This window comes from Scyliorhinus torazame, chromosome 14, assembly GCF_047496885.1.
Source record: "Scyliorhinus torazame isolate Kashiwa2021f chromosome 14, sScyTor2.1, whole genome shotgun sequence".
Classification (NCBI taxonomy): domain Eukaryota; kingdom Metazoa; phylum Chordata; class Chondrichthyes; order Carcharhiniformes; family Scyliorhinidae; genus Scyliorhinus; species Scyliorhinus torazame.
This window is the reverse complement of record NC_092720.1, coordinates 59512261-59584349: the sequence shown is the minus strand read 5'-3', so window position 1 is coordinate 59584349 and position 72089 is coordinate 59512261. Positions and strand designations below refer to the sequence as shown.

General features: G+C 46.8%; 1 protein-coding gene across 2 annotated transcripts; it reads left to right on the top strand.

Annotated features, from left to right (window-relative positions):
* The first annotated feature begins 36351 nt into the window (after positions 1-36351).
* On the top strand, positions 36352-63843 carry chrd (chordin). Of its 2 annotated transcripts, XM_072474260.1 has the most exons (23): positions 36353-36690; positions 37258-37361; positions 39585-39711; positions 39817-39963; positions 40053-40167; positions 44164-44260; positions 44675-44816; positions 44925-45065; positions 45417-45499; positions 46275-46422; positions 47714-47820; positions 48082-48198; positions 48286-48442; positions 51009-51250; positions 53356-53469; positions 53911-54117; positions 54231-54324; positions 55538-55588; positions 57040-57143; positions 58041-58143; positions 58485-58639; positions 59970-60063; positions 62482-63843. In XM_072474260.1, exons 1-23 carry the CDS (start codon positions 36558-36560, stop codon positions 62562-62564), a joined length of 2865 nt encoding a protein of 954 aa, XP_072330361.1. In that variant the 5' UTR covers positions 36353-36557; the 3' UTR covers positions 62565-63843. The 2 variants fall into 2 exon arrangements, with proteins under 2 accessions (XP_072330362.1, XP_072330361.1); XM_072474261.1 differs by lacking the exon at positions 58485-58639 and having other exon boundaries at positions 36352-36690.
* The last annotated feature ends 8246 nt before the right edge of the window (positions 63844-72089 follow it).

Below are 72089 nucleotides of genomic sequence, written 5' to 3'. Positions count from 1 at the left end.
ACCACACTGATGTGGTACAATTGCTTATGTGTGGGAGACAGTGGCTTAGTGATACTATCTATCATTGGACAAATAATCTATAGACCCAGGGTAATGCACTGGGGACCTGACTTTCAATCTTACCACAGCAAATGGTGACATTTGAATTTGATTACAAAATCTGGAATTACAAGTCGAACAATGAACCATTGTTGATTGTTGTAAAAAGCCATCTGGTTCACTAATGCCCTTTAGGTCTGGCCTACATGTGAATCCAGACCCACAGCAATGTGGTTAACTCTCAAATGCCCTCTGAACAAGGGCAATTAGGGATGGGCAATCAGTGCATGCCTAGCTAGTGACACCCACATCCCATGAACATATTTTTTTTAAAGGTGATTGGAAGTAGAGGAATTTGGGCGGAGCTTCAGTCATTTGACTCAGAGGCGAAAGTGAAAAATGTGACACTGTACATTGTGGAATATTGCATTAATCCCTTTCTATTAGTTATCCCTGCTGTGAAGGCAGAGTTTCTAGTTCATAATTATTTATTCATTGACTTAGGTTTAATGAAGATTGTTTTACATTACTTATTGAGTTTTACACTTATTTTCTTGGTCCGCAGATGTGAAATGTAATTACAAAATGTGGAAACATCCTGGAGATATCTGATTAAAGTTTATGGCCAGAATTCTCAGTTTCAGAGACTAAGTGCTGACGCTGGGACTGAATCGCATGAGTTCTACGGCCCCGAAAGCGATGCCAGTCCCTTAGTGATTCAGAACGTCCGACGCTAGCACCAACGCCACATGGAAGCAGTGCAATTCCAACGAACGCTAGCGTGTGATTCACCAGGGTCGAGATTGGTATTCGAGAGCCTGACAAGCAGGAGCTGCATATAAACACTCCACTCCCCACACACTCTCATCCCAGCCAGGATGATGGCACAGATTGCACTGGAGCGCACCCATCTGGTTGCTAGGTCAGTTGGGGTCAGAGGGTACCTAGGGGGGTGGCCTGGGTAAGGACCCATACAACCAGTGCTGCCTTACAGGCAGTGGCAATAGTGTTCCGTGCCCATCCCCCACTCCCCTACCCCATGGCTCACTACCTATTCAATTTTAAGTGGAAAAGGAGTTCAGGATTTGACTTTATTGAATTTGATTTTAAGAATTCATCAACTAGAAGAAGGGGTTCATTTATTTAAAGGGAATAAGAGCAGTTTGAGTTTAAAATATATGTGAATGATGCATGTTTACAATTAAGGAAAAATATTATCTGCATGACAAGCCAGGTGAAGCAATAATAATTAAATATTACACATAATTTGCAAAACCAAAATCTGTAGAAAGTAGCATTCTGGCTTGCTTTACATGATTCACTCAGAAATTGCTAGCCATGAGCATCAAATATCTAATCAAATTTCAATTTAATATATTGAAGTGGAATTATTATTAAATATTGGATTTTTCAAAGATTTGCATCAGGCTGTCTATCTGCCATGTTCCTGCCTGTGAATGTTCTTGCTGGAGGCAGGGTCATATTGGAATTGGCTACCCACCTAGAAGTGCCAGGTAGTCAATTTGTGCTCATTAAATGGCCACTTGAGAGAGGGTTACGTGATGTGAACGTGGGAGCAGTTGTGTTTCCGTGAGCTCTGGCTTTGCTCATCCTACAATCCCTCATTTTATTCTTGTGTGCTCTTCATGTTCATCTTTTTCTGGGTTACGTGGTGTGTGCTTTGTCCCTGGAAGTTCCTGACTGGTGTTTCTGAGAGGAAGATCCAAGATAAAATGGTGAAATTCTCATGTAGTTGTGATAGTTGGCATGGGCTAGGATGGGGCCTATCCCTGCAGTGGGCAGTTGCTGCTGAGCGGGCTCTTGCCATGGTGGTGCTGCGGCAATCTGGGTGATGGCCGTCATCAAAGACGTTCTCTGGGCTGTGGAGCTCGGCTCTGCAGTGCAGGTCATTTAAGTTCACTTTAATGAATTATGGGGTACTTTTATGAGAGTCGTAGAAGCACATGAGAAGGTTCTTGTACTCAAAAGATCACTTTCCCATGTGCCACCATTGTGTTGTCAAAATCCTGCTGCATGGTGTGTCGTCCATCCTGTTTGATTTGGGAGAGGGGAGACCGGCAGGATGGTCCCTGAGTCCGATCCCTGGTGAGAGGTGAGAAGCGCGTTCCCAATTGAGTTTGAGAATTGGCCACCATGCTTAAGTAACCTTGAGTTGGAGGCTGGATGCATCACATTTGATGGAGCACAATGTATCCTGTCTTTGCGGCCAGGGTTTGGTCTGGCCCACTGATCACTGGTCCTTTATTGGCCTGTCGTCGGTGCTTGTCATGAGGGGTTGGAAGTAACTAAGCTGATTGAATCATTCCCCCTGGCTGGGGCCTAGGTTGTGGGTTGGCTGGATCTCAGAGAGACACAATGTTGGAAGTGATGGTGTCTTGTGCTTCGATCGTTGGGATCCTTAAGAAATCCTGAAGAATGCTTGTTGATCCTGTCTTATCCTCCGTCATCTTGTGCAACACGGACAATGTCTTTATCCTACAACTTGCCTTGTGATTCTTGTGTATTCCTGGATGTTACTCCCTGCTGATCATATTGCTTTCTATTTGCTGCTGTCTTTTCTTCTGCAGAGGAGTGAAAAATGTGAGCATGATGGAGTCTATTATTGATTACTCTGTTCCATTCTGTATATTAAGCTGTTTTCTTCTTTCCATTCATGGAGATGTATTATTTTGTAACTTTGTTGCATTATTCTCCAAAAATGAAAAACGTCAATAAATATACTTTTTTTTTAAATAGCCACTTGAGGAGGGATTTGTGACACCGCTGGGATCTTCTTAACAATGGTTGGGCTCTCTGCTGAGGCTGAAGCCTGACAGATGGCTGGAGGTGACCTCCTGACGGCAGGCTGGTGAGGGTCAGCAAGTCCTTTAATTCCTCCCGCCTAGCTCTGGAGCGATGAGTGCCAGAGGGTCACAGCTGGGACCACAGGCCATCCAATGGAAGGATTCCGCCTCCACGGTGATGACCTGGCAGCTGTGGCCTCTCTTATTTTTAAGCATTTTATGATTCAAAGGAGCATGCATGTTGAGCAGCAGCACCCAGGTCTCCTGGCAGGGCTATGACTGTCCATAGCCTTGGGTATTTCTGATTGGTCCTCCCACCTGGACAGGGCTCCAATTGAACAGGGCTCTCAGAGGAAGCCTGTTAATTATCTGCTTCCAGGAAGATCATGTATGTGGGCGTCATTCGGACTCCATTGGGATGAGGTCGCATATTGTACTGGTGCCCTAGAATCTTCTAGATTAGTGAGCTTACACACATGCTCATTGGGTCAGAAGTCAATAATGGAGACACAGGAATTATACAGCAGAGGCAGCCAACCTGTGGGCCATGAGCTGCGAGCTGATGTTCCAGCCTTTGAGGTTTAGACTTATATTTCTTACTTACTGGTTTTAATGGTTGAGTTTGGAATGCCAACAGTTCGTGCTCTTAGCATTGTTGAATCATTGGGAGATAATTGATCAAGCAATTGCTAAGTTGTTAGTAAAGACTTCCGGTTGCGGCGATGCGGAGCTAAGCCGCATGTTTCGGCAGCTCCCGCGATAACGGACTTTCGGGCTCTCCAGAGGAGCCCCAACGGAACTTTTTTGAATTGATCCCGTGTGGGAAGGTGCAGTAAGGTCCCCCCTTATGATATATGGCCGAGATCAGTGGTGGAGCGGCGAGAAAAGAGGCTCTGGAGCACTGACAAAAACGAGGGGGAAAAAGCAAGATAGCGGAGGGCGGAGAGCAAGCAGCATGGGGGCCGGACCAGCAGGATTTCCTTAAGCGCTGTGTGGAGGAGCTGAAAAAGGAGGTGCTGGCGCCAATGCTGTTGGCGATCGAGGGGCTGAAGGAGACCCAGAAGACCCAGGCGGTGGAGCTTCGTGAGGTGAAAGACAAAATGAATAACGAGGACAAGATCCTGGGCCTGGCGGTAAAAGTGGAGTCGCACGAGGCGGTGCACAGGAGGTGGGCGGAGAGAATGGAGGTCCTGGAGAACAGGTCGAGAAGGAAGAACCTCCGGATTCTGGGTCTCCCCGAAGGAGTGGAGGGAGCTGATGCCGGGGCGTACGCGAGTACGATGCTCCATTCGCTGATGGGTGCGGAGGCCTCTCCGACCCCCCTGGAGCTGGAAGGGGCTCACCGGGTCCTGGCGAGGAGACCCAAGGCTGATGAGCCGCCTAGGGTGATAGTGGCAAGGTTCCATCGCTTCGTGGACAAAGAAAGTGTGCCGAGATGGGCCAAGAAGGTGCGGAGCAGTAGATGGGAGAACGCGGTGATCCGAGTTTACCAGGATTGGAGCGCAGAGGTGGCAAGGAGGAGAGCTGGCTTCAACCGGGCCAAGGCGGTGCTGCATAAAAAAAGAGTCAGGTTCGGCATGCTGCAGCCTGCGTGACTGTGGGTCACTTATCAGGACCGACACCATTATTTTGAAACGCCAGAAGAGGCTTGGACCTTTATCCAGACGGAAAAACTGGACTCGAACTGAGGGGGTGTGGTTGTGGAGAAAGATGTTGATTGTATATGGGGTTGTAAATATGGGAAAAGAATACTTCATGGGTGGGATGATGGATGGGGATGTGGGTAGAGTTCTGGTTAAAATTCCTCAAATTCCCTTTTTTTCTTTTCTGTAGACGAGATGATGATGATGGGGAATGTGGGCTTCGGTGCTGGAGGGAGGTGAGTCTCGGGGATGAGGGAACTGGGATAATGGCCGCAACAGGAGCTGCGCCACAGGGGGTGGGGCTGGTTTAGGAAAGCGCGGGCTTTTTCCCATGCCAAAAGGTGGGGTGGGGGGGGATGGAGGAAGGTAAGGAGGAGGAGAGACTCCCACACGGGGAGATCAACGGGAAGGCGGGGGAAGCCGGGGTCAGCAGAAGTCAGCTGACTCACGGAAGTGATATGGGGGGAGCAAAAGAGCTAGATGCGGATCTAGCGGGGGGTGGGGGGAGGGAAGGGGGGGAGAGGGGGGGATTCTAGGGTTGCTGCTGCACTGTCCGAGGGGGAACTGAAAATGGAAGAGGTGGTCGAGGTGGGGGTTCCCCGCCTGGGGGACTGGAGGGTGCGGGAGGCGCGAGCACGGGACTGGCCTAAGATAGGAGATGGCTAGTCAGCGGGGGGGGGGGGGGGGGGAGGGGGGGGGGGGGGGGGGCAATCCGGCTGATCACGTGGAATGTGAGAGGCCTAAATGGGCCGGTTAAGAGGGCCCGAGTGTTCGCGCACCTAAAGGGACTGAAGGCAGATGTGGTCATGCTTCAGGAGACACATCTGAAGGTGGCAGATCAGGTCAGGTTAAGGAAGGGATGGGTGGGACACGCGTTGCATTCGGGGCTGGATTCGAAGAATAGAGGGGTGGCAATACTGGTGGGAAAACGGGTGTCGTTTGAGGCCAAGATCATAGTTACGGACAAGGGGGGCCGATACATGATGGTGAGTGGTAGGTTGCAGGGGAAGGAGGTGGTACTGGTGAATGTATATGCCCCGAACTGGGACGATGCTGGATTCATGAAACGGATGTTGGGGCGTATTCCAGACCTGGAGGTAGGGAGCTTGATAATGGGTGGGGATTTTAACACGGTGCTGGACCCAGCATTAGATCGCTCCACATCTAGGATGGGGAAGAGGCCGGCTGCGGCCAACGTGCTTAGGGGGTTTATGGACCAAATCCATGGAGATTTGCCAGGCCTTTGGCCAGAGAATTTTCTTTTTTCTCCCACATATATAAGGCCTACTCCCGGATAGATTTTTTTTGTTCTGGGCAGAGCATTGATCCCGAAAGTGGAGGGAACGGGGTATTCGGCCATAGCCATTTCAGACCATGCCCCGCATTGGGTGGAGCTAGAACTGGGGGAGGAGAGGGACCAACGCCCGCTGTGGAGGTTGGATGTGGGACTGCTAGCAGACGAGGAAGTGTGCGGGAGAGTGCGGGGGTGTATTGAAAGGTTTCTGGAGGCCATCGACAACGGGGAGGTGCAGGTGGGAGTAGTATGGGAGGCGCTGAAGGTGGTGGTTAGGGGAGAGTTAATCTCCATCAGGACTCTTAGGGCGAAGAGAGAGGGCAGGGAAAGGGAGAGGTTAGTGGGGGAGATTTTAAGGGTGGACAGGAGCTATGCAGAGGCTCCTGATGAGGGACTACTCAGGGAGCGACGAAGTCTCCAGACGGAGTTCGACCTGTTGACCACAGGGAAGGCAGAGGCACAGTGGAGGAAGGCACAGGGGGCGATATGTGAATATGGGGAGAAGGCGAGCCGGATGCTGGCACATCAGCTCCGTAAGAGGATGGCAGCGAGGGAAATATGCGGAGTCAAAGATTGCAGGGGAACTACGGTGCAGAGTGCGGGGAAAGTGAATGAGGCTTTTAAGGCCTTTTACGAGGAGCTGTATAGGTCCCAGCCCCAGGCGGGAAAGAGGGGATGCGGCGATTCTTGGACCAGTTGAGGTTCCCAAGGGTGGAGGAGCAGGAGGTGGCTGGTTTGGGGGCGCCAATTGGGGTGGAGGAGCTGGTTAAAGGACTGGGGAGCATGCAGGCAGGGAAGGCCCCGGGGCCGGATGCGTTCCCGGTGGAGTTTTATAGGAAGTATGTAGACCTGTTAGCCCTGTTGCTGGTAAGGACCTTCAATGAAGCAAGGAAAGGGGGGACCCTGCCCCCGACAATGTCGGAGGCGACGATCTCTTTGATCTTGAAGCGGGGTAAGGACCCACTGCAATGTGGCTCGTATAGACCGATCTCGCTCCTTAATGTAGATGCTAAGTTGCTGGCAAAAATGTTGGCCATGAGGATTGAGGACTGTGTCCCGGGGGTGATTCACGAGGACCAGACGGGATTCGCAAAGGGTAGGCAGTTAAATACTAATGTGCGAAGGCTCCTAAATGTGATAATGATGCCATTGGTGGAGGGAGAAGCGGAGATAGTGACAGCCATGGACGCGGAGAAGGCCTTTGATTGGGTAGAGTGGGAATATCTCTGGGAAGTGTGGAGGAGGTTTGGGTTCGGGGGAGGGTTTATTAGTTGGGTTAAGCTCCTGTATAGAGCCCCGGTGGTGAGTGTGGTCACGAACCGGCGGAGGTCGGAGTATTTCCGGCTGTATCGAGGGACGAGGCAGGGGTGCCCCCTGTCCCCTCTGCTGTTTGCATTAGCAATTGAACCTTTGGCCATGGCGTTAAGGGAGTCGGGGAAATGGAAGGGGGTGGTTCGAGGGGGAGATGAACATCGAGTGTCGCTGTACGCAGACGACATGTTGCTGTAGGTGACGGATCCAGTGGAGCGGATGGTTGAGGTAATGCAGATCCTACGGGAGTTTGGAGACTTTTCGGGCTATAAGCTCAATGTGGGAAAGAGTGAGCTCTTTGTGATCTATCCGGGGGACCAGGGAAGAGGGATAGACGACCTACCATTGAGGAGGGCGGAAAGGAGCTTTCGATATTTGGGGATTCAGGCAGCTAGGAGCTGGGGGGCACTGCACAAACTTAACTTGACGCGGTTGGTGGAACAGATGGAGGAGGATTTTAAAAGGTGGGACATGTTGCCACTCTCGCTGGTGGATAGGGTACAGTCGGTTAAAATGGTGGTCCTCCCGAGGTTTCTTTTTGTATTCCAATGCCTCCCAATTGTGATTACTAAGGCCTTCTTTAAGAGGGTAAGCAGGAGCATTATGGGATTTGTGTGGGCGAGCAAGACTCTGCGGGTAAGGAAGGGGTTCTTGGAGCGTAGCAGAGATAGAGGAGGGTTGGCGTTGCTGAATTTGGGTGGTTACTATTGGGCAGCCAACGTGGCAATGATCCGTATGTGGGTGACGGAGGGAGAGGGGGCGGCGTGGAAGAGGTTGGAGATGGCGTCCTGCAAAGGAACGAGCCTGGGGGCGCTGGTGACGGCACCGCTGCCGCTCTCGCTGACAAGGTACACCACGTGCCCGGTGGTGGCGGCAACGCTAAAGATCTGGGGGCAGTGGAGACGGCACAGGGGTGCGACGGGAGCCTCGGTGTGGTCCCCGATCAGAGACAATCATCGGTTTGTCCCAGGAAGGATGGACGGGGGGTTTCAGAGCTGGCATCGGGCTGGGATTAGAAGAATGGGGGACCTGTTCATTGACGGGACGTTTGCGAGCGTAGGGGCGCTGGAGGAGAAGTTTGGGCTACCCCCGGGAAACGCTTTCAGGTACATGCAAGTGAGAGCATTTGCGAGGCGGCAGGTGAGGGAATTTCCGCTACTCCCGGCAAAGGGGATTCAAGATAGGGTGATTTTGGGCATATGATGGGGGCGAGGCTGAGTAGGTTCTTTGGGGTGGAGGACAGATGTGGGAGGTGCTCAGGAAGTCGGGCGAACCATGTCCATATGTTTTGGTCATGCCGGCACTGGAGGGGTTCTGGAGGGGAGTTGCGGGAACAGTATTTAAGGTGGTGAAAGTCCGGGTCAAGCCAAGCTGGGGGCTAGCACTATTTGGAGTAGTGGACGAGCCGGGAGTGCAGGAGGCGAAAGAGGCCGGCATTCTGGCCTTTGCGTCCCTAGTAGCCCGGCGAAGGATCTTGCTAATGTGGAAGGAGGCGAAGCCCCCCAGCGTGGTGGCCTGGATAAATGATATGGCTGGGTTCATAAAGTTGGAGAGGATAAAGTTTTGCAACAAATAACATGCCTCCCAGGAAAAGGGAAAGTTGTGTTTAATTATGCACAATGGTTTTAAATGGGGGGGGGGAGTGCAATGGGTTGAACTTCTTGATTAGTTTAATTAAAGGGAATATAGCTGGGGAGTTCTAGTTTGCAACAATAATGATCTGGCTGGTGTACCGTTCTTCTTTCCTTTTCTGCCTCTTGCAGATTTGTAAGTGACATTGATATCTTGTTTCTGCTTTTGGAATGGTGTTTAATTTCACCCTTTGGGTGTGGGATTGTTGGCAAGGCTGCATTTGTTGCTCATCCCCAGTTGCCTGATGAGGTGGTAAGGGATCTTTTTCTCGAATACGCGTTGCTTTCAAATTGAGTGGCCAAGAGCATTAAGAATCATTGGCCCTACCATTCAAGGGCTACACGCATGTTGCAGGGGATGGAGATAAAGAAATTATAGATAGGAAACCTGGAAGTCCAGTTTTCCTGAACACACATGTAATAACCCTAATGAGATACAGGTTGCGATCTTCCCAAAAGGGAACAAAGTCCCCTAGCGAGCGCCTTTAGCTGCATGTTTCCCGGCACTTGAAGTCCTGAAAAACACAAGGCTATTCAATGCGACTCATGTTAAACAAGGGGCGTGAACAGGGACCGCACAGCCGAGGCCGCACATAGCCCCGTTTTGTACAGTGGGGAGATCCGCTCACCGGGACCCCCCGTTGTAGTGAGAGATTGCGACGGCATTTTAAAATGCCATTCCAATCTCCGAGGCGCCTAAAAGAATACCCAACCCCCCCCAGCCAGAACATAATATGGGAGGGTCCCCCGGCATCCCACTCTCACCCACGCTAGGCAACCCCAGCCTGATTGCGTGCGTGCAAAAAATGCCAGCTTGGCAGTGCCAACCTGGCACTTTGATAGTGTTTCTGCCACTGGCAGGTGCCACTGGCAGTGCCACCTGGCAGTGCACCTTGTAGACATGGCTGCCACTGTTCGTCAGTAAACAATTGCCAATGCTTACTGGATTTTAATAGCATCGATATATTTGCCAACAATGGCCAAAGGGGGAAATACTGTTCTTTAATTTTAAATATGAGAGTTAAGTTGAATTTCCACATGGACCATCCAAATCGTCCACCATAACTTCAGCCTTCATAAACTTCAGAACTTCATAAAGACGCAGCATAAATTACATTTAAGCCATTTTTCCAAGGTCCCTGCTGCTTTCTTGCTGTACTTACTGCAGATAACCAAGAGAACCCTCACAAAATTGCAACCCCAGTTCGAATTGGGTTTGGAATAGCATTTGTAAAATAACAACATTATAATGATAATATAGCGTCGGGGAGGAAGGAAAACAGGGCATGCAGAAATAAATTGTATACAATTCAATTTTAAAATGTTTTTCAAATGTTTAGGCAATTTAGTGTAGTAATAAAGCTGTTCCTCACATCCAAATAATAATATTGGTGTTTGGTTCAGCGTTATGGAATTCCATTCAAATACCTTATGGCAAAAATTGCTCGCTGAGGGAGACAGAAACACTCCAGTGCAAAGAACCACCACGGAACTGATTACAAACCCAGTTAAGAGTAGACATTCTTTATTAGTTTATTTGTTATTTACAGTACAGAAGGAGGCCATTCAGCCCATCGTGTCTGTAGCAGCTCCTAAAAGAGCATCTTAGCTAGTCCCATTCCCCAGTCATATCTCCGTAGCCCTCTAAATTCATCAAATATATATCCAGCTCTCTTTTGAAATCTCTTATGGAATTTTCTTCTTCATTGAATCTTCTTCTTCGTTGATCATTCACTAACACGTATGATTGTCCACCTAAGGAACTCCATGTTACTGGTCATGGGTTCTGTGGGTCCTTGCGTGGCTGATGAGCCCTATCCTAGAGCTGCATCTTCAACCGCACACTTGACAGGAGTTTCCGGGAGGTGGGATTGGTCTTGGACTATAGGTCGTGGGTATTCGTTTCTCAGGTTCCTTTCCCACCCCTCTTCTTGCCATCGGATGTCCTCGAAGAATTGTGTCCCTTCAATCAGGTGGTTCCTCCAAATAGGTCTCTTCTGAGCAAGGGTCTCCCAGACGTTGACGCCAATGTGGGGAGGCGGTGATATTGTCGCTGGAATAGTAATCCACAAATCCAAGATAATGATCTGGGGACCCGGGTTCGAATCCCATCACGGCGGTGATGGAATTTAAACTCAGTAAAATATCTGGAATTAAAAGTCTAATGATGGCCATGAAGTCTTTGTCGATTAATGTAAAAATCCATCTGGTTCACGAATACCCTTTAGGGAAGGAAATCTACCATCCTTACCTGGTCTGGCCTACATGTGACTCCAGACCCACAACAATGTGGTTGACTCTTAAATGCCCTCTCAAGGGCAATTAGGGATGGGCAATAAATGCTGGCACAGCCTGCGACACCCACGTCCCATGAATGAATAAAATAATGTTACATTTCTTCAGATAAGCCTTCAGGGTGTCTTTGTCCTCCTCTTGTACAGAAGCCTTCCTTGAGCTGGAAATGACAACCCCAAATTTGATGGATATTCCCCTGACAGATTGATGGCTCTTGAAGCAACATAGAAACTATTTACTGGCCAGCATAAGATTGGCTAGAAATCCACCTGAGTAGAATTTACATCTGGCAGAAATAAGATAGAGAATTTACTGACATCTAGAGAAAAAATTATCCTGGTTTCCCTGGTCGGATATTGCAATACTGGGGGGAAATCCCATCAATCAGTTATGATTTACCTATAATATGCTATAAATATTTTCCCTCAGATAGAAGTAATTACTTCAGAAATGTGCAGCAACCTTTCAGCAAATGTGATTTGTCATTTCAGACATGGGAATCCCTAGAAGCCACAGAAATATCAGGAAGCGGGCAGAAGCCTTTGTTATAACTAGGTGCTTGACAGCTAGCCTTACGAAATGTATCATTTGTATAGTGTTTAAAACTTTGCTGTCAGGAATTTCCTTGAGGCTCCTGCTCCATCACTGAAACTTTGCCAGAATGTGGTGGAAAACCTGTTTATAGGATATGTATATAAATAAGGTTTGCCTGAGGGGTTGTAGAATTTACCCGTTGATTTTGAATCTAAACACAAATGACTATTTGAATATTTATTTCCACCAGGGGGCAGTCATACATGCAATAACAGGGAATTGCCATAAACTGTAATGCTGTAAATATGGAAGACAGAAAAACAGCCAAAGGACTAAATGAAATGAAAATCGCTTATTGTCACAAGTAGGCTTCAAATGAAGTTACGTGAACACGCAAAAAATAAAAGCCACTGAATTGAGCTCAGGCTGATAACCGTAAAACAGTGATATGCATGATATATAATCCTACTGCAAGAGACTAGGGGCGTCATTCTCCGCCGGCGGGAGTCTCCGTTCTGCCGGCGCTCGGGGGTTTCCCGATGGCATGGGGGTGCCCCACAATGGGAAACCCCATTGACCGGCCGGTGTTACGGAGACTCCCGCCGGCCGGTCGGCGCAGAAATGTGGCGGGGCGGGTAGGAGAATTTCGCCCTAGGATTCTGGCAAAAACAATGATTTATGATCAGTACTACCTGGAAATACTGTGAAACAAGAATAATTAGTACTGTTAGAGATATTCTCTATTAGGCAAATAATGCATGAATTAATGATTGAAGACTCCAATGGATTGTGTGGAATGGAAAGTAAATTTGGAAAGCAATACAAAATTTTATTTTTTTTCGTTTATGAGATGTGGGCGTCGCTGTCGCTGGCTGTGCCAGCATTTATTGCCCATCCCTAATTGCACTTGAGGGGGTAGTTAAGGGTCAACCGCATTGCTGTGGGTCTGGAGTTCACATGTAGGCCAGACCTAGGGATGACAGATTTCCTTCTCTAAAGGACATTAGTGAACCTGATGGGTTTTTACGACAATCAACAATGATTTCATGGTCATCGTTAGACCTTTAATTCCAGATTTTATTTCACTCAAATTTCACCTGCTGCAGTGGCAGAATTTGACCCTGGGTCCCCAGAGCATTACTCTGGGTCTCCGGTTTACTAGCCCAGTGACAATACCACTGTGCCACCACCTCCCCCTATATGTCCTAATAAATTGAAGCAACTGTTCTGAAGTATTAAGCTTTATGAACTATTATTGGGTGGCACCTGGATGCGTGAGTGAATTAAGCAGACCATCTTTTTTCCAGATTTGAATCAAACCCAATTAAATGCAGTCAAAGGCTCCAACCAGGAGCTCTAAAACTGTTACAGCTAAATGAAGCAGAAAGTTTCAATCCTTTTTCAACTGAGCAAAGCAAACTACTTGGATATTGGCCCTGCCGCAATCTCACTAATGCCAATTCTGGGATTTATCTTTCAACCTCAATAGCTTTCTGCTTCGGAATTGAGAAAAACAGACTTGAGAAATTGGCCGCATGTGTTGACCGTCAGAGTTTGGGCATTTGGCATTACTCCACTTCTGATCGAAGGGATGCAGGCAGCGTGCAAATGTTGTGCAACCACAATCTTCAACACACCATGATTGGTGCTCCCTACCACAATTTGCATGAATATGATGGACAGCCCAGCACAGAATCTGCTGTTTGGTGGCTGCCACCCCAGTAGGGAGCCCAACTTCATGCAAGGTTAGCACCACTTAAAATTAGCTTGTGTGACTTAAAGACAGACTGCACCCTATTAAAGGCAAGGTGCATTCCAGCTGCAGCAGGAGATGAAACTGTTTGGAAAATACTAGAAGGCCTTTAGGAAGAATCCAAACTGGTGCAACAGTCAACATGTCCCTGGTTTTCGGATGCCATGAGGGAATCACTGATGCAGGAAGTGTGAACAGATTTGGTCTCTCTTATCTGAGGAAAGATAGACTGGCATTGGAGGCAGTCCAGAGAAGGTTCATTGGTTGAGTCCGGGTATGGAGGGATTGTCTTGTGAGGAGAAGTTGAGTCGGTTGGGCCTGCACTCAATGGAGTTCAGAAGAATGAGAGGCGACCTTATTGGGATATATGGAACTTTCAAGGGGCTTATCAGGGTACGTGCTGAGAGGTTATTTCCAATTGCGGGAGGGTCTTGGGCCAGAGGGCACAACCTCAGAGTAAGGGGGTCACCCATTTAAGGGAGAGTTGAGGGGGAATTTCTTCTCACAGAGGGTAGTGAATCTGTGGAATTATTTACCGCAGAGAGCTGTAGAGGGTGGGTCATAATCTATGCTCAAGGTTGAGATAGACATATTTTTAATCAGTAAGGGAATCAAGGTTTATGGGGATAAGGCGGGAAAGTGGAGTTGAGGATTATATCAGATCAGTTATGATCTCACTGAATGGTGGATGGCCAAATCGCCGACTTCTGGTCTTACGTCTTATGGTCTTATGATGTAAGTGATCCCCCAGAGAGCCAGGATGCTCTCCAGACAAGAGATCAGAGGGAGCAGGTGGCCATGACGTTCAATGGCATCAGTTTGATGTTGAGGACCTGAATGCAGTTCTCCGAGAAGTTTAATGACCTCACACGTCAAGGTCAGTTAGTGCATCTTCACATGTCACATCATGCCAACTGCATCACTAGCCTTGCATACTGCTAGTAACTAAAGTTATTGAATGGAGGTAAGTATATAGCTCAAACACTTTGGTGGCTGTTTGGGAGCAAAATTTGAGTCTATGAGACTACTGATTTTAGTGCTACGAGAGTACAGAGTTCAGAAAAATGTTGACATTACATGCGGCACACACTGATTGCCATCTGAGGAAGGCTGGGAGTGCAGCCGCCCTGCAGGGTACTGCGTAACATGTGGGCAGCACGGTAGCATTGTGGATAGTACAATTGCTTCACAGCTCCAGAGTCCCAGGTTCGATTCCGGCTTGGGTCACTGCCTGTGCGGAGTCTGCACATACTCCCCGTGTGTGCGTGGGTTTCCTCCTGGGGGTTCCGGTTTCCTCCCACAGTCCAAAGATGTGCAGGTTAGGTGGATTGGCCATGATAAAATTGCCCTTAGTGTCCAAAATTGCCCTCAGTGTTGGGTGGGGTTACTGGGTTATGGGGATAGGGTGGAGGTGTTGAACTTGGGTAGGGTGCTCTTTCCAAGAGCCGGTGCAGACTCAATGGGCTGAATTGCCTCCTTCTGCACTGTAAATTCTATGAAACATAAATTCTATGAATGTTGGAGGAGTTCACACAAGTCCTTTGAGTCTGAAATGAGCTCTACAGGATCTTTAGAAGGAGTACATACAAATGTACCAATTAGAAGCAGGAATAAACCAGGAGCAAACAAACAAAGAACAAAGAAATGTACAGCACAGGAACAGGCCCTTCGGCCCTCCAAGCCCGTGCCGACCATACTGCCCGACTAAACTACAATCTTCTACACTTCCTGGGTCCGTATCCTTCTATTCCCATCCTATTCATATATTTGTCAAGATGCCCCTTAAATGTCCCTATCGTCCCTGCTTCCACTACCTCCTCCGGTAGTGAGTTCCAGGCACCCACTACCCTCTGCGTAAAAAACTTGCCTCGTACATCTACTCTAAACCTTGCCCCTCTCACCTTAAACCTATGCCCCCTAGTAATTGACCCCTCTACCCTGGGGAAAAGCCTCTGACTATCCACTCTGTCTATGCCCCTCATAATTTTGTATACCTCTATCAGGTCGCCCCTCAACCTCCTTCGTTCCAGTGAGAACAAACCGAGTTTATTCAATCGCTCCTCATAGCTTATGCCCTCCATACCAGGCAACATTCTGGTAAATCTCTTCTGCACCCTCTCTAAAGCCTCCACATCCTTCTGGTAGTGTGGCGACCAGAATTGAACACTATACTCCAAGTGTGGCCTAACTAAGGTTCTATACAGCTGCAACATGACTTGCCAATTCTTATACTCAATGCCCCGGCCAATGAAGGTAAGCATGCCGTATGCCTTCTTGACTACCTTCTCCACCTGTGTTGCCCCTTTCAATGACCTGTGGACCTGTACTCCTAGATCTCTTTGACTTTCAATACTCTTGAGGGTTCTACCATTCACTGTATATTCCCTACCTGCATTAGCCCTTCCAAAATGCATTACCTCACATTTGTCCGGATTAAACTCCATCTGCCATCTCTCCGCCCAAGTCTCCAGACAATCTAAATCCTGCTGTATCCTCAGACAGTCCTCATCGCTATCCGCAATTCCACCAACCTTTGTGTCGTCTGCAAACTTACTAATCAGACCAGTTACATTTTCCTCCAAATCATTTATATATACTACAAACAGCAAAGGTCCCAACACTGATCCCTGTGGAACACCACTGGTCACAGCCCTCCAATTAGAAAAGCATCCCTCCATTGCTACCCTCTGCCTTCTATGGCCTAGCCAGTTCTGTATCCACCTTGCCAGTTCACCCCTGATCCCGTGTGACTTCACCTTTTGTACTAGTCTACCATGAGGGACCTTGTCAAAGGCCTTACTGAAGTCCATATAGACAACATCTACTGCCCTACCTGCATCAATCATCTTAGCGACCTCCTCGAAAAACTCTATCAAGTTAGTGAGACACGACCTCCCCTTCACAAAACCGTGCTGCCTCTCACTAATACGTCCATTTGCTTCCAAATGGGAGTAGATCCTGTCTCGGAGCGGAGTGGATTTTTAAAGGCCTCGGAACAGAACAGTTGCATCAGTTATGAGGACTATAGTAGCAGTTCTTCTTGGGTTACAACATGACATGGAGATAGAGGCAGCAGAAGGAAGAAGCTGTTCATAGAGAGAGGAGGACCCACCCAGAGTTTTCAGAGAGAATTTCTCTCAACTCCACCACAGATTGGAGCAGTGCCAAAATCCCGAAACTGTGTCACCTCCTCGAACTGAGTCTGCGGCCACAGGGCAGAGTCTGGTTGGCATTGCCAGTGGTTGTCAAAGAGTTTTACAGCTTAGAAAGAGGCCCTTTGGCCATCATATCTGTGTCAGCCATCAAGCAGCTATCTGTTCTAATCTCACTTTCCAGCACTTGGTCCACAGAGCGGTGTTTCAAGCACTTACCTAAATGCTTCTTGAATGTTGTGAGGGTTCCCACCTCTACCACCCTTTCAGGCAGCGAGTCCCAGACTCCCACCACCCTCTGGGTAAAAATGTTTTTCTCAAATCCCTTCTAAATCTCCTGCCCATTAATAATAATATTAATAATAATAGTCGCTTATTGTCATGAGTAGGCTTCAATGAAGTTACTGTGAAAAGCTCCTAGTCGCCACATTCCGCCGCCTGTTCGGGGAGGCTGGAACGGGAATTGAACCTGCGCTGCTGGTCTTGTTCTGTACTATAAGCCAGCTGTCTTAGCCCACTGTGCTAAACCAGCCCCTTACCCCTGGTTATTGACCCCTCAACTGAGGGGAAACGTTACTTCCTATTTACCCTATCAATCCTTCATAATTTTGTACACCTCAATCAGATCCCCCTTGGTCTGCTCTGCTCTAAGGAGAACAACCCCAGCCTAACTAGCCTCTCGTCACAGCTGAAACGCTCCAGCCCAGGCAATATTCTGGTGAACCTCCTCTGCACCATTTCTAATGCAATCACATCCCTCCGATGGTGTGGCGATCAGAATTGCCCACAGTACTCTAGCTGTGACTTAACGAGGGTTTTATACAGCTCTCTCATGACCTGCTCTCATATTCTGTGCATCAGCTAATAAAGGCAAGTATCCCACATACCTTCTTTTAAAAATATATTTATTAACCTTTCTCAATTTATAAAATACAAAAGTAGAAACAACAATAAAAACAGCAAAATAGAACAACAAGGTAATTTACACAATCCCCTAGAACTAGGAACCCCCCCCCCCCCAAACAGTTAACCTGATCCCACACACACACAGCCACAACAATACCCCTTCCCTCTTTCACCCACACCCCAGCAGCTAACAGTGACCAACTCTTTCCAATAGATGATTAACGGTCGCCACCTCCAGTAGAACCCATCAGTTGCCCCCCTCATGGTGTGTCTGACCTTCTCTAGATGCAGAAACGCCATTAAGTCACCTAGCCAAGCCGAGAAGCTGGGCGGAATTGCCAACCCCCCATCAAAGTTGGACTCGCCTCTGAGCAATCAGTGAGGCGAAGGCTAAGACATCTGCTCTCGCACACGCCCGCAGCTCCGGCAAGTCCAATACCTCAAATCTAGCTACTAAGGGACAGGGTTCCAACTCAATGTTCAGGATCGCTGACATGGTGCCGCAACAGCAGACCCAGAAACCCACAAGCTTGGGACAGGACCAAAACATGTGCGTGGTTGGCCCACTCGCACAAAGCTCACACCTGTCCTCAACCCCTGAAAAGAAGCGACTCATTCTAGCTCCTGTCAGGTGCGCCCTTAACACTACCTCAAGCTGGACCAAGCTCAGCTTCGCACAAGAGGATGTGGCGTTCACCCTGAGAAGGACTTCACTCCACACCTCCTCCTCCAGTACGGGTCCCAGCTACTACAATCATAGAATAACTCGTGCAGGAAGAGGCCATTCAGCCCATTGAGTCTGCACTCTCCCCATAACCAGTAACCGCACCTAACCTTTTGGACACTAAGGGGCAAATTGGCACGGTTAATCCACCTAACCAGCACATCTTTGTACTGTGGGAGGAAACTAGAGCACCCGGAGGAAACCCACGCAGGCACAGACGTTGGTCATAATAGGAGCCAGCCTTGATACCGACCCCAATATAAAATGCTGACGGAGTTACTGTGGTGATGTGCATCAATGTAAATGCATGTAGGCTAGCTAGACATTAGAGGGAGCACCAGAAACATCACACACACACTCAGCCAATAGATCAGTTAGATAGGAGACGACCAATGGACATTCACAATACACACGGAGGTGACACGACCACAGGGGGGCATTACACCAACCCATATATAAAGGACACCACACACATGATCTGTCTCTTTCCAGTGGAGACAGTCAGTGAGAAGAGACACAGGGTTGATTCAATATTACACCCACCACGTGGATTGCAGCAGCTGGTTAGTCAGTCTGGGTAGCTATAGTAGGATTAGCAGTAGTGTCGAACCCGAGTCATAGAAATGAAATGAAAAAATGAAATGAAAATCGGTTATTGTCACAAGTAGGCTTCAATGAAGTTACTGTGAAAAGCCCCTAGTCGCCACATTCCGGCACCTGTTTGGGGAGGCTGTTACGGGAATTGAACCATGCTGCTGGCCTGCCTTGGTCTGCTTTCAAAGCCAGCAATTAATTTAATAAACATGTTGACGTTATCTCCACGTCTGAACCTTCCTTTGTCAAGTGTACCACAAGGAAGCAGTTTATGTTACACCTACAACATAACAAATCAGTTACCTCCAGATTTTTAATGTGGAGAGAACCATCGTGTTCGACGAGTATTTTGCCGGCGTGAATGGAAGAGACGCCATCAGCAGTGCACGAAAACTAGACCTGCTACATGACCCAGCCTCCATCTGCACCCAGGAATCTCCCGATCCCCACACTATCCCAACACCTTCTCTGCATTAGCCGCCCAGTAATAAAATATCAAATTCAGCAATGTGAGACTGTCTATCCCATATGCCTTCTTAACCATCTTATCTACCGCTATCCTGCTGCCTTCAAGGACCTATGGACATGCACTCCAAGGTCCCTCCCTGTACCTCCTAGCATCCTACCATTGTCCCTTGCCTTGTTAGTCCTCCAAAAATGCACCATCTCACACTTTTCAGGGTTAACTTCCATTTGCCACTGTTATACCCATCTGACGAGCCTGTCTATATCGCCCTGTAGTCTGAGGCTTTCCTCCTCGCTATTTACCACACCACCAATTCTTGTGTCATCTGTGAACTTACTGATCTTACCACCCACACTCCGCTCTGCATCATTAATGTACGCTACAAACAGCAAGGTACCCAGCACCGATCCCTGTGGTACAGCACTGGACACAGGCTCCCAGTCACCAAAACAACCTTCGCCCGTTACCCTCTGCCTCCTGCCACTCAGCCAATTTTGAATCCAATTTGCCAAATTGCCCTGGATCCCATTGGCTCTTGCCTTCTTTATCAGTTTCCCGTGTGGGAACTGGTCAAAAGTCTTACTGAAGTTCATGCAGACTAAATCAATCACACATCTACACACCTAGTCACCTCCTTGAAAAATTCAGTCAAATGTGTTAGATCTGATCTCCTCTTGACAAATCCATGATAACTATCCTTGATTAATCCTTGCCTCTCCAGATGGAAATTAATTCTGTCCCTCAGATTCTTTTTTCCAATAAGTTCCCTACCATTGATGTTAGACTCACTGGCCTGTACTGACCTGGTTCTTCCCTACTTCCCTTCTTGGAAAATGGTGCCGTATTACCCCAGTCCTCTGGCACCTCTCCTGTGGCCAGAGAGGATTTGAAAATCCACGTTTGAAAATTCACGTCAAAACCCGCAATCGCCTCCCTTGCCTCACACAACAGCCTAGGATATATCTGGGCCTGGGGATTTAGCACCTCCTCCCTCTCAATGGAAGCTTGTTCAATTAGATCACAGTCCCCCTCCCTGATTTCTATACCTGCATCGTCCTTTTCCATAGTGAATTCCTCAGCTACATCTTCCAGCTCCACACTCCAGTTGCCACCTTGTTCTTTCATAGAATTTACAGTGCAGAAGGAGGCCATTCGGCCCATAGAGTCTGCACCGGCTCTTGGAAAGAGCACCCCACCCAAGCCCACACCTCCACCCCATCCCCATAATCCAGTAACCCCACCCAACACTAAGGGCAATTTTGGACACTATGGGCAATTTAGCATGGCCAATCCACCTAACCTGCACATCTTTGGACTGTGGGAGGAAACCGGAGCACCCGGAGGAAACCCACGCACACACGGGGAGAATGTGCATACTCCGCACAGACAGTGACCCAGCGGGAAATCGAACCTGGGACCCTGGAGCTGTGAAGCAATTGTGCTAACCACAATGCTACCGTGCTGCCCATAATAGGTCTCTAGGTTCTCTATAATAAGTTCTCTATAGGTTCTCTATAATAGGCATAATAGGTTCTCTATTGGCCCTACCCTTTCCATGGTTACCCTCTTGCCCTCAATAAACTTAATAAACTTATAACATACCTTGGGATTCTCCTTTATTTTCCCCGCCAGTGTTTTTGATGCCCCCTCTGCGTTCTCCTGATTTATTTTTTAAGTATCCCCTTGCACTTTCTAATCTCCTCTGAGGCATTCGCTTGTTTCAGCCCCCTGTATCTGCCATAAGTCTCCGTCTTTTTCCTGATTCAATTTCCCTTGACATCCAGGGTTCTTTGGACTATTTGGCCCTGCCCTTTACCTTTACAGGAACATGATGGCTTTGTACTCTCGCTATTTCTTTTGTGAATCACTCACATTGCTTTAATGTGGATTTTCCTACAAGTAGCTGCGCCCAGTCCACTTCGGCCAGATCCGGTCTTATCCTATAAAAGCTGATAGTTACCATTACTTTCTACCCCTCGGGATCCTTTCAGTCTGGTACCACCAACATCTCTCATTTTGTTGTCCATCACTGCATCAGAAGTAATCACTACACTAAGGGAGGAGACTGGAAAAGCAGGAGGACTGGGCATGTGGCTTTACCAGGGTAGTGAGATTCCCAATGGTGCAGGGAGCAATGAACTATACTGAAGTTGTTCTGTGGGTGCCACATCTCAAAGAGAAGATGTTCCAGAACCACAAGAGATCCCACTCTCTGAATATGCGATCATGCACAGGACATTGTGTTGAAAATGTCTACTATCCTGGCAGCAGCCACATTTCTTCCATCATAGAATCATAAAATCCCGATGGTGCACAAGGAGGCCATACAGCCCATCGAGTCTGCACCAATCCTCTAAAACAGCCCCCTATCGAGACCCACGCCCCCATTCTATCCTCGTAACCAGTCACCCCATCCAATCTTTTAGACAGTAAGGGCAATTTAGCATGGCCCCCACGTGACCTGCACATCTTTGGACTGTGGGAGGAAACTGGTGCACCCAGAGGAAACCCATGCAGACACGGGGAGAACATCCAAACTCCAAACAGACAGTCACCCGAGACCGGAATTGAACCCGGGTCCTTGGCGCTGTGAGGCAGCAGTGGTAACCACTGTGCCATCATGCCAGCACCTGAGGCTATTACAGGGGTCCCTGTTTGGACGGGCCTCCCTATTACAGGGGTCCCTGGGGGTCCCCTTATTACAGGGATCCCTGTGGGGGGTCTCCCTATTACAGGGATCTCTGTGGGTGGTCTCTTTATTTCAGGGGTCCTTGTGGGGGTTCCCCCGACTACAGAGATTCCTGTGGATTGTCTCCCTGTTACTGGGGTATCTGTGAGGGACCTCCTTATTACAGGGGTCTCGGGGGTCAGGTCGGGTCACCCCCTTACATTGGGGTTTGGGGGGTTCGGGGGGGCTGCTGTGCGGTGCCGGGGAGGGTGGATTCGGGGCTGATTTGCGGTGCAGGAGAGTGGCCGACTGCGGGACCTCACCATTGGTCCGTCCATTCAAGCTGGCAGACCGATAGCTGGATTCCCTGCGTGAGGAGGGGCCATACGGAGAGGAGGGGGAAGCTGCAGCAACGGATTGGCAGCAGTGGAACGGGCTGCAGAGGGCCGGACTTCAGAGGACCGGGCTGCAGAGGACCGGGCTGCAGAGGACCGGCTGCAGAGGTCCGGGCTGCAGAGGACCGGGCTGCAGAGGACCGGACTTCAGAGGACTGGGCTGCAGAGGACCGGGCTGCAGAGGACTGGGCTGCACAGGACCGGGCTGCAGAGGACTGGGCTGCACAGGACCGGGCTGTAGAGGACTGGGCTGCAGACGACCGGGCTGCAGAGGACAGGCTGCAGAGGACCGGCCTTCAGAGGCCTGGGCTGCAGAGGACTGGGCTGCAGAGGACCGGGTTTCAGAGGACTGGGCTAGAGAGGACCGGGCTGCAGAGGTCCGGAGTGCAGAGGACCAGGCTGCAGAGGTCTGGACTGCAGAGGACCGGCTGCAGAGGAACGGGCTGCAGAGGACCGGGCTGCAGAGGTCCGGACTGCAGAGGACCGGGCTGCAGAGGACCGGGCTGCAGAGGACCGGGTTTCAGAGGACTGGGCTAGAGAGGACCGGGCTGCAGAGGTCCGGAGTGCAGAGGACCGGGCTGCAGAGGTCCGGACTGCAGAGGACCGGGCTGCAGAGGTCCGGGCTGCAGAGGACCGGGCTGCAGAGGACCGGCTGCAGAGGAACGGGCTGCAGAGGACCGGGCTGCAGAGGTCCGGACTGCAGAGGAACGGGCTGCAGAGGACCGGGCTGCAGAGGTCCGGACTGCAGAGGACCGGGCTGCAGAGGACAGGCTGCAGAGGACCGGCCTTCAGAGGCCTGGGCTGCAGAGGACTGGGCTGCAGAGGTCCGGGCTGCAGAGGACCGGGTTTCAGAGGACTGGGCTAGAGAGGACCAGGCTGCAAAGGTCCGGAGTGCAGAGGACCGGGCTGCAGAGGTCCGGGCTGCAGAGGACCGGGCTGCAGAGGACCGGGCTGCAGAGGACCGGCCTTCAGAGGCCTGGGCTGCAGAGGACTGGGCTGCAGAGGTCCGGGCTGCAGAGGACCGGGTTTCAGAGGACTGGGCTAGAGAGGACCGGGCTGCAAAGGTCCGGAGTGCAGAGGACCGGGCTGCAGAGGTCCGGGCTGCAGAGGACCGGGCTGCAGAGGTCCGGACTGCAGAGGACCGGGCTGCAGAGGTCCGGGCTGCAGAGGACCGGGTTTCAGAGGACTGGGCTAGAGAGGACCGGGCTGCAGAGGTCCGGACTGCAGAGGACCAGGCTGCAGAGGTCCGGGCTGCACAGGACCGAGCTGCAGAGGTCCGGGCTGCAGAGGACCGGGCTGCAGAGGTCCGGGCTGCAGAGGACCGGGCTGCAGAGGTCCGGACTGCAGAGGACCAGGCTGCAGAGGACTGGGCTAGAGAGGACCGGGCTGCAGAGGTCCGGACTGCAGAGGACCAGGCTGCAGAGGACCGGACTGCAGAGGACCGGGCTGCAGAGGACAGGCTGCAGAGGACCGGCCTTCAGAGGCCTGGGCTGCAGAGGACTGGGCTGCAGAGGTCCGGGCTGCAGAGGACCGGGTTTCAGAGGACTGGGCTAGAGAGGACCGGGCTGCAAAGGTCCGGAGTGCAGAGGACCGGGCTGCAGAGGTCCGGGCTGCAGAGGACCGGGCTGCAGAGGACCGGGCTGCAGAGGACCGGCCTTCAGAGGCCTGGGCTGCAGAGGACTGGGCTGCAGAGGTCCGGGCTGCAGAGGACCGGGTTTCAGAGGACTGGGCTAGAGAGGACCGGGCTGCAAAGGTCCGGAGTGCAGAGGACCGGGCTGCAGAGGTCCGGGCTGCAGAGGACCGGGCTGCAGAGGTCCGGACTGCAGAGGACCGGGCTGCAGAGGTCCGGGCTGCAGAGGACCGGGTTTCAGAGGACTGGGCTAGAGAGGACCGGGCTGCAGAGGTCCGGACTGCAGAGGACCAGGCTGCAGAGGTCCGGGCTGCACAGGACCGAGCTGCAGAGGTCCGGGCTGCAGAGGACCGGGCTGCAGAGGTCCGGGCTGCAGAGGACCGGGCTGCAGAGGTCCGGACTGCAGAGGACCAGGCTGCAGAGGACTGGGCTAGAGAGGACTGGGCTGCAGAGGTCCGGACTGCAGAGGACCAGGCTGCAGAGGACCGGACTGCAGAGGTCCGGGCTGCAGAGGTCCGGGCTGCAGAGGACCGGGCTGCAGAGGGACCGGGCTGCAGAGGACCGGACTGCAGAGGACCGGGCTGCAGAGGACCGGACTGCAGAGGACCGGGCTGCAGAGGACCGGGCTGCAGACGACCAGGCTGCAGAGGACCGGGCTGCAGAGGACCGGGCTGCAGAGGGACTGGTGGTAGCTGCACATGCTGGAGGACCGGCCGCCCAACATGTCGAGGAGCGGCCGGTGCCAAGAAGGTGCCGCATGAGGCCTTGTGTGTAACGGCAGCGCCTGTCATTCGAGGACATGCCAGACCTGGAAAGCTGTTGGAGTCTCCAGCTGAGCAGAGAGACAGTGCGCCACATTCTACCAGATGATGGTACAGCTGGCATCCCGGGTGTATGGGGAGGACAAACACTCCTGATGACCGTCAAGGTGATGGTCACCCTGAACTTCTACGCGACGGGATCCTTCCAGTCGCTGAGTGGGGACCTGTCTGGGATCACAGACCTCGGTGCACAGGTGCATCTTCGCCATCACGGAAGCCCTATATGCCCAGGTGGAGCAGTACATCTATTTCCATGGGGACCGAGCCCACCAGATGTCCAGGCAGTGGGGTTCGCCGCCATCGCCGGGATGCCCTGGGTCCAGGGGGCGATAGACGGGATGCATATCGCCCTATGGGCACCGGCTAACAGGCCGCTCTACACGGACCGAAAGAGGTGCCACTCAATGATTATCCAGATGGTCTGTGACCATCAGCTGCGCATCGTACACCTCTGCGCCCGATACCCGGGCAGTGTGCATGGTTCCTTCATCCTGGCATGCATGGTGGTCCCTGACATATTCGAGAGGCACCTACCCCCCCCCCCCCCCCCTGGATGAGGGGTTGGCTCCTGGGCGACAGGGGTTAGTTATACTGCGGCTGTGGCCCATGACACCTATCCAGAGGCCACAGACCAACGTGGACACCCATTACAACCACGCCCATACAGAGACCAGGTGTGTGATTGAGCGGTGCTTTGGCCTCCTGAAGATGAGCTTCAGGAGCCTGGATCGTTCAGTATGATGCTGAGAGGATCGTCCGCAACGTGGCCGCCTGCTGCATCTTCCACAATATCACGCAGCAGAGGGGCGATGTGCTGGAGGAGGAGGATGAGGAGGAAGGGCAGGCCTCATCTGACGAGGAGGATGTGGGGGCGTGGGACGATGAGCAGAACATGCGGCCTGAGCAGGCCTGGGAGGCCGCACGATGTCATCGCCAGGGCCAACGCGCACGGGTCACACTGGTTACCTCCAGGTTCACTGACTAGGAGGGAGGGTGAGGGGTGGGGGGGAAGGGGGGTTGGTACCGGCCAGGGACACGGACATCACATCCCAGACCCACACCCCCTCACGACCCACACCGCCAGACTGCCCATTTCCACACCTCTCCATTATACGTACCTGCAGCGTGACGAGCTGGGGGCCCTGGGTTTGCAGTAACAGCGGGTCTGGTACATGGGATGGAGGAAAATGACAACCCACTCTGCAATGAGCTCTGGTGCTCCACATTGTATGACAACGTCTGACCTATGCCCACAGTAGCGCCTTCCACCTGGGTGATCCCTGCATGCGAGCGAGCCAGTCCATCACACGGTCCCGCTGAATCCCTGGGGTGGCGGTGCTGGGGACGGTCGTAGCGCGGGGGGAGGGGGAGCACGGCCCTCCCACAGTGCGTCCACTGGTCCCCCGGCCAGCCCAGACCAGCCCACCCCCACACCCATCTGACAGAGCACCGAGGCAGGATTTAACAGTGTTAACAGGTGTTGATTGTGATGAAATATATACAGTCTGTGGCCCAACCCCTATAACTGAACTCTGCCCTGCACCCATGCCAACCTAACTGGTGTCGAGCCTTCTGGCCTTACGGACCCTAACACTACGTCTATGTGGTTCCCAGACGGTACAGCAGGAGTGGAGGTGGCCTGCTGTGACTCCTACCCTGCGATAAGAGCCCTCGTTGGCGAGTGTCTCCTGGGGCGACCCAATCTGAATGGGTCCGGCAGCTGCTCGGGTGTCCCAGGTGGCATGGTGCCACCCTGTTCTGCCCGCTGCACACCAGATGCACCAGGGACAGGAGGGAAGGAGAGTCCGAGGTGCTGTGGTGTGCCGGCACCTCCCCTGTGAGAATCACCAGCATGGACCCCATCACCTCCTCCTCCCTCGGGATGCCAGATGGCCCCCGGGCTACTCCATTGGGTGGGAGTGGGAGTGGAGCCATCCCCTGAGGCCCCCACCGCCACCTGGTGTTGCCAGTCCTGGAGGCCTGCTCTTGTCTCGACCAGGGCCTGCACGCTTGCGGCCATGGAGCACAGGGAGTGGACCATCACCATCTGGGACTGCAACACATCACTCTGAGACTGTGCCACATCAGCCAGTGACGGGGCCAGCTCCCTCTGGGACTGGGCCACCTCCCTCTGGAACTGGGCCACCTCCCTCTGGGACTGGGCCAGCCCGCCGAATGTCTGCGCAATGCTGCCCAGCGTCTGGGCAATGCCGCCGACGTTCCCAGCCATGGCCTCCTGTGACTGGGCCATGCTGAGGAGCGCTGCTGCAATGTCCAGGTGGCTCAGTCACATGGCTGCCTGCACAGAATGCCCCAGGCCTTGGACACGCTGATCTATAGCCGAACCCGTCGCCACCAATGCCTCCACTGTATAGCCAGCACCAGACTCTGCTCCTGAACGCATTTGGATTCCTCCAGCTGCACCTGCAGGTGCTGGATACTGACATTCCCTCTTGTAGTCCCTGGGCCTCTGACTGCACCTGCACCATGGCTGGGACTGGATATTCCAGAAGCTCAGGACCTGTCTGGGCGGCAGCTGGTTCCTGGGGCGGCCTGCCCTCCGACCGTCCGGCCCCTCGGCTGCTGCTACCTCCACTGGATTAGCTGTGTGGTACGCACCAGATAGTGCCCCAGGAGCCTCGCCACTAATGTGCCCAACCGAGGTGAGTGTCTCTGGGATGGTGGAGGGTGATGGCGATAGCAGTGACGGAAAGTCAGTGTCATCCTCCGACCCAAGCTCCGGGGTGTCCTGAGTCTCGGGCGGAGGGCTGGTGTCCGGGCTGCTCTCCTCATCATTGCTCGGCTGTCTGGGGGCACCGGCTCTGGCACTGGCTGGTGGCGGGAGCCCCCAGATGGATCGGCAGGTCCTGTAAGATACAAGATGGCATGTATAATAAGGCAGCAGGCTGGGGGTAAGTTGGGTGGGGGGAAGAGAGGGTGGGGAGGGGGGGAGGTGGGGAGGGGGGGTGAAGTGGGGGGGTGAGGGGGTTGGGGGTTAAGGGGGTGGGGCGGTAAGGTGGGGGGAGATCTCACACATGTGTCATGGGCAACCACAACTCAGCAGGGTCTCATTTGCTCGCACTCCACCTCGGCAACATCCCTTTCCTCCTCCCTCTGCTCAGGCATGGTGAGGGGCCGCATTCTGGTGGTCACCCTCCGGTCTCCCACTCCCGGTGGTTGTGCGTGGCCTTCTCCTTGGTGGGAGGGGGGGGGGCAAACACAAACAATGACACCATTAGACGTTCCAATGCATGCAGCCCAGGGATTGTGTAGATGTTGACCTCAGTGGCAAAGATTCCCAGCCATGGCTGCTGGCATGGGTGCTGGCATGTGGGCAGGGTGTGGATCCGGCTGTCCCCCAGTGGGAGGGGCCTGGTTTAAGGGTGAGTGGGGGAAGTGTTAGTGCCATGGGCACCGAGCAGCTAACTCACCCTGGCCGCTCTGAGAAGGTCGTGTAGTTTCTTCCGACATTGCATGCCAGCCCAGACGACGTTGCCCATGGCGTGGACCGCCTCTCCCACCTGTGCCCAGGCATGGCGGATGTCGGCGCCTAGCAGCCTTCCTTCTAGCCAGAGGATAGGGTCATCCTTCTCTCCTCCATGGCATCCCAGAGGGTGTCCAGCTCAGCGTCCCTGAACCATGGCACTGCTCTCCTTCCAGCCATCTTGTTGGTTAGGACGATGTGTGTGGGGGGAAGGGCCATTTAAGGGCGGCTGTGGCATGTGAGCCTCATGAGTGCCAATCACGGACCTGGCAAATCCGGCACTGTTTTCCATGGAATTGGTTGTGTTCCACGTGGCAACGGTGCTAGCCCGTTTAAAGTAGCTGAATTGGTGCAGCTATTGCACTTTTTTCTGTTGTAAAACGCCACACTTCCTCCACTGGCATCAGCACTTCACCTCAGAAATTCCACCCTTATTCTCCCAAACTGAGAATTGCAGCCATGGTGTACCTGCACCACATACGCTGCAGCGGCTCAGGAAGGCAGCTCACCTTTACCTCCTCAAGGACTATAGGGATGGGCAATAAATGCTGGTGTAGACAGTGAAGCCCACATCCCATGAATAAATAAATAAAATCAATACAAATCAAGTATTTGCCTTTGTAGTTTCTCTTAGTGCCTGCCTTGTGGGTGCCTTTTGCCTGCCCTAGTCCTCCTGCAAAGTGTTTCCCCATTGGCTGAAGCACAACTGCTGGAAGGCTGGGGGGGGGGGGGGGGGAGGGGGGGGGGGAGACTGCTTTTAGGGGAAGCTCTGCAAAAACCTTAAATGTTGAAAAAACTATTCCAGCTTGGCGAGTAAATAGCTTGTTTACCTCTGAATGAGGACCTTGCATGTTTCCTATCTGGAGAGTCTAGAACCAGGGCTCATTTGACTGAGATGAGGAGAAATTTCAGAGGTTGTGAATTTCTGTGGCCACTGGGATGCTCACTGAGTATATTGAAGATGGTGATTGACAGATTTTTGGGACGAAAGGAATCAAGGATAGGACACAAATGTGGTTTTGATGTAATAGATTGGCTGTGACCATACTGACTGGCAGAGCAGGCTTGAAAGGCATTATGGCCGACTCAGGCTGCTCCTGGTTCTTATGTTCAAGATTAATTCCAGGATTTACCCAAGGAGATTGAATTTCTGCAGGGATTCTCTGGTCTCTTGCCAAAAGTTATGTAAAAAGAAATCAAAGGAAGCCCATCAAAATGGTGCGTTGGACGATTGTCTGCTAACTATCTGATGGTCGATTGGAAAACCCCCTGTGGAAATGCCAAGTGCTTTGTAGGCAGTGATCCTGCGTACTGACTGAGTGTTGAATTGATGCAAGTGCTGTCTTTCCCATGAGGTGATAAACTAGGATGCTATTCAGGTTAAAGGACTTCCCAGCATTTCTGAAGAAAAGCTGGGATTCTCCCAGTGCCTTGACCAATATTCATACATCAACCCACACCATCAAGAAACAAGTGGGGGGCGATTCTCCGAGCCCCGCGCCAGGACGGAGAATCGCTGCAACCGCGCCACGACACTCCGATGCCAGCACGATTCTCGGAGGTGCGGAGAATCAGTGCCATTTGCGCCGGCGCGTTTGATACGGCGCCGGCCAGGGGCCGCTGGTATTGGCGGGGCCGCCAGTTCTCCGGCCCGGATGGGCCGAACGGCCACGTGGATGGAACAGAGTCCCGCTGGCACCATTCGCCCCTGGTCGCTGCCGGCGGTAACTCTGCGCGAAGGGTCAGGGGTGGCCTGTGGGGTGGGGAAAAGCGATTCTTCACCGGGGGGGTCCTCCGATGGGGCCTGGCCCGTGATCGGGGCCCACCGATCAGCGGGCCAGCCTCTCCCCCCCCCAGGCCTACTTCGTTGCACGGCCGGCCCCTGAGCACCGACACCATGTTGAGTTGGGGCCGGCGCGCTGAAGAAGTCCCCCGCGCATGCGTGGGTTGGCGTGGCACCCATTTGGCGTGGCGCCCATTTGGCGCCGGGAAGGGAGGCTGGAGCTCCAGCACCGTGCTGGCCCCCTGTGAGGGACAGAATCTGTCGTCCTCACACCCGTTTCACGCCATCGTGAAACGCGACGGCGTTCACGACGGCACGAACACTTGGGCTCCATTTTGGAGAATCGCCCCCATTATCTGCTCACTTATCTCATTGCTGGGTACCAGTTGGATATTGTCTGTGCTTACAAAACTGTAAGACTATTTACAAACAAGTAATTGGCTGCACTGGACAATTGAGATATTCTGATGACATGAAAGGTGCTACATCAAATTATTTCTAATGACTGAGAACAATTATTTTAATCAAGACCTTGCTGCTAGTTTTTCATTGTTCCTTGTTCTCTTGGCTTTCCTTTTTTTGTAACTTCAGTCCTTCCCTCACTAGCTGTGCCAATGGGAAGAGGAAAAGGGTGAGTGGTGATAAGAATTGAGGCAGGCCAGGCTGATCAGACATAGTAAGAGTCATTTTGCACCTGCATCTCCAGAGGAAGATGCTCACGTGGCAACAATGACCAATACTTAATCAGAATGTGTCAATTTCAAAGCCAGACAGGATTTATATTAGGATATTGCAGCATATATTTAATGTTGTAAGGGGCTTCCTGTGAGACATCTAGGGAACATTGCTACAGCTAAACTACCTGGCAAATAAGCCAGATAATCGACAGTCTGAATAAGGTTCTGGATACACATTTTATATACATTTTTCTCTTCCAGTTCACTCGTTCTGTTTTACATTGGACTCTGACCTGTATTGATCGCGCTCTGGGTGGATAGGAGAAACATGATTATAACAGTCTAGTCCATAAAAGCTTTGAGCCAAAAGGAAATAGTCAGTCAGAATATGATCACGTTGGATGTGGATTTGAGGGTATACAATGTAGCTTCTCCTCGCCCATCCAGAACTAGGATGTGAACCAAGCACAAATGACTCCTAATTAGAATCAATATACACCTCGTTATCCTGAAGGAAAGTGTTGAAAGTGTCGGCAGGGCCCCTTCACACAAGGAAGGGCAGCTGGAGGAAATTAATTTTGGGGATGTGTCATTGACAGTTGTATGTCAGCGATTCGCACATTTTACTAATACCAGCCGGTTTTAGCATTTGCAAATTAATAATAAACATCGATTAGTCAAACATATTTGCTCTTGACCAAGTTTTGCATTTAATATGCAAATTTAAGCCGAATCGATCTATTCCCACTTCTTGGGCAGTAAACTTTGCAAAATAGGAATGATCCAGGACGGTAAATAGCACTGATCAACATTTCCTTTTAGAAAATGAAAGTGTAATATGGGTTCTACGGTTTGCTAATAGTTTGGGACTCGTTCCTGTCATTCTTTGCAGAATCAGCAACAACTATCTTGTAATCAGTTAAAAGATAGTGCTGGAATATACCAGAAACAAAATTGGTAATGTCCAGATAATTGTTCCATCAACCTGCATCCTGTGGCATATTCAAATATTTTGTTTTTAAATTCAAATATTTGCAATGTGTGCGTTTCTCTGAAGATTCCGCTCAAAGCTTTCGGCCAAATATTGTTATTACAATCCAGGTTTGAAAGATGGGTTGGATTCGTCACATTTGCTGATATTACAGATGATTGAATTTGGGGGAAAGCAGTGAGCAAAACCATGCCATCTCCAAAGCCTCTGCACAGCCTGGTTTCCAATGGTTTTAAGGGGGGTAGTTGTCCCAACCAGTAAAGGATAATACTGCAATTCTTTCATGCGCACTTTAGCTGGATTTCTTTCACATGGTTGTCATTCACAAACGTGTACACCAGCTCACTGAACTTTAAGCTGGAGGTGCAGTGTGTGGTTTGCAAAGTGTGTGAGCCTGGTATGGAGCTTGGCCCTTTTCTGTTGATCGCTCACCGCTGCTCTTTTATTTTTCGAACAATGCAATGAACTTTAAAACATCCCTTTCAAAGTCATTGTTAGGCCACAGGTCTGTGATGTCCACTTGCATTTCGTGCTGGCGCTGAAGTGCTTCCAGTTACAGAAAGGGAGGGAGGCGCGCAGTCAGTAAACATTTATTTCCAATCAGACCTTTAAAATGTGTGGGGAGAAAATGAAGAGAATAAAACGCGCTGCCTGGGCCTGCAACACGCTATGGGAAAGTCGTGCATCCAATGACTTCTTCAATCCACAATACTCATTCGTGATCCTGTCTCAATTCGTTGTTACAAGTAAACAGTTTCAGCTTCTCACAGATCAGTCAGTGATGATATTTGTCAGCCCTGCCATCGGAAAATCCGTTTCTTCATAACTTTTGTCTAATCTTTTGCGTCTGACAAGGATTTCACTGCAAGTTATTTAGATGTTATTTCCCCACTTGTGTGGGCAGGGAAACAGCAACAGCCTGACGATATTGGACTGTCTTTTTAAGCTGTTGCATCGACCCACGCATGTTTCTAGCATCCTTTGTGTTGTGACCAATGTATTTATAGAGTATAGACGCTCGCCCTGATGGACACATTCTCGCTAAGATTGGAAAGATTTAAAGCTGGTTTGTGTTCGGTCGCTGAGCTCCAATAACGTGTGTCTATTGGAAGCAGGCAACTGCTTATAGACAGGGAAAATGTCGCCCTTAAAACATCTGTTTTCTCTTCCTGACCTTCTAAGCCGAACATGTTTGAGTACATTTTGTAAAACAATGTGAGGGTTGGAATCGCAGTCAGAGACTTGCCCTGTTGTTTATTAACATTCTCTTACAAACAGCTTTGGGACTTGGGAACTGAATTTCAAAGCACACTGGTCCGGTCTGTCACAAGTGAGCCTGGTCCCAAACAAAAGAGGCGCCTTTATTCTTCCCCCCCCCCCCCCCCCCAAATACAGCAGAAAAGATAAACCGGGCTGTGCTGTTGTCGGCAGCGCATCAATTCCTGCCACTGTCCTGTGAAGTTCTGGAACAAATATTTGTCGCTCAGCGTCCTGTCCACTTGTGTGGCGCTTCTGTGTCTCACATCTGGGCCTCACACAGCTGGCAGCCCGCTCCAAACACTCTCATTTACACCTCGGCTGAGTTACGGTCACTTCCCGTATTGCATCTTGGAGCGGAGCTGAACATGTGGCAACTGGACAGGATGTTTCCAAAGAACAACTGGACAGAAGGGGCGGGCCGGCGGTGAGAGAACAGAAATAACTCCGCGTTCAAATCAATTCCGCTTTTGGATGGGACCTCTCGGTTCTGACCACTGTGCGTGCAAATGGTTCAAATGCTGGGCACAATACGACACTTGCCAAGGCCATGTGCAATGTTACAGTGACTGATTCCGCACTATCCACATGATGTCCTTCTGAATGCTCAGTTTTGCTGTTGTGAATGAGTCTCTTTAAATTCAAAATAAATGCGATCTGTAACTGGGATTAGAATTTAGAATATTGGCGGGAATGACTAACTAATGTGTAGATTTGGGGAAGAGGTTGTCACGATGTTACCAGCTGCCTGTTTTGCTGTTTGCTACCACGATCACAGGGGACATGTGAAATCCTCAATGCCACATGTCCCATTTCTGAACGAGTTATCCGGACCAGTTACGCCAGCCTTACTTCCTGGAAATACTAAATATAAAACATCTTTACTCCCACACCGTAATTCTACTGGAGTTCATTCTTGAATGTCCTCCCCATGTCCCTACTCCCAAGTTCCCATTTGTTTCCTGCATTGATATTAAAGCCAGACCCATAATCGCCACCACACGAGCTCCATACTTGTCGACCTGTGTTCAATGGTTAAAATTACATTTGGGGGCATTGTAGTCCTGTCAGGTGGCACGTTTGATTTTTTAAAAATATAATTCTGAATAATACATATTAAAAGACAGATTTCTTGTCATACGTTTGTTCAGAACTTTACAAGTAAAGCAATCGAGACAATATATAAGTTGTCTTTACAAACTGCATCTTGTGCCCTTGTTGGAGAAACAGTTTGAGTCTGTCTCAAGGGGGTATTTGAGAATACCGCACAGAGCAATGCTGAATCTGCCGGGTAACTGTAAGGCGGGGTCTTCTGAGTGTAAACATTCGCGGGAGGAAGCGCTGGTTACTGGTTTCGAAGTACTTTTCCTTCAGATTGTCTGATTGGTAATTGAGAATCCTGGTGATGGGTCAAGGCCATAGTGCAGGGACAACAGTGGAGGTACAATAGGAGAGAGAGGGCCAATTAGTCACAGGAAACTGGGAGCATTATCCGTGAAAGAGTGCAGTCTTGTTGGGCTGAGGGTGCAGAGAGGCGATAGGTATTGTGCTGGAGGGGGGGGGGGGCGGATAGTTTGATATTTTACTATCTCTGTCAGCCGGCCAATGTATTGTGTTGTGAAGTGCTTTCTGGCTTCCTCGCCATGTGCGAGTGGTTGATTGGCACAGTCTGATTCTCAATGCAGATTGGCATGGACGGTGGTGGCACCTCGCTGTAAACACACCGGAGCTGGGAGGGGGACATCACTCCTACATCATTGCCTTTGCTTACACCTCGCTAAGAAGCCATTTCCCGCGCTGCAATGGGTCCCGGGGTCTATCCGCCGAATGGATTCCCGAGTTAGAGACTGGCACTCTTCTACAATGTGTGTAACTTGTGCGGGGAGGACGGGGATCCGGGAGAGAGCGGCCCGTGGTTGCATTCTGTCAACTGTCAGACCATGTAAACTGGCAGAGGAACGTTAACCAGGGGTGTGTGTGGGGGGGTTGTGGAACAACATCATTCATTAGAAAATTAACTGACTGAATAAAGTTATGACTGGTCAGAATTGTGAATTAAAACGGGCACGTGATCCAAGCCAGTTTCCAAGTAAGTGATTCATTGCGGGTGAAATGTCAAAGCTTGTGCTTGTGATGGGTCACTGGGCACGATTCACCTATTTATAGCGTTCAGAGATTATATAACCCAACAATTGACTCTTGTCAACGCGAGCGAAGCTACCTGTTGCCCTCGAATGGATAGGGATTCAGTTCCGGTATTTTGGAATGAAAACGGCCTTTAAAATCTGCTGAATCAGCTCAACTTTTAAGAAGCGCTGAAATTCAGTGAATTATATCAAAGGGTCCCCGAGACAAATGAAGCAGGACAATAAAATAGAAGTTTTTTGAACTTCAATCACCAGTTCTTTATGAATATGTAATCTCTCTGGGTGCTTATTTGATTGAGGATTGGAGGGGGTGATTGTCCTCAAATTATTCATCGGACTTCTTTGTGATATAAATCAATATGTTTCACATGGGAATGTATCTCTGCTGTCAGTTCGTTTAGATGGGTAAAATGTGGTTCTTTGTAACGATGTGATCAGGCCCTTTCTAAGCAGGCGGAAATGTCAGCGAACCTAACTCAAGCAATGTGACTGCCAGAAAAACAGACCATCTTAACTCAGCAGAACTGGGGATTATTGTCTGTCAGTTCACCTCAAATTGGATTGGGAAGATTTGTCCATGTAGATAATACTGTCGTCAATGTACAATATGCCACATCTCAATAGCCCCCTCATCGCTACTGCACACGTCTGAGGAGGCAAAAGAAGGAACATGTGGCTTCAGATTCCGAGTGCCAAAGCGACGGTTATTTTAAACGCACGAATCTGTCATTTGCTTCAAGTTCGTGGGAATTAAACTTCCAACAGGGCATCACCCGATTTAATTTAAACTCAAGACAAGCAAAAAGGAAATCGAAAACAGGCCTGAACTCAAAATTTCTGCCCTGCCACACGCATTGGACAAAATAAAGCCAGTGGTCCACTCTCTGACACGGGGTAAAACATTGGCACCTGATGTGTAGGTCATCAGTGCAGAATATTATCTGTACTGTCATAAATAAACTGCACAGTCCCTCTTGTTGAGATACAGGTAGATCCTGGGCAGTAACACAATCAGACAAGATGTACTATGCAGCTTTCTGGAGCTGATTTCACAGATAATTTACAGCGTTCACCCAGTCTTGCTCCGCTTCAGACAAAATGCAAATACCGCCCAGGGCTTTGGAAAAGTGTATTTCACTCCTCAGTAGATTCAATCTCACAGTGACAGTTCTCGTGGTTTTAAGATACACACTCGGTCCACGGCTCCCAGTTTGCCCAGGTCTGTTTTTCCCCCCATTGTGCTAACACTTGCCCAGTGAGCTTGAAGAGGAGCCCACGCTGCGTCCGCTAATCATCTTTCTATGGGCCCATTGGAATATTCCAGTGATTAAGGCTTTGTTGACTTTGATGCATGTGCGGAGCTCTGTGTTCGGAGTATATAAAACACACAGGAGTGCGGGCAGAAGGCACCATTGGAAGGTTTGGCGTTCCTGTAGCCACAACAGACTGACGCAGATTTCGAGAACTTCTCAAGGCCTCTCAAGTGGCTGCTGTGGGCTGGAAAGTATCATTGCCCAGTCAGAAAGTGAATTGTCACTCCTTGGATACAGTAGACACAATGGAGACAGATTATCTACTTTCTGTGTTACTTTTTATGTTTAAGTTGTCTGAAGCTGCCGGTTTGCGACCGAAGATTCCTTCTTTACCCATCCAAGCAGAAGATGACCAGGTCCATTCTAAAGGAGCTGCAGGTAACTCTACTCCGGCGCAATTGTTTCTTAACCTCACTATGTTTCAGTATAATTCATGGATTGGCAGTGACAGTAACTAATCACAGTTTGTTTCCCCCAATTGCCCATTTTCTTACTTGAAATGTAACCGCCGCCCCCCCGAAAAGGTTTTCTTTTGGGAAAATAAATCATCCGCCGCATTTTCTCGTCAAATCTCTGAATTCGGACCCACAGTAACATAGAGAGCAAATAGAAGCAGCAGGGCCATTCAGCCCCTCGAGCCTGCTCCGCCATTCATTGTGATCATGGCTGATCAGCAAGTTCATAACTGTCAGAGAGGAGACGGTTCCATTTTAAGACAGAGATAGATAGGTTTTTGGTCAATAAGGGGATCGGGGGTTATGGGGAGAAGGCAGGAGAATGGGGATGAGAAAAATATCAGCCATGATTGAATGGCGGCGCAGATTCGATGGGCCGAGTGGCCTCATTCTGCTCCTATGTCTTATGGTCTTATGGAGCTGGGTGGGGAGTATTTAAGTGAAGCGAAAGGCCGGGCCTTCAGATGTTCTCCTTTGTTTCGTTTTGCAGGATGCTCTTTCGGTGAGAAAGTGTACGCTCTCCGGGATACCTGGCACCCTGATCTGGGACAGCCCTTCGGGGTCATGCATTGTGTCGTTTGCCACTGCGAGCCGGTATGTTTATCGCGACCTACAGGGTTTTTATATGTAGAACTTGCTGCCATTCCGCTTGTATTTCATTTGAATGGATACGTGTCCCTTGAACCCACGAGTTTATAAATCAGTGCTGTCCCTTTATGGTGCGTTGCTACAATTGGAAATTCACTTACTTTGTCTCCAAAGGTGACGGGGTCGTCGCAATATTCTCAACATGAGATGTTCTTTACAGCATTCATTCAATGGAACCCACCCTACATCTAAGTTATTGACACATTGATCCAATAGGGTCTATCTTATTGTTATAGGGTCGCCTCAACAATATTCTTAAATATTTAACAACATTGTGTTCATTTTCTTCACATTTATGTTGTGGGATCTTTATTACAATATCCAGATATTGCCTTCACTCTGGGAGATCTAGAGGCTGCTTCACAGCATTCAGGGTTGGAAAAAAACAGGCAAGTGCCTGGATTGAGTTTCCTGTGAATCAACATGAGGTAATGTACAGTGGGTCCTGAAAGGTTATTTCTCGTGCTGTCGTATTAGGTTCCACTGTAAGATTTAACAGGAGGCCTTTCCTGCAGTTATTGTGTAAAACACAAGTTGGTATTTTGAAGGCTGTGAATTGGGCTTCGCGGTACTGAGGCACACTCCACAGGCAAACCCATGCTCCCGCCAGGGCCACCAATTAACACGTTCTAATTTTTCACCAGATTTAACATAAACCAATTTTACTTTTGGGCTAGTCTGCAAATTAGCCACAAACAATTAGGCAATGTATTATTTCCCATTAGCAAGAGATAATGTGCTGTTGACGCTGGAATACACAGTTCAATTTTTCGGAAGACACCCATCTCCTCAATTTACACTCACCTTGCTAATGAGGTGCTGTCTGATTGCATCTTTCTCCAAAGGTGAGTGTGTATTTGATGAACAAACGTGTCACTGTATTCCTGCTAATCAGGGTTGACAATTGCGTTGGTTAAGTGTTGACCTGAATTATGGAACAGGAAACCCGTCTGTGTGGAGTTAGCACGTTCTCCCCCTGTCTGTGTGGTTTTCTTCTGGGTGCTTCGGTTTCTCCCGCAGTGTTAGGTGGATTAGCCATGCTAAATTGCCCTTAGTGTCCAAAGATGTGCAGGTCAGGTGGATTGGCCGTGCTAAATTCCAGGAATGTGCAGGTCAGGTGGATTGGCCATGCTAAATTCCAGGGATGTGCAGGTGAGGTGGATTGACCATGCTAAATTCCAGGAATGTGCAGGTCAGGTGGATTGGCCATGCTAAATTCCAGGAATGTGCAGGTCAGGTGGATTGGCCATGCTAAATTCCAGGAATGTGCAGGTGACGTGGATTGACCATGCTAAATTCCAGGGATGTGCAGGTGAGGTGGATTGGCTGTGCTAAATTCCAGGGATGTGCAGGTGAGGTGGATTGGCCATGCTAAATTCCAAGGATGTGCAAGTGAGGCGGATTGGCCATACTAAATTCCAAGGATGTGCAGGTGAGGTGGATTGGCCATGCTAAATTCCAGGAATGTGCAGGTGAGGTGGATTGGCCATGCTAAATTCCAGGGATGTGCAGGTGAGGCGGATTGGCCATGCTAAATTCCAGGAATGTGCAGGTGAGGTGGATTGGCCGTGCTAAATTCCAGGGATGTGCAGGTGAGGTGGATTGGCCGTGTTAAATTCCAGGGATGTGCAGGTGATGTGGATTGGCCATGCTAAATTCCAGGGATGTGCAGGTGAGGTGGATTGACCATGCTAAATTCCAGGGATGTGCAGGCGAGGTGGATTGGCCGTGCTAAATTCCAGGGATGTGCAGGTGAGGTGGATTGGCCGTGCTAAATTGCCATTAGTGTCCAGGGATGTGCAAGTTAGGTTATGAGGTTGCGGGAACAGGGCCCAGGTGTGGACTTGGGTAGGGTGCTCTTTCGGAGGGTCGGCGCAGACTCGATGGGCCGAATGGCCGCCTCCTGCACTATGGAGATTCTATGATTTTATTGAAAGCAAAATGCTTCTTCGATCTGACAAGGCAAGGAAGGTTAATTTCTCTTTTTGAACAGGAATGGGAAAACGATATGTTCAATGCCATCTACTCAAACCATGGCAGTATTGTCAATAGGTCAAATATTGTGTGTGGTTTCATTATTTAGAATGGATTTATTTACTGCTATTTGTGTTAACGTGTTCTGATCTGCTTTCAAACAAGAAGTGTGTTTTAAATCTACGCCTTTTATAGCAAAGGAATCGGAGAGGTAAAGTCCATGGCAAAGTTAGCTGCAGGAATATAAAACACGACTGCCCCGAGCTCCATTGCCATGCCCCCGTCTTACTGCCTGGACATTGCTGTAAAAGCTGCCCGAGAGGTGAGGGGAAATCACTCTGCTGCTCCATTTACAACTTTCCAATCTCTATAAGAGAGTGAATCTAGGCTCCCAGACTGCTCTAACTGAACTCTTCCTCACTTGCAGAGGCCACCAGCTCCCAGAAGAAACCAGAGCTCAGCTTCGATGGATTTGAATATTTTCCTCTTGAAAAAGAGGACAATTTGCAGAAAAGTCATAATGATCGCTCTTACATCAGCTCGGAGGACATTTCAATGGATGACAGCAGAACAGGTAGACATGGGGACAGTCTGCTTTGGACGACAGCGCTCCGTGGTGTTAGTGATGGAGAATTCACCAAACTTTTCGCTCTCTCTCTGCAGATTTTGTCGCTTTGCTCACGGAGATATCTGGCCAAACGTCAGCATCCAAAGGAGTGGCCAAAGCTCGGTTTACCCTGGTCAGATCCAACCTCATATTCGCCATTCATTATGAAAGGTATTTCCAATGGGGTGGGTGGGGGAGAGAATGGGGGGGATGTTGCAGAAATCAAAGCGGAAAAATACCTTTTGGGCAGCTCCACACAGCAGTTTGCGGTATCAAAACCAATAGAAAATGTTCCGAGGGCCCGCCCAGGCACTTCATTATAAAAAGTTAGCAGGACATCTTATTAATGTTAGGAATAAGTGGATGCTCCCCTTCCTCCCCGTCTCACAACATTAGATTAGAGATTGGATATGTTGGGGTTAAAAAGGCTGAGGGGGTGACTTAATTGAGGTGTACAAAATTATAGGAGGAAGAGATAGAGTGGGCAGGATAAAATTGTTTCCCTTGATAGAGAATTCGAGAACCAGGGGACATAGATACAAGATAAGAGGCAGAAGGTGAGAAGGAACATGAGGAAGACCTTTTTTACACAGAGGGTATGGAATCTGGAATTCACTGCCCGAGTTGGTGGTGGAGGCAGACCTAAAATAGTACCTGGATCTGCACCTTAGGTGCTATAAAATACAGGGCTATTGGTGCAGGAAGGAGAGTTTAGAAAGGGCTGGCATGGCCAAGATGGGCCAAACTGCCTCCTTCTGTGCTGTAACTCTTCTATGATTCCATGATTCTATGATCTGATCGTCGCTGCCGAATGAGCTCTGGATATATATGTAGAAACCTGCTGAGCTCCTTGGGATAGAGTTTACAAATTTCAGATAAAACTGAAAGATCGCATGGAGAGACTGTGGTTCAGTGAGTCAGCGCACACTCTTTCACATCTCCTAACCAACTGAACATCTGGAAAACAAACCATTACCATCTTCCTCCCCCAGCAACAGGCCCTGCGCTCTTGTCAGCTGACTAGTGGTATTACACCTCCCTGGCCAGCTGTTCTGACTACATTGAACCATGTGAAACGGCTTTGTTCAGTTCATTTTAGAGCTGACTTGAAAACCACGGCGTTGTCCATCACTGACTTCCAACAAAGTATGTCTGGGCCCAGGGAATGCGTGCAGATGGGATGGTGAAAACTGGGGATGAGTGAGTAGAGAAGACAGTCGGTAAGGTTGAAACTAGTTGAAAGTGAGAAGGGAAACCCCTTATTGGACATCCTTACAGAACTGCATCTTGGGGTCCCCCTCTCATAATCTGATGACCGTGGCCCCCTCACTGGTTAGGATCAGCATCCACATGTGAGCAAAGTGGGACAGTTACACCATTAGAGTTCTGTACTCAAATGATCATATGTAAGGAATTGAACTTCTGCGCACAAATTACATCAACATGATGCTGCCGTCTTTTCAAAGATTTGACCACAACTGGGGCTTCATTGGGCAAATGATTGTTCAGCACTTCAGGCTGGACAGTTTTTAAACAGACCAGGTGAATTGGAAAAGGAAGGGACTTATTATTAAAGAACACAATTACAGTGTAGCATAGTGAAAAAGAGGGATTTCAGTGAGGGGATTTTAATTTTCACATAAACAGGGAGAACAGCTGAAGTAATAAAGGTAATGGATTTCCAGAATGCATTCAGGACTGTTTTTTTTAAAAGAATAAAGCAAAAGGGTCTGGATGCTGGAAATCCCAAATAAATCAGAAACTGCTGGATACACTTAACAAGTCTGACAGCAGCTATGGAGGGGAGAACAGCGTTACTATTTTAGCTCAATGACCTTTTCAGAGTTTGAATGATACATCATTGACCCTGTCCCAACCCCATTAACTCCACCTCTCCCTCCACAGGTACTGCCAGCCCTGCAAAGTATTCCAACATTTTCAGTCTTCTTGATCAATCTATCTTAAACCTGACAAGGAAACAGATCATACTAGGTTGAGTAACAAAACAAATTAATCGACAATCTGACCATAATGTGATTGAATTTACAAATAGGGACAATCCTCAAATCTGCATTCAGACTTAAAATGCAACCTCATTACTTTCAGCCTATTGTACCAAGCTGCTGTCTCTTGATCATGAAGGGAATCAGTAAAGGGAGACAAGGTACTACAGTGGTTAGCACTGCTGTCAAACAGCTCCAGGGACCCGGGTTCAATTCCGGCTTTGGGTCACTGTCTGTGTGGAGTTTGCACATTCTCCCAGTGTCTGCGTTGGTTCCTTCCGGGTGCTTGGGTTTCCTCCCACAGTCCAAAGATGTGCAGGTTAGGTTACGGGGTTAGTGCGGGGTGAGAGGGGGGGTGGACACGGTTAGATTGCTCTTTCGTATGGTCGTTGCAGACACGATAGGCTGAATGGTCTCCTCCTGCACTGTAGGGATTCTATGGATCAAGGGTTCCGGGAAAAGGCAGAAAAGTGGATATGAGGAATGTCGGATCAGCCAAGATCCTACTAAATGGCGGAGCAGGTTGAACCGGGCTGAACGGCCTACTCCTGTTCCTAATCCGTATGGTCCTATTTTACCACAATGGATGCGCCACTGACGATGAAAATTTCTGAGGTCAAGTTATTCTTGTAATCGTATTTTGAGTTTCAAATTTGAATTTGATATTAGGTTTGAAAGGGAGAGTCACAAACAAACATTTTCAATGTAAGTGAGGCAAACCACAAAGGGAAAAAGGGAAGAGAAATGCACAGACCATAGTAAACTGTGCTAAACAGTTCATGGACATTTCCATGTATAGACAAACATTGGAAAGTATTGAAAGAAGCATTTGGTGCGATAGAAAACCACAACATACCCTTAAAGGAGAAAAGCTGGGTAGTTAAGTAACCATAGTTAGCAAATTTATCAAGCTAAAATAAAAGGTTTACACAAATACAAGGAAAATTGGAATTCCATCTGACTGGCAGACCTGTAATAGTATACCTGTACAAAATTAGCAAAAAGATAGAAATAAAATAATGAGGTGTAAAAAAAGGGAAATGGTTAAAATGCAATCCAATATCAAAACTAACAAGAAAAGTATTATACATATAGTGATAGCAGAGTGGGAAAGGGGAATTGGACAGATGCAATGAATATCACACTTCCGAAATTCGTACTTTGTATTCACTCTCACATTGGAGGGAGAGCATAGAATAAATTTTAGTGGCACTTAATGGGTTTGATATAAATTATAAAAATGGTAATGCCAAATAAGACATTGTAAAATAGAAAAATTAATAGAATTCAATGAATCCCCCCCGCATCCATCCCCTCCCACAGGACTCAATTAACCTCCCCTCCCCGTGTAACAGAATAAATAGGCGAGGGGTTTGCAGCCATGTTAATTACAATTTTCTATGATTCTGTAGATTGATGACTTTTCATTACCCAATCAAAGGAAAGCAACTTATTCTATCAAAACCCTCGATTCATTGCATCTGGGTGTAAAGTTCTTCCAGTTTGAAAGGATTGATTCCATTTTACCCTGGCTTCCTTCAGCCAGAGCTTTCAGCCTGTTTGAACAGGCCCAAGATGTGATGCTCCACAGGGTGTGGGGGTTGGGGGGGAGTCCACAGGGAAAATACTTTAGTGGGAACTGTGAATTTGTAACTGCTTTGTATGTACAGATTTATATTCGTTTAATTTTACCTTGCAGCAAAAACTGGATGAAATGGGCAAAACATAAATGGGATACAGTGCAAACCTGGCATAGAGGGTCTTTGAGTTTGTGTAATTCTGTTTTACGTTTGCTTTCTATTTGATCAAATTGATTTCTCACTAAGGATTTCAACAAATGCCTGAATTCCACTATTAAATATTAGGTCATTTAAAAAGTATAATCTTATATTGGATCTTTGGGGGAATGCCAGGTGTTCAGTAACATTTCCTGATACATATTCACATTTAAGGAGGACAAAACGTATGCATGTTGCCTTAGAGATGGATGCAAATTTGCATTTCATTCATTTCCAAAGGATTGGGTCCACATCTCAGTCATAAACAGCAGGGATTAGGGGAAGTAAATCAATGTACTGCTTTTGTTAACAAATAGATGAAAAAGTGGTCATTGAGGAAATTCCTCTCGGTAATCTGAAAATTGTCTGTTCTCTCTGTTTTGTAGACTCAGCCGTCCTATCAGAGTTAGCTTTCGGGACCGTGATGGTACTGTTTTATTTGAACATCCAGTCCACAAGACAATTTCACCACAAAGCAATCTGGTAAGATAAAAGTCAGCTTTTTCACCATTACCAATTTTTAAAAAAAAAATTCATTCATGGGATATGGGCATCGCTGGCAGAGCTACCATTTATTGCCCATCCCTGAGGGCACTTAAGAGTCAACCACATTGCTGTGGATCTGGAGTCACATGTCGGATTTCCTTCTCGAAAGGACATTAGTTAACCAGATGGGTTTTTACGACAATTGACAATGGTTTCATGGTCAACTTTTAATTCCAGATTTTTATTGAATTCAAATCTCTCTATCTGCCATGGCGGAATTCGAACCCAGGTCCCCAGAGCATGACTCTGGGTCTCTGGATTACTAGTCCAGCGATAAGACCACTACGCCGCTGCCTCCCCTCTGCTATTCATGCTCTGACTCATTCCTCTTCCTCATGGATGTCTTTGTAGATCTGTGGCATGTGGAGGAGTGTGCATAAACCTTACATCAAACTTCTCAAATCTGATCAGCTCCACGTTGCCCTGATGACACAGCCTCGACCAGATGCTGGCATCCAAGGCAAGATTGTCAAACATAGGGCACTTTTCGCTGGTAAGTTGTAACACTCAAAAAAGCAAAATAAATCCCTTTCATCTGGTTAATTAAACTATCGGCAGTACTGTGGAGCCTAGTGTACTTAACATGTTTCTATTTCCCCAGAAACATTTAGTTCTGTTCTGGCCTCAACTGACCTTGATCGTTCAGGACTGGGAGGTATTGCCATGTTGACACTCAGTGATGTTGAGAATAACTTGCATTTCATCATTATGTTTGAGGGGTTGCTGAAGAGGAGTGAAAAAGGTAAAACTATTTCCGTGAATTTTGGGTAGTTTATTGAATTCAAATGCGAGCTCAAAAAAAATGATGGGAGCTTTTTAACACTCTCTCTTCATGTAATCCCACATCATAGCAGCCCAAACTGGTATAATATACAAAAGATATCTGACAATACTATTGTTGTTTTTGTAGACTGTACTGCTCTACATATTAAGATTTTCACAACCCTACTTAGGTTTTGATAGTTATGTTTTATTTACTATTGTTGCATGTTGTGGCTTTGACCAATTGATAAAGCACAGTGCAATGCTCCCCTTTATCTGCACATAACCTTGTGAAGCATTGTTTGCTCACAGTCCTTTTACTCCCTTGCAGATCGTAGCATGGTGCCAGTGCGAGTGCAGTTGCTGTACAGACACCGACCACTGAGAGAAGTCAGAGCCAACATAAGCACCCATGTAAGACTTTGTTTACCCAAACTTTACAGTGCAGCAGCTGGTGCATTATAACAAAACATGTCAGGCTTAGAACATAGAACATACAATGCAGAAGGAGGCCATTCGGCCCAGCGAGTCTGCACGGACCCACTTAAGCCCTCACTTCCACCCTATCCCAATAACCCCTCCTAACCTTTTGGACACTAAGGGCAATTTAGCATGGCCAACCCACCTGACCTTTGGACTGTGGGAGGAAACCGGAGCACTCGGAGGAAACCCACGCAGACAAGAGGAGAACGTGCAGACTCCGCACAGACAGTGACCCAGCGGGGAATCGAACCTGGGACCCTGGCGCTGTGAAGCCACAGTGCTAGCCACTTGTGCTACCGTGCTGCCCTTTAGGCTCCAGTGTAGGTTAACCCAGGACTTGTAACTCCCTTACTGCACCTTAATACACCTGAAATTCTTTTCATTGTACTTGCACTCCCATTAGACACATCACCAATTCAAAGTTAACAGATAGATAGTTAACTATTGCGATCATAATTCTAAAACTGTAATCCTAAAGTTTGTCCTGAAGTTGAAGATAGTTTTGGTGCTGCACTGCATTAATTTTGATAACACATTTGAGGTAATTTATGGTATAAATGTTATATGCCAACATATTTAAGATGTTTGCTAGTTTCTTAATGCTTAAAAAACTTGGTGCCTTTTAAGAGCACAATACCTTTTAATCCACAATGATGTTATTAATTTATATGAAGCTGGGAAATCACCTTTTCTTCCTTTTGTCCAGGACTCTGATTTTGCTGAAGTGTTGACTGATCTCAGTAACAAGGAAATGTTCTTGCTTTCACGTGGCCAGCTAGAAATTGCCCTAGAGACTGAGAGCAGAAATCCAGATCGTATTTCAGGATTCATCACAGGCAAGAAAACATGCGATAGTAAGTGGAAAATCTAGTTACCTGGAAACTACTTTAATACATGCGAGTTTGGGGGTGAATTTCTGAGTGGTTAGTTCACTAGTCTACTGTAATCTAAGAGGAACAACCACAGAAATTGTGGTAAAATTGTGTAGGGGCATTTATGCTGCCTTGTTAGGTTTGCTGAGGCTTTTCAGTCAAATTTACAGCAACTAAGTACAATTGAAGCAATTTCACTTTGCACGAAAGCCAAATGCTTTATTATAAATTTGGAGTCTGAAACGTAGCAATTGTTCACCAAACTCACCATATTTGCTGAAGTTTGTTCCAGAGGGCTAGAAAAAGAAATCATTCCTGGCACATAATTCAATTCTTTGTCTGCAGATTTAATAAACTTAAAATCTCATCATACCATCCTTATCCATTCCAGATGATGTACCTACTGGACTGAACCAATCCCATTGATTAACTTCCCACTGTCTGAACCTTTCTAGAATAAATAACACTAAATCATGGAACCTATCTTTATAATGAAGAGCAGTAAGATTTCATATTCTCCTCACCATCCTCTGTTCAGTCTTCAGAGCTTCATTTTCATATGTGAGGCTCCTGCAGTGGAGGGAGACTTTTGCAACCTCACTGGACCTATGTTGGGCCAATGATTTCCACCACCATTAATAGCTGCTTGAATAATACACTTAGTGGAATTTTAGCATCAGCAGCTCCAGATGTGTCTGTCTCACAAGCTCGCATTAACTCCAGAATGTTGGAGTGTTCTAGCAGTGCACCCAATCTAAAGTAATGTTTGGACTAACTTTAGTAAAAATGCACAATTAAAGGAATTAAGCCAAGTAGTATGACCATCACTAAGAAAGGAATATGTTTATTTAATGGCTTTTACATCCTAATGCACTTCTATATAAATTAATTTACTTTTCAAATGGAGGTACTTTTATTTTGTAGGGAAGAATTCTAGCTTTGATTGTTACTCAAAATCTTACTGCTTCCATTTGAGAAGGTCCGACGAGATTTTGGCCATATTTCTGGATAGACCTCTACATCAGAACCAAACATTTTCAGAGTGATATGAGGGTTGGTATAAGAGCAAAACTGGAAAAAAACGGTCTGCCCTCACAGAGGTTTACCACCTATTGGTTAATATTTGATGAGCATTAACATTTAAATTCTTCTGTGACTCAGACTAGGTCAATGATGTTTGCACAAATTTCGCCTGCTGTACTGTTGTATATAATCCAACTTGTTGAACATATTCAGTCTGCTTTTAAAAACTGTTTTTCCTTCTTTCCACCAGCTATTCAGAGTGTGCTATCAGGTGGGAATGCTCTCACTCCGACTATAACTGGCGCTGTTGGCTCCGCCAGGTTTATTTTGCATGATAATGGCACCCTAGAGTTCCAGGTAAAAATTACACATTTTGTTCCAGTTTATTGTGTAAGAAACTGCACAAAAAACTATTAAAAACAGTTTTTCTAATGACATGGATTCTTCCTTTTACATGTGTACATTTTCTAAATTGTCTACCTAACTCTGTTCTTCATGATTTGTACTCACGTCAATTATACTTTGAAATACAATTGGAGGCGATTCCAAATATTTGGCTAAAGCCAATTGAACGCATTACTGGGAAATAATTGTGGCACTTTTGTTATTTTACTACAGGTACAAGTAGCCGGCACAGCTACTGAAGTCATAGGACTCACAATTGAAACTAAACCTCGACGCAAGAATAAACGTAATATTTTGCACGACATAACGTCTGACTACAGGAATAGTTTTGTAAGTACTCTTGAAAAAATAAATACAAAGTCATCGATAAATAATTACTGGTGTTTTAAATTCTAACTTTCCCTTTTGTGATTTTAGGCGATTGGAGTTTGCAATCGGCTAAATGCTAGAGACATTCATATGCTGTTGCAGAATGAACTTTTTATCAACATTGCAACAAAGGAGTATGAAGCCGGAGAGCTAAGAGGACAAATCAGTTCTTTACTCTATAGTGGGCTTCAAGCAAGATACTATGGTAAGGAAAATGAAGTCATACCTTATAAGAAGTCTACAACTGTTTAGCTGAGTGTGGACAGACAGCTAGATGCCCATTTTACGGTAGCATTGGTTCAAAGCATTGGTTCAAAGTTAGAAATCTGACACAAAAATACATTTACTGAAGTAATCCTGTGATTTCATATGTTCGATTTAATTTATGCAATAAAAAAAGAAAATGCTGTATTCAGATATCATCTGCATGTGACTCTTGTCTGTTAGCAAAGTAGCAAGGCCTGTGCCCTCAAATCAGAAAGACTGTGAGCCTTTCTTTGATTATGGGGAAACATTGTTCAAGGTTTTGATGATCAATCACATGGAAGGTTAGAAGCTGGTTAGAATGCGTTCAGAAAAGGCAGATTTCTTTTGACCAATTTATGGATTATTATCAAATAATAATTCTTTGACAAAGGGCCATCTGGACTCGAAACGTTAGCTCTTTTCTCTCTCTACAGATGCTGCCAGATCTGCTGAGATTTTCCAGCATTTTCTCTTTGATTATCAATTTGGACTTTGAAAAGGCACTAAAAGTCATGTTGTATGTTCATGGGATACATGGCTAAGTACTGTGCTGCATCGGCTGTGCCTGAAAGATAGCCAACAAATGGGTGTTGGTGCACGGGGAAGTATCAAACTGCTATCCAGTTGCCCGAGGATTCTCACAGGCCTGTGTTGCTGTTTTAGTTGTTTTGTAAGTTTTATAAATAACTCGGTGGATGGACAATTGCCGAAGTTCATGGATGTCAATGGGAGTATCCAATGAGCAATGACCCGAAGAGATCTGGGCAGGCTGGTAAATGGGCAGAAAGTTGGCAGATGATATTCAATGCACATTAGTGTAATATTCTAAGTTTGAGTAAAAGAAGTGAGAATGTAGACTGCATATCACAAGGTGACAGGTTTCAAATAACAGAACAGGACTGGGAACTCAGGGACCAGAAATCTCTGCCCAAAGTCAACGGATATTTTGTTGGTCTGTCAAATTTTCCGCTATCCTACACGATTCCTGCAACGGATTGGACTAGAAAATTTATATATATTTACAATATATATTTATATATGAGAAACTTGTACTTCTCTAGCACTTTTAACATAGTCAAATGCCTTGGGATATTTTTCTATTAGCAGCTCAGAGGCAGTCAGAAAAGTTAAAGAAACTGTTGGGTTCTGGAGCTGGGAAATCAAAAGAGGTGATTTTAAAGTTTTATCTGTCTTTGGTGAGATGGCATCTGAAGTACTGTGTTCAGTTTTGGTCTCTGTAATACAGAAGATGTTAAAGGCAGTCCAGGAAAAGCAACAAGACGTGTTGCTAAATTTAGCAGGCTAAGTTAAAAGAAAAGACAAACTATCTTGAGACATTACTGACTTCAGTGGAGGGCGACAGGAATCCTTTTGAGATTTTTTAAAATGTTCCTTAATAAGGGAGAACCAAATTCAGAAAAGTCCCTATGTTGGGCAGAACATTTCAGGGCACAGCTCAAAGTTAAGGGTATCAAAAGGAAACAAGGAATTTAGACAAAACAACTTTCAATTGGAAGATAATAGAAATATGTAATAGATCACCAGCAGGGAGTGGTGCAACAGAACAAAATGATATATTAAAATGTCGACTAGATAAATATTTGTGAGTAAATCGGTTTCAGGGCTATTAGTTCACAGTGAGTAACCAGATGGGTGGTTTGGACAATTCATTGAATATCTTGTTTTTTCCTACTCAAAATGTTACTGTGTTGCATAATGGGTCAGTCAGCATCTAAAAGAGCAGAATAGTGTGTTGAGGAAAGAGCTTCATCAGAATTGTTTATGGTCACACAAGCCTCTTTATGGACGTACAAAGGGGCTGCCTTAACCAATCAATTCTGATTGAGCTCATGACCACAAACATTAGCTGTGTTTTCCTTTGAAATGCTGACAAACCTGTGCTGTATTTATGGAATGATTGCAGCACAGGAGGCCATTCGGCCTTCGCGGCTTTCTGCAATTTAGCTAGCCTCACTGCTCTTCCCTTTACCCTTGGCTGTGAGAATCTTTCTCCCTTCAGCTGCTTATCCAACTTATTTTGAAAGCCAAAATTGAATCTGCCTCCACCACTCTCTCATGCAATGCATTCCAGATTCTAACCACGCACTGCATAAAAACATCTTACCTCGTAGCTTCTTTGGTTCGTTTGTCAATACTTTAAGTCAGTGTTCTCTTGTTCTTGGCCCTTATGCCAATGGGAACAGTTTCTCTCTATCTGCTCTGTCTAGGCCCTTCATGATTTTGAACACCTTTATCGAACCTCCACTTAACTTCTTCTCTCAGGAAAACAATACCAGTTTTTCCAATCTATTCACGTTACTGAAGTTACCTCATCTCTGGAACCATTCTCATGAATTTTTTCTGCATTTGGTCTCTTTTATTTTGTGTTTACGGTTGCATAGTCTGTTTTTACCTCTTGTGACAGGTCAAGGGTTCCATGATAAAACTACAGAATTCAACCTGTTCATGGTTCAGCTCGATGCAAAATACTAAAAATACTAACACACGGAATTTCTCCTCGACAGAGCTTCCGATTCCTCTCGCTGGACAATTTGTGGCCCCTCCAATAAAGACTGGTTCAGCAGGACATGCGTGGGTGTCCTTGGATGAACATTGCCACCTGCACTATGAGATAGTTGTGGCTGGCCTTAACAAAGCTGAAGATATTACCATTAATGCGCACCTCCATGGATTTGCTGAGATTGGGGAAATGGATGATAGCAGCGGAGAACACAAGCGCCTCCTTAAAGGCTTTTACGGATCAGAGGTACAAAACGTTCAAAATCATGCAACCATACGATTGGGGGGAATTTGACTAGAGGCAGAATTTTCATGAGGTTACTTTTGTGAGGGCCACAAAGAGTTCAACACGGGTTTCTGAGTCAAATTAAACTGAACTTTAAAAACACTAACTTACACAGAACAAGTACTTTGCTACTGGTCTTCTCTCTAGCTGGTACCTAACTGGCCGGTTCTATTTATACAACAGAAAAGGTTATGTGACAACTTAATCGTGACAACTCATATTCCCCAAGATCCATGGGGTTACCAATTGTCCCTACCCAATAGGATCTGTGCAGGTTACAACAGTTGCCTTGAGAAAGTTATTCATCGACAACAATAACAATGTGTAACTAACACATTAAATTATTCCGTTGATTTCTGATTGGTTCGGAGTTTGCTGACCTCAGCTTTGCTGCAGTCTGAGTGTTAACATTGTCTAATCATCTGTGAGAAGAGTTAAATCAGCTGGGGTTCCAACTCTGGATCTCATGGTTGCAAGAGTGGTCATGTATGGATGTCCAGTGAGAACAGATTGGACCCATGTTGAGGCAGCCTGCCAAATCTCTCTCTTGAGATTCTCAAATGAAGAATATCCACTAGATCAGGGATCTGATGGTCTCCAAGTGCTTGAGGAATCCTACCCCAACAGACATTAAGCACCTTCAGTAGAGGATAGAAGAACATGTGAATAAAAAAGCAGAAACTGTTCTACTTCAAACATAATTTCCTGTCCAGTTGATTCTTATGAGGTGACTGGGTCGTTGGTCTTGACCATCTTATCCTATGCAGACAGAATAGTCCAGATTTTCACGACTGGGGGGACAACTTGGCAGATCTGCCTTGGTTCAAAGGGCCCTGTTTAACCCAATTTTCACTCCAGGGAGATGAAGGCAGAATTGTGTCAGACTTCCAATCCCAGAAGCAGATCCTTGCCAGCCATAGAGGCAGGTGAATGCCGAGGCAAGTTAAAAGGCCCGGTTTGATTCCCTGGTACTTTGTTGTTTTAGAAGCCCTCCTTCAACGGCCCTCTATCCTTCACTCCTCTTAACCGTGGCCCGTTCATGCCAATTAATTCCTCCACCTACCCCATGCACCTTCATGCTCTCCCATGGCCCCTCCAAGTCAACTCATGCATCCCTACACCCCATGCCCCTCATATACCCATGCACCTCCATAGCCACTCACCCAGTAGCCACTTGACAGACCTCAGGAGCCATCTGGAGGTGAAAAAAGTAAACTTCTAACAACCTAATAAAACTCTCATTTATACATCCTTAATACTCAACGTTGTCTCATGCATGAAACCCATTAAAAAGCTTTTCTTCTCAAATGTATAGTCTCATATGAAAACAAGCAAACTTATCAAAGGCCGCTAATTCTTTAATGGGCTTTTAAACTGTGAACTTAGAACATCCTTCTGCGATAATTATAGCTTATGAAATGCAGCCAAGCATTCATTTTTTTAAATAAATGATTTTATATAGGATTTTTAATTTTATATGCAAAACAAAGGTGCCAGGCATTCATAATTCCATAATAACAGTCCTAAGGAAATGTCAACAAAGAATATTATTGAAATTTCATGAACAGATGATGGTGCTCTTCTAACCAACTCCAGGTGGTCTGCTGATCCAAGCAGTCCTGTAGACGGTGTTCTTTTTAACCCTTACTGACAGTTTCAGCCTGTTTTTGTTTTCATGTTTTAAGAATAAGAGATATGAAAAACTTCAGATGTTGGTTAAACAGATCTAATCCACCCTTCAAGAGCATTTATATGTATTCCACCAATTCATGATTTTCACACTGCTTCGCTCCTATATTTACTCCTCTTCACAGCCCCTTTTAATGATCAAAACTCCTGACTCCCTCTGGTTGTGTCCAAATGAGATGTGAATGATTACTAAACTATGTTGTTAGAATTGCCTTTCTTCAAAATAATGTTTCCCTGCATCTTAGGCTTTGTATAGTTAATTAGTGCTATTTTGGACTTTCAATAATAGCTCAGCAAGTCATTTGTCCTTCTTTGACATGGCAATATTTTGATTTTCACCATAAGCCTAATTAACTTACTTTGTAATGGTCATCTAGGCTCAAGGAATATTAAAGGATATCAGCACTGAACTTCTGAGACATCTTAACAGAGGAACTGCATTTATTCAAGTTAGCACAAAACTTAATCCCAAAGGAGAGATACGAGGTCCGGTATGTATAAATTAATATTGAAAACGTACTCTTAGAACAGTGTAAATAAGGGTTTTGCTGTGGAAAATTAAAGAAAAATCAGTTAAAGAAAAACATTTAATAAACTGCTGAATGTTCCTTAAACTTCAGCATTTTCCTGTGCTAAACTGTCATTATGTTCAGAGCTAATTCACTTGAATAAATTGTGTAAAAAGTCATTTGTTTGTGCACAATGGATAGTAAGGTACAACAGAAATATTTTGCATGGGCTGTTTCATAATGTGATAATTGAAATATCTCACCATGAAAATCTGAACTTCAATAAAACCCTGAGCTGGATATAACCCAGGTAGTCAATCCCAATAGCTGAAATGCACCATGGTTTTGTGCTGTGTATCATTATTAACAGGGCTCCAAATTCAAAATCATTGTTGATCTTATCAAAACTGTCATTCTGTTCAGGTGCTGATTCAAAACCAGTGCGAGTCGAAAGGATTTGTTATACCTAAGGAACCCGATTATGAAGATGGTCTCTTTCAGGAAATTAAACCTGATCCAGAGGAGCTGAAGAAAGATCCAAATTCTTGTTTTTTTGAAGGACAGCAGCGAGCGCATGGGTCTCGATGGGCACCAGACTATGACAGGAAATGCTCCATCTGTAGTTGCCAGGTGACATAATGAGTCAGCTTGAGTGACGTGAAGTGTTACTTTGATTTATTTTGTTAATTCATTTTAGCATGGCCACATTCATTCAAATTTTGCATACCTTCTCCCTGTTTCAGAAAAGGACTGTAATATGTGACCCTATCATATGCCTTCCTCTGAACTGTTCGGAAGTCGTTCGTGCTGAAGATAAATGCTGTCCTGTTTGCCAAGGTAGGTTTTAAATCAGTGGGATGTAATATGCTAGTCAAATAACAATAGCTGTCAAAACCCATCACTGCTGTGCACAAAATGGGGGGGGAAAGGTAGCTGTAATTGAAAGAAGTGGTTTGTCAAACGAGTGGACCCTTTGGTGGGATGCTGAGGGAAGAATTTTACAGCCCCTCCTGCTGGTGGGATTTTCTGGTCCCACCGAAGATGCTGGACTTTTGAATGGCTCGTGACATATTCTGGTGGCAGCGTCGCCCATACCGCGATTGGCCATAATAGAAACATGGAAAAGTTACAGCACAGAAGGAGGCCATTCGGCCCATCTTGTCCATGTCAGCCCAAGGACCCCTGGGTGCCCTTTCCAATCCCACCTTCCTGCACCCGGTCCATAGCCCTTTGGTTAAAAGCACTTAAGGTGCAGATCTAAGTACTTTTTAAACAAGTTTCGGGTCTCTGCCTCCACCACCAACTCGGGTAGCGAATTCCAGGCTCCCACTACCCTCGGTGTTAAAAAGGTTCTTCCTCATGTCCCCTCTATACCTTCTACCTCTTATCTTGAATCTATGTCCCCTGTTTCTAGAATTCTCCACCAAGGAAAACAATTTTATCCTGTGCACACTATCTCTTATCTTCACAATTTTGGACACCTCAATTAAGTCACCCCTCAGCCTTCTCTGTTCCAAGGAAAATAACCCCAACCTATCCAATCTCTCGTAGCTACACTTTCCTATCCCTGGCAGCATTCGTGCAAACCTCTTCTGTACCCTGTCCAGAGCAATTAGGTCCTTCCTGTAATGTGGTAACGAGAACTACACACAATACACCAGTGTTTTATACAGTTCCAACATTGCATTCTTACTTTTATATTCTAAACATCTGCCAATGAAGGAGAGTATTCCGTATGCTTTAATATTCCACCCTTAGATTCTAAGTCATGTACTCGTTTCCTTTCTCTGCAGATTACAAGTTAATTATACGCTCTATATTGCACACTATTGTCATTTGTTTTTCAAAGTTCAATAGCTGTGTGTGATGCAACATAATTTGCTGTATCAGTGAGCTCACATCAAATTATAAATATGGAATGTACATAAGTACAAAATGATGTGACAACATTTAATTCATTTCATAGCTGCTGAAAATATCGATCTATTTCTACTGCACTGGAAATGCTGATTTTTATTTGGTTTTGATATTTTTAATATAATTTTGACAGATAAAGTAGAAATAAAAGATGAAAAGGAAACAGAACGAGAGCAGGTTGAAGGTAAGGATATAATATGATTTTATTTTAAAAATATTATTAATCATCCAGAGTCACAGAATATTACAGTGCAGAAGAGGCCCTTCGGCCCATTGAGTCTGCACCGACGCATGAAAGACTCCTGACCTGCCTACCTAATCCCATTGAGGCCAGCTAAAGGAAGCCTGTTGAAATGGATATTCATTGTTGAGGGTGGAGGCGAAGGGGTTTTATCGGGGTGGCCCTGGCCACTGGGGGGGCCTGCCATGGGCCATAGGAAACCTGCAGGATGGCCACCAATCTTTGTTGGGCAATCACCCCACGTAGCAGTGGGAAAAAGCCCTGAAGTGGGCCTTAATTAGCCTCTGTATGGGAAGGCTATCCTCGACCATCCCCATCGTTGGGAGAATGCCACGGTGTCAGGAAAGTGATGGGCACTCCACCTAATCTTCCCTTCCAATCCTACAGCACCCTGCCTTGCCCCACCCACCCCATATCTTGCTCCGGGAGACACATTAAACTCTGCCCATTATCAATTTAGCCACCTCTTTTAGAATTGTTCCACCAAAATGCTTGCATGGGGATGGCTAAATGGCCCCTTTCCCTTCAGCAATCTCTTATGGCTCTTTGCTGTTTGTTTCTGATTATACCAATGGAAACAACAGAATTTTTCCCGCTTCATCTTTTGTGCTGTTTAAGTGAACATACTTCCTGATGTGCTGTTATAATTTGTTGATTAATATATGGCAGAACAAGGGGCGGCACGGAAGCACAGTGGTTAGCACTGCTGCCTCACGGAGCCGAGGACCGGGTTCAATCCTGGCCCCAGGTCACTGTCCATGTGGAGTTTGCACATTCTCCTCGTGGCTGCGTGGGTCTCACCCCCACAACACAAAGATGTGCAGAGTAGGTGAATTGGCCATGCTAAATTGCTCCTTAAATTGGAAAAATTAAAATAAATTATATCTGGCACAAAAATGCAACATGTCTGGATCCCAAAGTGTAGTGCTATAGACTAGTAGACAGGTGGCTTTAGTTTATATGATGAGTCCCTTAGCTATGCCATCAGAGAAGATGTAGAGCAGATGCTGCACTCTTCTCTTCTTGATCCCCTGTGGGCAGGAAGGAATAAAGCCCCATGGGCAAATTAGCCTGGAATGCTCTCAAGCATTTTCTCAGAGACCCAATCATTAGCAGAGGGCTGGGAACAGGTTACATGACTGACATTACATCCAAGCAATGATGCATGACCCTGAGAATACTCTACAAAAGAGAGAAAATAAATACATTTGCAAAATTGGGAGAGCAACCTGAAATTAGTTATAGAACATTTATGCAATCTTGCCAAGAAGGATTGTTTGTTTTTAGAATTTTACCATTGGAATAGTTATTGTCAGAAACAGTTTAGGAGATCCTTGAGAGACCAAATGAAGCTATAGTTATTCTAATGAACTGTCAATCACATTATATTTTAGGCTGCTATTTTGATGGGGACAAGAAATGGCATCCTGCTGGGACAACCTGGCATCCATTTGTACCACCCTTTGGCTATGTGAAATGTGCAGTGTGCACTTGTAAGGTAAGAATCTCATTCAGACTCTTCGAAATTTAAAACAGTATAATTCATGAAAACTTTACTGTTAGAACATTTTGAACTTGGAAGTGAATAAAATGAACAATTATTTTGACATCAGCAATATCTGATCAGTGAATATAATGTCCGCTGAAGTTCTTCACAGCAACAGTTGCTTCCATTCTGCTGCTATCAAGTTAGTAGAACTGTGGTGTGAACTCAGTTTGCACTAGTACAGAGAGTTTGGTTTTCTATTGGTGATAAGTGACTCTGGAAATGGTTGAGAGTGCGGTGTGTGATATTGTGATGGATAAATGCAACATTTCAGTTAATTTTTAAAAATAATTTAGAGTGCCCAATAATTTTTTCCAATTAACGGCCAATCCACCTATCCTGCACATCTTTGGGATGTGGGGGTGAAACCCACGCAGTCATGGGGAGAATGTGCAAACTCCACACGGACAGTGACCCAGGGCTGGGATTCAAACCCATTTTAATTAAGTTAATCAAGCTGTGGGAAGACCAAATGCCATGACTCAATGGAATACAACCTGGAATCCTGAAGGAGTTGAATAAAGTGCAAAGGCCCAAGAAATGATTGCTCAGAGCTCAAGGGATGTGATGCATGTGGGAGGATTGGATAGTGGTCAGAGGAGTCTCAATTTTTAAGAGGGGAGACAGGACTCTTCGAGGTAACCTATAGTAGGCACAATTTTGGAAATGTTGATTAAGAATGAAATTACCAATAATGTAAACTAATATAGTGGAAGTAATTTTACTAAACTAAAAAAGAAGAAAAATTATTGATTGGCTGAAGTTTCCAATATGATACATGGTGATGCTTTATATTAATATAGATTATATATAATTTAATATCAAAATATATTTATACTTCATTCATAGGGGGCAACTGGGGAGGTTCACTGTGAGAAGGTTCAATGCCCTCACCTGCCTTGTAGCCAACCTATTAGAAGGAATGCGTCCGACTGTTGTAAGGAGTGTCCAGGTTAGTAATTTGTATTGGTTTAATTTTCTTCTATCATTTATGTAGCACCTTTCACAACCTCAGGACATCTTAAAGTACTTCACAGCCAATGAGGTACTTGAGTCACTGTGTTAATGTAGGGGATCTTTAAAGGATCTATCTACTGAGATCCAAATGAATCAATTGAAACTATTTCGTGACGATTGAATGGGCATTTGCCCAAATATTAGTGTCAGGCAACATCAGCAACCTATCTAAACGTACCCCAGAGTACCCACATACATGGCCATCAAGAAATAAACTGTACATAGTTGTGGATAGATACCCTGAACTTGCTTCTGAAATTTGCTTTTTTACCACAGTTACAGAGATTACCCCTTTTGACCATACAGACATGATGCAGGCCGATGGGCCCAGACCCTGCAAATTTGGGCGTCATATTTACACGAACAATAATAAATGGCATCCTGAAGTTCCTCCGTTTGGGGAAATGAAATGCATTACTTGCTGGTGTGATGTAGGTATTCCATTTAGCATTAAGAATCATGTACCTCAGACCACATCAAAAGTGCTGATATTGCTTGAAATGTTGAGTTATTATTTAAGAATTTATAAATTTGTTGTCATCAAACACGTAATTTGTTTAACTGGTTTGCAAAGAAACAATTTTCTGGGAGATTTATGAATAATTATAATGGACGTTCCATGCAATAAGAATTCATGTATGTTTTTGGTGAGTCCACTTAAGAAATAATAACAATATGCTGTGGTACATTAAAACATCTGTGCACTGTGTTGGACTGGATTGCTGTTTCAGTCCCCACTCTATTGAGTTTCAGAGATTGGTCACATTGAAGTCAGCGGGCATAAAACAGAAAGCAGAGCGTCCTTACTGAGAAGGACGAAAATTAGAAACTGTACTTCTGTCTAGCTGACTGAGAGCAGTGTTGGTGGAAATCTAACTGCTGTCCTGTGGCTTTAACTGATGTATATCTTCGAGGGAGAGAGAGCGAGAGAGCAGAGAGAAGTCAAATAAGAGGGAAAAGTAAACCAAAGCGTTTTCATTAGAGCCAATGAGGTACATGAGGCACTGCTTTATTGTAGGGGATCTTTAAAGGATCGATCTACAGCGATGCAAATTAATCAATTGAAACTATTTAGCGAATACTAAATGGGCATTTGCTCAAATGAACCTCAGAAAACCTTCTAAAAGGTTAACTGTTTATGAAATAGTTAAAATGCAATGCATTATCCATCATTTCGGAGATTTCTTTAGAAAGAAAGAGAACATTTGCAAATTTAAGTAACTGTGAGGACCTCTGATCACGCAAAGCACTTCATGGCCAATGAATTACTTTTGAAGTGTAGCCACTGTTGGAATAGGGAAACGCAGAAACAAATTTATGCAATGCAAGATCCCTCAAAATGCAATGAAATATTAATCAGATAATATGTTTTGCTGATATTGGTTAAGAGGTAAACATTGGCTAAGGCACCAGATAAAACTCAGTGACTCTTCTTTGAATGATACTATAGTGTCTTTTAAATTCACCCGAAAGGGTAGACAAGACCCCAGATTAACAGTTTATCTGAAAGGTAGCATGGCCAACAGTTCAGTACACCCTTTGCGCTATACTGACTGTGCTCAAGTCTCTGGAGTCGGACTTGAACCTACAACTTCATGAACTAGAGGCAAGAGTAGTCATGCTGAGCCAAAGCGGACACCAATGTAGTTCGGGTTGGGATTAAGAATAAAATTGGTACCACTGAATGTAAAAGTGACTTGCCAAACAGGGAAAGAATGATGTAGCAAATTCCAATGATTGTGTTTTGCTTTGAAATTTTAGGAAGGGTCCACAAAGTGTCAACGAGAGAAGTGTCCAGTTCTAACCTGTGAGAACATCGTAAAGCGACAACATAAGTGTTGTCCGGAATGTGAAGGTAAAACTCAGCACATTTACTTTAAAATAACTCAGCTAAGTGTTCCTCACATCTTTCAACCTTTTAAATTGCATTCTGAAGGCATTCCTGAAGCTGGCCATTGAGGGAGTTTGATTTGAAAAGGTGCCCAGGTTGATGATTGGGAGCAAGCAGAAGATGCCACTGATTACACTTATTGTCACATAGGAAGAGCCTGTTGTATACAATTATAGGCCACAATCACCTGGAGAACCACACAATTTGGTTTGTAGTTCAGGTTGTGGCATAGCAGGTGATACATAGTGATGGTCTCCTTTGTGAAGTGAAGCCATTTGAAATATTGCTCCTCAGCGAAGTTCATAGCGGAAGAATTTCCTGGGATCCAATTCTGCGCAGTACTCAATTCCTCCCTCTTCTCAATCTGCTCCTGCTCTCCGCTCTTTTTTGCATCACCCCCTGATCCTCCAACCCCAAAGGCAGCAACTCTCATTTGCTGGCAGCACGGTGGCTGAGAACTCGGATTCGATCCTGCCCCCCCCCCCCTCCGCCCCACTGCCCACATGGAGTTTGCACATTTTCCCCGTGTTGCATGGGTCTCACTCGCTCAAGGTATGCAGGGTAGATGGACTGGCCACGCTAAAGTGCCCCTTAATTGGAGTTCATTGGTCTTCTTCCTACATTGGACGGCAGTCCTCCTGGTCATGCTCCTGAACTGACAGCCGCTGCCATTGCCTCCCAAGCGGTATTGGTGACCCTGCTGCTGACCCTCCGACCCCCTCAGGGGAACAGGATGTCCCGTCTTGCATCTACAGAGGCTCTCGAGAAGCCTGGCCAGGTCAGCATCCCCAAAGTGAGGAGCAGGTCTGAACGCTGCTGTGCATGTGTGTTGACTGGGAGTGAGTGATGAGGGAGCGTTAAAAGCAGCTCCCTCTTGTTAGCGGTGAGAAACTGAGGCGCGAGTCCGGCGAATCAGACAGGGAGACAGCCAGTAATGGTAAGAATCCGGTGGGGGCTCATTTGTGGGACTAGGTGCTGTTGAATATGGGCCGCGATCTCGCCAATGCAGCCGTTGAGGAATACCCCAACAAATGCACTCAAAATGACACTTCGAGAAGTTTCCATTGAATCGTGCCCATTTCCCATAATTCTGCCACTTGCCTTGAATGTTCATGGAGCAAGAAGAATAGAAAAGCAGTATACGTTGTAAATAGACAGCAGTTGTAGAACCTAGTGGTGCACAGGGATCTCGGTGTCCAGCTCCATGAATCACAAAAGGTTAGTGTGCATGTACAACAAGTAATTAGAAAGACAAATGGAATTTTGCCATTTATTGCAAAGGGAATGGAATGTAGCAGTAGGGAAACTTTACAAAGCTGTACAGGACCTTGGTGAGACAACATCTGGAATACTGTGTACAATTTTGGTCTCCTTATTTGAACAACATATATAATTGCATTAGGAAACAGTTTCAGAAAAGGTTTGCTTGAGTCATTTTTGGGATGAAGGGCTTACCTTATGAAGAAAGGTTGAACAGGTTGGGCCTATACCTCCTGGAGTTTAGAAGAATGGGAAATGATCCTATTGAAACATATGAGACCCTGAGGGAATTTGATGGGGTGGATACCTGATGGATGTTTCCACTTGTGGGAGAGGCAAGAACAAGGGGACACAACTTATGAATAAGAGGTCTTATTGACTTGATGGGCAGACTTTTTTTCCCTCAGAGGGTGATTAGTCTGAGGAAGTATCCTCTCCAGGAAGCAATGGAGGCTGGGTTATTGAATTTATTGACAGCAGATATAGGTAGATTTTTAAAAGGCAAGGCAACCAGATCAATCATGATCTCAGTGAATTGTGGGCAGGCCGATGGGCTGAATGTCCTACTCCTGCTCCCAAATCCTGTATTCTTATGCTCTGGGGAGCAACAGCATATGAAAATGTACCTCAGAGTATTCCATGTACGTTATCCATCGGAAGCAGGGAACCAATGAATTTCTGGACTAATAAATCTAAGAATACAATGCAGAGATGTAATAAAGCCTCTTGCTAATTTTATAATATCTTGCTTCTTATAATAGAAGGTATATTGGCAAAGGAAGAAATGGAACTTGTGGGCTAGCTTTGCAAAATGTTTGCACACTATATCACATTGCTATTTCTCAGAACTGTATGCGAGATATCTAAACTGTTGCTAGACTGGCCAGGACTGATAATTCATCTCATCCATGTGTATCTTCATTATAATGCAAGAGGCAGCAGTTTCTCTTGAGACAAGAGAATAATCCTCTTAAAAGAGTTAAAATGTAAGAGTGAAACCTGTATGCTTCTCTGTCTGTTTTAAGTAGTGACCTGCTTAATGGTTACTGGTTTGGCTCCTTTGAAATATTGCCTCCAATAGGCTTGTTCCAACACATTAAATACCTTTTTTTAAATCTTTAGAGTCATCTTCATATTATGATGAAAATGGAGAGAAATTCAAAGGCCAAAAGAAGGGGAAGAGCAGCTGGGGTCCGAAACCATAGACCGATTTGGATGAATGCCCTCTACACATGCAATGGACAGAGTGTGCATGTGATCCATGCTGTGATGTCTTCTTCAGTTCATCATGCTGGGGTTTTGAGAACTTCATTTGGAAACCAGATGAAGAAAAATGAGTAATTCAAGCGCACTCAGTAGATTCGAGGCTCAGTGCAGTTATTCAAAGCAAAACAAAGATGTTGAACACTGTTGGCAAGTCTGAGATTTGCTCTTCATGCTGAATTCTGACGTGCGTACCTCGTGTTCCAGTCCCGGTTCGAAGGAACACTGTCATAACCTGCAAGAATCTTATTGGTTACGTGAAGCTCAGTTTGGAGAAGCTTCCAAAATGTGGTTGGATGGGCTAAAGATGACACATTCATTCCAAAAGGGGCTCAGTGAACCATTATCATCCATTCTTCCTGCTATTCAGAGGACATTGAAAACATAGGGAGTGGATTTATTGCATATTGTTAGACATTTTTATTTGCAAATGAGAAAACATTGTGTTTCTCGTCCATGTGTTAAATGTTTCTTGAAATGTAAATCCAGAATCATGTTATTAAAGCTAAGAAAATCACAAGGGAGTGTGAACTCCATCCGGTGAGGGATCTCCTGAGGAGAAGGCTCAGAACACAGCTGAATGAATGAAGGTGACATCTTTCGTTGTCTTTTAACAATTTGCTGTTAAGTTTCTGTTGCAAATTCCAAGTGGGAAAAGCTGCTTCATTCGCATGACTTGATCTCCCATTGCAATTGACCTTTTTTTTTAGATATCTTCACTGTGAATGGGAAGCTGCTTCTGTGATTGTTATTTGCATTCGTGAAACCCCAGGGAGGAAAGTGTTGGATAATTGATGTGTTAGATTATGTGTACGAGGTGATTCACATGCGCCCTGTCAGCAAGCACCAGCTGCATTCTTCCTGAATTCCTCATAGAGACTTCATCTGTAAACCACTGGAAGCTTTTGTTGAGAGCTTTAAATCTTACTCTGAAATAGATTGAGTGGGGTGAAAATAAAGAACAGTTGGTGCAGAACTGTGCCGAAGGACCACCTGCTAACATTCACTGTAAATTACAACATATAAATCGAAGTATGACCTCCCTGTCTGTACTGCATGTTGCTGTGTCAATGTGAATAACAACCTGGACTCTGCTGTAGGTGAAGTTATGCAGTGTAAATAATGTAAGTTTATTCAGTTTTTATTGTTTTCATCAATATATTTCTATTTAACAGAAAAATGCAATGATATCCTTGTTAGTAAAATAGTAAGTGAATCATACCTCAGTGCTGGAATATGTTTGAACACTTAATCCCTGCCTTGCTCATTCTTACTTTCAATTAGTCAAATTGAAAAAAAAAACTACAGTTAGTTTTTAGACGAGAGGCTGCCAGTGAAAAATGAAAAGAGTTACAGCCAGCAACAAATACATAATGAAAAAATAGGAACACTAAAGATTAAACACACTGATGGTTCCTCCCCACCACTGCACAGCCTCCAATAGCTCAGTGGATGCATTGGGTACAGTGATGAACCAAAGGGATTTTGTAGGTTCCAGGTCTGCTCCTAGTCTCTGGTGAAATATCTGAACTTAAATTACTTAATCAGTTGCGTTCTCCAGCATAGTTCCAATTATTTTTTAATGTTCTTTTATTAACAAGTAATTAGGTTCAGTGTCTTTGAGTTAGAGGAGAAAAATCAAATAAGACTTCCGGCTACTGATTATTATGCTACTATCCTTTTTAAGAAAATATATATGTATGGAAGCCAAGAGAGGAGTTGCGACCCGATTACTTTAAATAGCTTCACAGAGAAAGAAAGGCTACCTGACGATAAATAGTCAAAGGTTCACTAATGGCTTCTATAGGAATCTTTACTTAGGGTTTATTATAAATTGATTTTATCAACAAGGAAGATTGAGGGCATGATTTTCCCACTGCGTTGCACCCGGCGCCGATCTGGAGGTGTTGGGTTCATTGCGGGGAAGGCCCAAATCAGTCTTCGCGCTGGGTGCAAAACCTTGTGTGAGTCACCCGACATGCGGCGCCTGGCATGATCTGCATCACACCTTTAAAAATGGAAATAGACCGCATTCTCTCAGCGCCCAGGAGTTACTGGCGAGGCCACAACCGGGCACTGATTAGTACTGGTCGCCACAAGCAGTGACCAGGCGTGATGGCTACTTCAAGGGACTTTGGAGCCCCCGGGTAGTTGGGGACAGGGCAGGGTAGTACTCTAGTACTCCGCTGCCATGCGGGCAGTGCTAACTTGGCACGCTGGCAGTGCCATCAGGTGCTAGGTTGGCAGTGACAGAGTGTCATGTTTGCACCGCCAAGGGTCAGAGCCGAAGGAGGGCAATGGCCATGAAATGGGGGTGTTCTGTTTTATTCATTTATGGGATGTGGCATCGCTAGTTAGGCCAGCATTTATTGCCCATCTTAAGGTTGCCCTTCTTAAGGTGGTGGTGAGTTGCCTTCTTGAACCACTGCAGTCCCTGAGGTGTAGGTACACCCACAGTGCTGTTAGGGAGGGAGTGTCAAGATTTTGTCCCAGCGACAGTGAAGGAGCGGCGATATATTTCCAAATCAGGATGGTGAGTGACTTAGAAGGGAACTTCCAGGTGGTGGGGTTTCCAGGTATCTGCTGCTCTTGTCCGTCCAGATGGTTGTGGTCATGGATTTGGAAGGTGCTGCCTAAGGAACCTTGCTGAGTTACTGCAGTGTATCTTGTCGATGGTACACACGACTGCCACTGCTTGACGGTGATGGAGGGTTTGAATGTTTGTGGAAGGGGTAGCAAACAAGCAAGCTGCTTTGTCCTGGATGGTGACAAGCATCTTAAGTGTTATCGGAGCTGCACTCATCCAGGCAAGTGGAGAGTATTCCATTACACTCCTGAATTGTGCCCTGTAGATGGTGGACAGGCTTTGGGGACCAGGAGGTTAGTTACTCGACGTAGCATTCCTAGCCTTTGATCTGCCCTGGTAGCCACAATATTAATATTACTAGTCGAGTTCAGTTTCTAACCCCCCAGGATGTTAATTGTGGGACGTTCAGTGATGGTAATACAATTAAATGTCACGGGGCGATGGTTGGATCCTCTCTTGTAGGAGATAGTCATTGCCTGGCACTTGTTTGGCACAAAAGTAACTTGTTACTTGTCAGCCCAAGCCTGGATATTGTCCAAGTCTTGCTGCATTTGGACATGGACTGCTTCATTATCTGAGGAGTCATGAATGGTGCTGAACATTGTGCAGTCATCTGCGAACATCCCCACTTCTGACCTCATGGTGGAAGGGAGGTCATTGATGAAGGAGCTGAAGATGATTGGGCCCAAGACATTATTGGATTGGATTTGTTTTATTGTCACATGTACCGAGGTACAGTGACAAGTATTGTTCTGCGTACAGTCCAGATAGATCATTGCATACCTAAAAGAAAAATATAGGACTGACATAAATACACACCGTGAGAAACTCCTGCAGTCCTGGAGCTGAGATGATTGACCTACAACCACCTTCCTTTGTGCCAGGTATGACTCCAATCAGCAGAGTTTTCCCCTGATTCCCATTGACTTCAGTTTAGCTCGTGCTCCTTGATGCCATACTCTGTCAAATGCTGCCTTGATGTCAAGGACAGTCACTCTCACCTCACCTCTGGCATTCAGCTCATTTGTCAATGTTTGAACCAAGGCTGTAATGAGGTCAGGAGCTGAGTGACCCTGGCGGAACCCAAACTGAGCATCCGTGAGCAGGTTATTGCTGAGCAAGTGCTGCTTGATAGCACCGTTGATGACTCCTTCCATCACTTTGCTGATGATGGAGAGTAAACTGGTAGGGTGGTAATTGGCTGGGTTGGATTTATCCTGTTTCTTGTGTACAGGACACACCTGGATAATTTTCACATTTCTGGGTAGTTGCCAGTGTTGTAGCTGTACTGGAACCGCTTGGCTAGGCCTGCGACAAGTTCTGGAGCACAAGTCTTGAATACTATTGCTGGAATATTGTCAGGCCCCATGGCCTTTGCGGTATCCAGTGCCTTCAGCCGTTTCTTGATATCATGTGGAGTGAATCATATTGGCTGAAGACTGGCATCTGTAATGCTGGGGACCTCCGAGGAGACTAAGATGGATCATCCACTCGGCACTTCTGGCTGAAGATTGCTGCAAATGCTTCAGCTTTGCCTTTTGCACAGATGTGCTGGACTCCTCCATCATTGAGGTTGGGGATATTTATAGAGCCTCCTCCTCCAGTGCGTTGTTTAATTGCCCAGCACCATTCGTGACTAGATGTGGCAGGACTGCTTAGCTCTGTCTATTACTTGCTGCTAATGCTGCTTGGCACACACATAGCTCTTTGTTGTAGCTTCACCAGGTTAACATCTCATTTTTAGGTATGCCTGGTGTTGCTCCTGACATGCCTTCCTGAACTGTTCCTTTTGGGGGTTATGAAGAGTGGGGGAGGGGGGGGCAAAGGGAGGGACGGAAGGTGCTTCATAAAGGTTGGGGGATGAAGGTGGGGACCTAAATGGAGAGGGTGGTGAGGCTTTGAAAGGGAGCTCCTGAAAGGGTGGGAAGGCATTGAAGGGGTGTCCTGAAAGGGGTGGGGAGGCCTGTAACCCCATAGTGGGTGTCCTCACTTCACCGGGGGTGGGGTTAATGTCTGCGGGGTGGAATTGCCTGCGGTTGGGGGTGGGTGGGGGACTCTCAAACTCACTGAGAGTTCAGGGTACCCTTTCAAAATGGAGCTCCAATCTCTGAGGAGCTGGTCTCACTGGCGAGTTCAACACCCCACTGCACGGTAGCACAAGTAGCTAGCACTGGTGCTTCACAGCGCCAGGGTCCCAGGTTTGATTCCCTGCTGGGTCACTGTCTGTGCGGAGTCTGCACGTTCTCCCCGTGTCTGTGTGGGTTTCCTAAGGGTGCTCCGGTTTCCTCCCACAGTCCAAAGACGTGCAGGTTAGGTGGACTGGCCATGTTAAATTGCCCTTAATGTCCAAAAAGGTTAGGATGGGTGGGTTATAGGATTAGGGTGGAAGTGAGGCCTTAACCTTAAGTGGGTCAGTGCAGACTCAGTGGGCTGAATGGCCTTCTGCACTGTATGTTCTATGTTCACTGCAGAAAAAAATTCTAAGTGTGGGCTCGGCTGAGGAGAAACTCCCCAAGGCCCGAGACAGCGACTGTGTGGGTGAATCCAGTCTGGATCCAATGGCCGTGATCCAACGGCCACGCTGCGCTGGCAAAGCAACTCGCTGTGGCAAAGCGTTGCCGATGAAAGCCGGGAGACCCCGCTCCCTGGATCTACCTAGCTCGCCATGCCTCGCGAGATCCAACGCGATCTCACGAGACGTTCTGATGTAAATCCGCCAATTAGGGTGAGGCAGTTAGCCTCTCTTTAATGTGCAGATTTCCGAGGTACCCCAACCTTTGGGATTCAACCCCAACACCTCAGAGACCACGGGCGAGTGGCATTCAGCACTACCACAAACACAGACCGGACGGAAAGGCACCCATGGTGGTCTTCCAGGGGATTGGACGCCTCCAGCTGCTGCCAAGGCACAAAGCTGCCATCTTTTGCATGTGCGTGATCGGGCCAGGAGTGCCTTGCGTGGTTGTTGGGAAGCTCCTCCCATAATGTGTTCGTGCTGGGCGCGAGGTCAGAGATCATTTCGGAGACCTCGGAAATTGGGATGCCATTTAAAAATGGCGTCCCATCTCTTGCTCCACTGTGGAGTTCTGGCGAGCAGAGCTCCCCACTGTACAAAATGGGGCTATGTATGGCCTCAGTCGGGCGTTCCCCATTCAGACCCCTTGTGCAACACGAGTCTTGTTGAATATCCATGTGTTTTTCAGTGTTTTTCTTCCCTTTTGGTAGAATCGTGCCCTTAGTCGTTTATTGGTGAATCGCACTTCAAGTCTCGAATTGAATCTATGGGACACTGACAAATTAAAAAAAAAAAAAATTTTTATTAAGGTATTTGCAAAATTTTTATAACAATAACAAAAACAATAACATTAACATGGTAAAATAAACATTTCCCCACCCGACACAATCTTCACACACCTCAACCAATCTGACACCTATCCCCCCCCCCCTTCAGAATGCTGCTTCTGCCGACATTTTAATTTTCCCCGAGAAAGTCGACGAACGGCTGCCACCTCCGAGAGAACCCCAACATTGACCCCCTCAAGGCAAACTTTATTTTCTCAAGACTAAGAAACCCAGCCATGTCACTAACCCAGGTCTCTACACTCGGGGGCTTCGAGTCCCTCCACATTAAAAGGATGCGTCTCTGGGCTACCAGGGAGGCAAAGGCCAGGACGTCGGCCTCTTTCACTCTCTGGACTCCCGGATCTTCTGACACTCCAAAGATCGCTACCTCTGGACTCGGCACCACCCGTGTTTTTAGCACCATGGACATTGCCTTCGCAAACCCCTGCGAAAGCCCTCTGAGCTTCGGGCATGCCCAAAACATGTGAACATGGTTTGCTGGGGTTCCCGCGCACCTCGCATATCTATCTTCTACCCCGAAAAGCTTGCTCATCCTCGCCGCTGTCATGTGTGCCCGGTGGACCACCTTAAATTGGATTAGGCTAAGCCTGGCACATGATGAGGAGGAATTGACCCTGCTTAGGGCGTCCGCCCATAGACCCGTCTCTATCTCTCCTCCTAGCTCGTCCTCCCACTTGCCCTTAAGCTCCTCCACCGGGGTTTACTCTGCCTCCAACAGCTCCTGGTAGATATCCAACACCTTCCCCTCCCCCACCCAGGTACCAGAAACTACTCTATCTTGTATCCTCCGTGGCGGCAGCAGCGGAAAGGCCAACACCTGTTTCCTCAGGAAGTCTCGCACTTGCAAATATCTAAAACCATTCCCTGGTGGCAATTTAAATTTATCCTCCAGGGCCTACAAGCTGGGAAAGCTCCCGTCTATAAACAGATCCCCCATCCTTCTAATCCCTGCCCTCTGCCAGCTCTGGAACCCGCCATCCAGCCTATCCGGTACAAACCTGTGGTTGTTACAAATCGGGGTCCAGACCGACGCACCCTCCAACTTCTTATACCTCCTCCATTGCCCCCAGATCCTCAGTGCCGCCACTACCACCGGACCTGTGGAGTATCGGGCCGGCGAGAACGGCAGAGGTACCGTTACCAATGCTCTCAGATTGGTGCCTTTACATGACGCCGCCTCCAACCGCTCCCATGCCGACCCCTCCCCCATTACCCACTTCCTAATCATGGCTATATTAGCCGCCCAGTAGTGGTTGCAGAAGTTTGGCAACGCCAACCCACCTTCCCCCCGAATACGCTCCAACAACACTTTCTTCACCCGCGGGGTTTTACTCGCCCACACAAAGCCCGAAATTATCTTGTTCACCCGCTTGAAAAAGGCCTTAGGGATGAAGATGTGGAGGCACTGAAAGACAAACAGAAATCTGGGGAGGACCGTCATTTTAACGGTCTGCACCCTCCCCACCAGTGATAATGGGAGCATGTCCCATCTCTTAAAGTCCCCTTCCATTTGCTCTACCAACCGGGATAGATTAAGCTTATGCAGTGCCTCCCATTTCCGAGCCACCTGGATTCCCAGATAGCGAAAGCTCTTCCCTACCATTCTAAGCGGCAGCTCTCCCAGTCTCTTCTCCTGCCCTCTTGCCTGGATCACAAACATCTCGCTCTTCCCCATGTTCAATTTATACCCCGAAAAACTGCCAACTTCCCCCAAGATCTGCATTACCTCCCCCATCCCCGGGACACTGACAAATGAACAGGCTATTTGTCTGATACCTGCAAGCGGAATCTTGCAGTGGCAATCAGTTGCCATGTTTGCATGTGCAAAAGTGACGGCATTTCAAAAATAACTCAATGACATTGCAGTATTTTGGATCATCCTGAGGATGTGAAAAGTACAACCTAAATGAAAGTTCTTTTCATTTTAACATTCGATAAGACCATATGATATAGGAGCAGAATTAGGCCATTCGGCTCATCGAGTCTGCTCCACCATTCGATCAGGCTGATATGTTTCTCATCCCGTTCTTTTGCCTTCTCCCTGTGACCCTGATCCCCTTATTAATCAAGAGCCTATCTATCTCTGTCTTGAAGACCCTCAGTGACTTGGCCTGCAAAGCCTCTGCGGCACAGATTCACCACCTTCTGGCTGAAGAAATTCCTCCTCAACTCAGTGTTAAAGGATTGTCTCTTCAGTCTGAGGCTGTGCCCTCAGGTTCTTGTTTCTCCTACTCGTGTTAACATCTTCTCCATGTCCAAACTATCTAGGCCTCTCAGTATTCTGTAAGGTTCAATGAGATCCACCCTCCATTTTTCTAAACTGCATTGAATACAGACCCAGAGTCCTTAACCGCACCTCATATGACAAGCCCTTCATTCCCGGGATCATTTTTGGGAACCTCCTCCTGACCTCCTCCAAGGCCAACACATCCTTCCTTAGATACGGAGCCTAAAAGTGCTCCCAATACTCCAATATTCCATTCGAGCCCTGAAGGTATTGTCTGAAACTCCACTCTCTGCTGTTTTGGTGATTAAAGTAAAGTCTTCCATTAAATAGCGAAAGGAAATTTTAGACCAGAACATTCAGAGTTTGTGGACTATAATCCCACAAGTTAATAATCTTTGAGTCTGAGGATAAGGAATGAAGATGAAACTAGCTTTAGACATTTTTAACTTCAGACGATGGTAGCTGATATCCATTATAAAATTGAATAAAATTAGCTAAATAATGTCTTGATCATCTTTTTACTCAAAAACATTTGAAAATCTTCAAAGTGGCTTTCACAAACTTTCACACTTAAATGATTTTGTGACAAATGCAACTTCCATCTCTTTCAAATGGTCTGTTTCATACTAATAAACCTTTAGCCCAGTAATATAAATGAGTAATCACTCATAGTTCTGGATATTCCTTATAAAACATTTTGTAGGCCAATTATATTGAGGAAATGAATTATATGTCACAAATGAAATATATTCTACTCTAATTTAATATTCTGACAGTGACAATAATGTTTATTGACCATGAGTATAATCAGGCTTGTCTTGATGTTAATTCTGGTTGTCAGCTACAATTCAACTTGAGTTTGTCAAATAGTACTTGTGGACCACTCCTGACTAAATAACAAGGATGAAACATCATGCAATTTACTTTTAGCAACGTATGGCATAGAAAAAGAGATATATCCAAACAACTGTCTTAACTTTCTGTGAGCGCATCTCCTCTCAGGCCAGACACACACATGTGTCTGTTACACTTGCAACAAGTATGTTTCTTGACAAAAGCATTGGAGAAGATTAATAGTTCAAAATTCCTATCAGTGTTCAGTATGACTACAAGCCGTGTCTTGAAGAAATTAAAGGCGAAAAATAGCAGGATGAACGTTTATGAAATTTTGGACGTAAAGCTCTTGTTGTGAACAAGACCCATCACTTATAACACTGTCAGTTTCACCAGTATAGTAGTAGCCAGGAAGGAATTTAAAGTTGAGATTGAGAATTTGAAATTTGAGGCACT

Bases quoted from the DNA above. Each gene is read 5' to 3' on its own strand.
- chrd (XM_072474260.1), top strand. From the start codon at position 36,558: ATGGAGACAGATTATCTACTTTCTGTGTTACTTTTTATGTTTAAGTTG. The intron at 37,362-39,584 runs GTATGTTTATCG...CGCCTTTTATAG, and splicing joins TCGTTTGCCACTGCGAGCCG to CAAAGGAATCGGAGAGGTAA. The intron at 48,199-48,285 runs GTAAGTACTCTT...TTGTGATTTTAG, and splicing joins CTGACTACAGGAATAGTTTT to GCGATTGGAGTTTGCAATCG.